The sequence below is a fragment of the Papio anubis genome, chromosome 4 (genome assembly GCF_008728515.1).
Source record: "Papio anubis isolate 15944 chromosome 4, Panubis1.0, whole genome shotgun sequence".
Lineage (NCBI taxonomy): Eukaryota > Metazoa > Chordata > Mammalia > Primates > Cercopithecidae > Papio > Papio anubis.
Genome location: NC_044979.1, coordinates 39223794 through 39295882, shown reverse-complemented (window position 1 = coordinate 39295882; position 72089 = coordinate 39223794).

Genomic DNA, 72089 nt, shown 5'->3' with positions numbered 1-72089 from the left:
CCAGCATCTCCCAGACTTATTTTCCTAGCTCTCACTCAAGATGGAGTTGCTCTGGCTTGAACACCTCTGACAGAGGAAACTTAAATACATATTGCTAAGCAAAAGAAGCAAGTCTGAAATAATTACATACTGTATGTTTCCAACTACAGTTTCCCCACAGTATCTGTGGGTGAATTTATTACAGAACCTTTCCACCTCTTGCAGTTACAAAATCCGCAAATGCCCAAGTTCCTTATATAAAATGGCACAGTATTTGCCTATAACCAAACACATCCTCCTCTATACTTCAAATCATCTCTAGATTACTTATAATACCTATACAATATAAATGCTATGAATGCTATGTAAATAGTTGTTGTACTGTATTTTATCTTTTTTTTTTTAGTGTTTTGTTATTTTATTGTCATTTTTGTTGTTCAAATATTTTCAACCCACAGTTGGTTGAATCCACTGATGCCAAATTGGTGGGTACAGTGGCCCAAATATATATGACATTCTGGAAAGGGAAAATAATAGAACAGTAAAAAAAAAAAAAAAAAAAAAAAATCTGTGATTGCCAGAAGTTGAGGAAAGAAGAGAAGGATGAGTAGATGGAGCACAGGGAACTTTTAGAACAATGAAAACATTCTGTACCAAGCTTTAATGGTTCTATAATGTGATATTGTTGAGGATTAAAGATTGTATTCTCCAAACTCACAAAGCTGAACTTAAAACTGGGTGTTGCTTACTGTAGAAAAATTAATTATTTACCATAATGTAGAAAATTGAATTATAAAATTTGATAACCTTATATATCCTTTAAATAATCATCTGCATAGTCTTAACTAAAGTTAAATACTTATTAAAATCTTTTAATAATTTAAAATTAAAAAATACAGGTACATAGTAGGTGTAAATATTTATAGGGTACATAAGATACTTGATATAGACATACAATGTGTAATATCACAACAGGGTAAATGGGGGTATTCATCATCTCAAGCATTTATCCTTTCTTTGTGTTGCAAACAATCAAACTATTCTCTTTGAATTATTTTAAAATGTATAATAAATTATTGTTGGTTGTAATCACCCTGTTGTGCTATCAAATGCTAAATCTTAGTCATTGTAAATACCTATGTGTTTGTACCCGTTTGCCATCCCCCTTTCTCTTTCTGGTAACTAGTTTTTCCAATCTCTGTCATTCAACTTTGTATCTCCATGAGTTTGTTGTAATTTCTAACTCCTGCAAATGAGTGAGAACATGTAAAGTCTGTCTTTTTGTGCCTGGTTTATTTCACTTGACATAATGTCCTTTGAGTTCCATCCATATTGTTGCAAATGACTGGATTTCATTCTATTTGATCACTGAATAGTACTTCATTGTACTACATTTTCTTTTTTTTGTTTTTATTATTCATTATTTTATTTATTTATTTATTTTTATTATACTTTAAGTTCAAGGGTACATGTGCACAACATGCAGGTTTGTTACATATGTATACATGTGCCATGTTGGTGTGCTGCACCCAGCAACTCATGAGCACCCATCAACTCTTCATTTACATCAGGTATAACTCCCAGTACCATCCCTCCCCCCTCCCCATAATAGGCCCTGGTGTGTGATGTTCCCCTTCCCATGTCCAAGTGACCTCATTGTTCAATTCCCATCTATGAGTGAGAACATGAAGTGTTTGGTTTTCTGCTCTTGGGATAGCTTGCTGAGAATGATGGTTTCCAGCTGCATCCATGTCTCTACAAAGGACATGAACTCATCCATTTTTATGGGTGCATGGTATTCCATGGTGTATATGTGCCACATTTTCTTAATCCAGTCTGTCACTGATGGACATTTGGGTTGATTCCAAGTCTTTGCTATTGTGAATAGTGCCGCAATAAACATACGTGTGCATGTGTCTTTACAGCAGCACGATTTATAATCCTTTGGGTATATACCCAGTAATGGGATGGCTGGGTCATATGGTATTTCTAGTTCCAGATCCTTGAGGAATCGCCATACTGTTTTCCACAATGGTTGAACTAGTTTACAATCCCACCAACAGTGTAAAAGTGTTCCTATTTCTCCACATCCTCTCTAGCACTTGTTGTTTCCTGACTTTTTAATGATCGCCATTCTAACTGGTGTGAGATGGTATCTCATAGTGGTTTTGATTTTCATTTCTCTGATGGCCAGTGATGATGAGCATTTTCTCATGTGTCTGTTGGCTGTATGAATGTCTTCTTTTGAGAAATGTCTGTTCATATCCTTTGCCCACTTTTTGATGGGGTTGTTTGTTTTTTTCTTGTAAATTTGTTTGAGTTCTTTGTAGGTTCTTGATATTAGCCCTTTGTCAGATGAGTAGATTGCAAAAACTTTCTCCCATTCTGTAGGTTGCCTGTTCACTCTGACGGTAGTTTCTTTTGCTGTGCAGAAGCTCCTTAGTTTAATTAGATCCTGTTTCTCAATTTTGGCTTTTGTTGCTGTTTCTTTTGGTGTTTTAGACATGAAGTCCTTGCCCATGCCTATGTCCTGAATGGTATTACCTAGGTTTTCTTCTAGGGTTTTTATGGTATTAGGTCTAACATTTAAGTCTCTAATCCATCTTGAATTAATTTTCGTATAAGGAGTAAGGAAAGGATCCAGTTTCAGCTTTCTACTTATGGCTAGCCAATTTTCCCAACACCATTTATTAAATAGGGAATCCTTTCCCCATTTCTTGTTTTTGTCAGGTTTGTCAAAGATCAGATGGCTGTAGATGTGTGGTATTATTTCTGAGGACTCTGTTCTGTTCCATTGGTCTATATCTCTGTTTTGGTACCAGTACCATGCTGTTTTGGTTACTGTAGCCTTGTAGTATAGTTTGAAGTCAGGTAGCGTAATGCCTCCAGCTTTGTTCTTTTGACTTAGGATTGTCTTGGCGATGTGGGCTCTTTTTTGGTTCCATATGTACTTTAAAATAGTTTTTTCCAATACTGTGAAGAAACTCATTGGTAGCTTGATGGGGATGGCATTGAATCTATAAATTACCTTGGGCAGTATGGCCATTTTCACAATATTGATCCTTCCTATCCATGAGCATGGTATGTTCTTCCATGTGTTTGTGTCCTCTTTTATTTGACTGAGCAGTGGTTTGTAGTTCTCCTTGAAGAGGTCCTTTACATCCCTTTTAAATCTCTGTCATTCGACTTTGTATCTTCATGAGTTTGTTATAATTTCTAACTCCTGCAAATGAGTGAGAACATGTAAAGTTTTTTTTTTGTGCCTGGTTAATTTCGCTTGACATAATGTCCTTTGAGTTCCATCCATATTGTTGCAAATGACTGGATTTCATTCTATTTGATCACTGAATAGTACTTCATTGTACCACATTTTCTTTATCCATTCATCTTTTGATGGACACAGGTTGATTTCAAATCTTGGCTATTGTGAATAGTCAATAAATATGGGAGTACAGATATCTCTTACATATACTAATTTTCTTTATTTTTGTCATATACCTAGCACTGGAATTTCTGGATGATATACATGTCTATTTTTAGTTGTTTGAGGAACCTACACACTGTTCTCCATAGTGACCATACTAATTTACATACCCACCAACAGTTTATTAGTATTGTCCTTTATCCATATTCTTGCCAGCATTCATTATTTCCTCTCTGTTGGATAAAAGCCATTTTAGATGGATAAGATAACATTGTAGTTTTGATTTACATTTCTCTGATAATCAGTGATGTTGAGTGCCTTTTATATACCTGTTTCCATCTGTTTTTCTTACTTTGAAAAATGTCTATTCAGATTTTTTTACCCTTTTCCAAACTAGATATTAATGTTTTTTAAATACTGAGATGTTTGGGCTCTTTGTGTATTCTGATTATTAATACCCGGTCAAATGGAGAGTTTGAAAATATATTACCCCATTCTATGGATTCTCTTTTAACTTTGTTGATCGTATCATTTGCTATGCCAAACCATTTAAACTTGATGTGATCCCATGTGTCTATTTTTGCTTCAGTTGTCTGTGCTTGTGGGTATTACTCAAGAAATCTTTGCCCTGATCAATGTCCTGGAGATTTTTGTCAATGTTTTCATTTAGTATTTCAAAGTTCGATAGCTTAGATTTAAATTTTTAATTCATTTTTTAAAATTTGTGTATATGGTGAGATATAGAGGTGTAGTTTCATTATTTTGCATATGGATATGCAGTTTTCCCAGTATCATTTAATGAAGAGACTGTTTTTTCCCAATGTTTGTTCTTGGCAACTTTATTGAAATTGAGTTCACTGTAGGGGTGCGCTTTTGTTTCTGGGTTCTCTATTCTGTTCCATTGATCTATGCATCTGTTTTTATGCAGTACCATGCTGCTGCTTTGGTTATTAAAGCTCTGTAGTACAATTTGAAGTCATATAATGTGATTCCTCCAGTTTTGTTCTTTTTACTCAGGATAGTTTGGGCTATTCTGAGTCTTTTGTGGTTTCACATAAATTTGACGATTGTTTATTCTATTTTTGTGAAGAATAGGTTTGATATTTCTCTAAGGATTGCATTGAATCTGTAGATTGCTTTGAGTGGTATGGATATTTTAATGATATTGATTTTTTTCCAATCAATGAACATGGAATATCCTTCCATTTTTTGTGTGTACTCTTCAATTTCTTGCATGACCGTGTTATAGTTTTTATTGTAGAAATCTTTTACCTCTGGTTAAGTTTATTTTATATGTAACCATTGTAAATGGGATTACTTTCTTGAGTTTGTTCTCAGATTGTTCACTGCTGTGATGCAGAAATGCTAATTTCTGTATGTTGATTTTGTATTCAGTAACTGTAATACATTTATTTATCAGCTCTAATAGTTTTTTGGGAGAGTCTTTAAGATTTGCTAAATATAAGATCGTATGTTCTGCAAACAAGAATAATTTGACTTCTTCCACTCCAATTTGGTGGCTTTTAATTTCTTTCCCTTGTCTGTTTGCTCTAGTTAGGACTTCCAATGATGTTGGATAAAGACTGCTAAAGTGAGCATCCTTGTGTTGTTCCATATGTCAGAGAAAAATGCTTTCAGTTTTTCCACATTCAGTGTGATAGTAGGTATGGGTCTCTCATATATGGCTTTTATTGTGTTGAGGTGTGTTCCTTATATGCTCAATTTTTTATGGTACTTTTCATGAAGGGATGTTGAATTGTATCAAATGTTTTGTAAGCATAAATTGAAATGATAATATTTTTTTCTCTTTCATTCTATTGACATGATGTATCACATTGATTGATTTACATATTTTGAACCATATTTCAATCACTGGGATAAATCCCCCTTGGCTTTGATGAATAATTTTTTAACTTTTTTTTTTAATTCCATTTGCTAGTATTTTGTTGAGGATTTCTGCAACAATGTTCATCAGGAATGTTGGCCTGTAGTTTTCTCTTTTTGATGTGTCTTTATTTGGTTTTGGTATCCATGTAATATTGGCTTTGTAGAATGAGTTATTCTCTTCTCTTCTATTCTTTGAAATACTTTAAGTAGGGTTGGTGTTAGTTCTTTAAATATTTGGTAGAATTCAGCAATGAATCCATCAGGCCATATGTTTTTGCTTTTTGTTTTGTTTGTTTGTTTGTTTTTCTGCTGGGAGACATTTTATTACAGCTTCAATTTCCTTACTTGTTATTGGTCTTTCAGGTTTTTTATTTCTTCATGGTTCAAGCTTGGTAGTTTATATGTGTCTAGAAGTTTATCCATTTCTTCTAGGTTTCCCAGTTAATTGGTATAAAGTTGCTCATAGTAGTCTCTTGTGATTCTTTGCATTTCTCTGGTGGCAACTGTAACGCTTTCTTTTTCATATCTCACTTTATTTATTTGGGTCTTCACCCTTGTTTCTTAGTCTGACTAAACGTTTGTCTATTTGCTTATCTTTTCAAAAAGACAACTCTTCATTTTGTTGATCTTTTGTACTATTGTTTTAATTTCATTTATTTTTGCTCTGATATTTACTATTTTTTATCTACCAATTTTGGACTTGCTTTGCTCTTGTTTTTCTAGTTCTTTAAGATGTATCTTTGGAGGGGCCGGGCGCGGTGGCTCAAACCTGTAATCCCAGCACTTTGGGAGGCCGAGACGGGTGGATCACGAAGTCAGGAGATCGAGACCATCCTGGCTAACACAGTGAAACCCCGTCTCTACTAAAAAATACAAAGAAAACTAGCCGGGCGAGGTGGCGCGTCCCTGTAGTCCCAGCTACTCGGGAGGCTGAGGCAGGAGAATGGCATGAACCCGGGAGGCGGAGCTTGCAGTGAGCTGAGATCCGGCCACTGCACTCCAGCCTGGGCTACAGAGCAAGACTCCATCTCAAAAAAAAAAAAAAAAAAAAAAAAAAAAGTTGTCTCTTTGGGTTGTTTGTTTGAAGTCTTTCTTTTTCATGTAGGTATTTATAGCCATACATTTCTCTCTTATTATTGCTTTTGATATATCCCATTCATTTTGGTAAGTTGTGTTTCTGTTATCATTTGTTTCAATAAATTTTTAAATTTCTTTCTTAATTTTTCCATTGACCCACTGGTAATTAGGGGTATATTGTTTAATTTCCCTGTATTTACATGGTTTCTATAGTTCCTCTTGTTATTGATTTCCAGTTTTATTCCACTTTGATCAGAGAAAATGTGATTTCAGTATTTTTTAAATGTTTTAGGACTCATTGTGAGGCCTAACATATGGTCTTTCCTTGAGAATTATCTATGTACTGAGGAGAATAGTGTGTATTTTGTAGCTGTTGGATAAAATGTTCTTCAAATATCTATTAGTTCCATTTGGTCTGCAGTACAGATTAGGTCCCATGTTTCTTCATTGATTTTCTGTCTGGATGATCTGTTTAATGTTGACAGTGGAATGTTTACTCTTCAACTATTGTTATATTGAACTCTATCTCTCTAATAATATTTTCTTCGTATATCTGGGTGCTTGTAGGTTCATATATATCAGCATTGTGTATATATATTACAATTGTTCTATCTTCTTGCTGAATTAATCTCTTTATCATTATATAATGACTGTTTCTTTTTATTATTATTTTTTTGCATTGAAATCTATTTTATCTGATATAAGCATAGCTACTCTTGCTTTTTTTGTTTCTTGCTTTCCATTTGCATGGAATATCTTTTTCCATCCCTTTATTTTCCATCTCTGTGTGTGTTTATAGATGAAGCGTGTTTCTTGTAGGTAACAGATCATTGGAACTTGATTTTTATCCATTCAACCCTGTATGTCTTTTGATTACAGAGTTTAGTCTATCTAAATTCAATGCTTTTGTTGATAACTAAGTACTTACTTCTGACGTTTTGTTCTTCCCTGTTTGTTTTGTTGTTTCCTGTTTCTTCCTTCCTTTCTTCCCTTCTCTGAAAGTGCTTTTATCTGGTGGTATTTTAACATGTATTGCTTCATGTTTTTGTGTATCTGTTGTATGTTTTTCTGATTTGAGGTTACTCTGAAGTTTGCAAATATCTTATAACCCATTATTTTAAACTTATGACAACATAGATTGCAAAAACAAAAAAGCAAAGAGATAACTAATATAACTTTACACTTTAACATCATCTCCTCACTTTTTAATTTTTTTTGTTTCTATTTATGGCTTACTATACTGTCTATATCTTAAATGCTTGCTGTAGTTATTATTTTAGATAGGTTAAATTTTTTTCTTCCTACTGAAGATAGTAGCAGTTTACACACCACCATTATTGCCTTATAATATTCTGTATTTGTCTGTGTACTTGCTGTTACCACTGAATCCTGTACCTTCTGATGGTATTGTTCATTTACATCCTTTTCTTTCAGGTTGAATAAATCCCTATAGCATATTTTATATGATGGGTCAGATATAGATAATTACTTTTGCTTTTGTTTATATGCAAAAGTCTTTAATTATCTTTCATGTTTGGAGGCTATTTTCATTGGATATAATATTTGAGGATAAAAGGTGTTTTTGTTTGTTTGTTTGTTTTTTCTGTTTTGTTTTTTCCTTCAACACTTTAAATATATCATGTCAGTTTCTCTTCTGACCTGTAAGGTTACCACTGAAAAAGTCAGCTGCCAGATGTATTGAAACTCCTGTATTTTTCTTTTTTTTACTCTTCCTGTTTTTAGGACACTTTTTGTATCCTTGACATTTGAGAGTTTGAGTTTTAAATGTCTGGACGTGGTGCTATTTGTATTAAGTCTGTTGGTGTTCCACAACCTTCTTTTACTTGAATATTTATATATTTCTCCAGATTTGAAAATTTCTCTGTTATTATCTCTTTGAATAAACTCTGTTACTTTGATCTCGCTCTCTGCCTTCCCTCTGAGACCAATAAATATTAGATTTGCCCTTGTTTGAAAAATAAGGCTATTTTTAAAATCTTGTAGCTGTGCTTCCGTATTTTTTATTTCTTTATTTTTTAAATTTTACTTTAAGTTCCAGAATACATGTGCAGAACATGCAGGTTTGTTACATAGGTATACCTGTGCCATGATGGTTTGCTTGCTGCACCTATTGACCCATCATCTAGGTTTTCTCCCCTCACCCCCTCCCCGCAAACAAGCCCCAGTGAGTGTTGTTCCCCTCCCTGTGTCCATGTGTTCTCATTGTTCAACTCCTAATTATTAATGAGAATATGTGGTGTTTGGTTTTCTTTTTCTGTGTTAGTTGCTGAAGATGATGGCTCCAGATTCATCCATGTCCCTGCAAAGGACATGATCTCACTCCTTTTTATGGCTCATAGTATTCAATGGTGTATATGTACCACATTTTCTTTATCAAGCCTATCATCAATAGGCATTTGGGTTAGTTCCATATCTTTGCTATTGTAAACAGTGCTGCAATAAATATACATGTGCATGTGTTTTCATAGTAGAATGATTTCTATTCTTTTGGGTAAAAAAAATCTAGATCCCAGTAATGGGATTCCTGGGTCATTTCTGGTCCTTGATCCTTGAGGAACAGCCAAACTGTCTTCCACAATGGTTGAACTTAATTAGGTTCTCACCAATAGTGTAAAAGCATTCCTGTTTCTTCACAGCTTCGCCAGCATCTACAGTTTTTTGACTTTTTAATAATTGTCATTCTGACTGGCATGAGATGGTATCTCATTGTGTTTTGATTTGCATTTCTCTAATAATCCGTGATCTTGAGTTTTTTTTCATATGTTTTCTGGCCATATAAATGTTTTCTTCTGAGAAGTTCCTTTTCCTATCATTTGCCCACTTTTGGATGGGGTTGTTTTTTTTTTTTCTTGTAAATTTGTTTAAGTTCCTTGTAGATTCTGGATATTAGACTTTTGTCAGATGGATAGATTGCAAAAATTTTCTCCCATTCTGTAGGTTGCTTGAGGCCACTACAGCTGGGAATGTGCTGGATCACATCTGAAGCTAGCACAATACTGGGTCTTGCCCAAGGCCTATGGTGACGCCTGCCTGATTACCATTGATGTTTATTCAAGGTTCAAGGGCTTTTTCATCAGCAGGTGGTAAGTTCTGCTAGAATTGGCTCCTTCCTTTCTGGGCAGTGTGTTTCCTTCTAGCCCAGGGTGGGTCTATATATTTCATTCAAGCACTATGGACTGGAAGGGAGGTTTCAGGACCCTGCTTGGTGCTTTATTTTACTGTGGCTAAACTGGCATCCAACTTGCAATAAAAAGGTCTTCTTACTCTTCCCCTTCCTCTAGAAGCTGTTAGCTGTGCTGTCTGGAATTGGAGGAGAAGTGATAAAAGGACTCCCTTGGTCACCCCAACTCATGTCTTACTGGGTCATGTGCATCCCAAGTCCACTGGCTCTGAACCCAGCACAGCACAAGGACATGCCAAGGAATTGCAATCTTTGTAGCCCAGACTGCCTTCCAAGTTTGTTTAGAACCCAAGAGCACTTTAGCCCATGGTAGTGGGGCTAGTTGGAACTCAATTCTGGCTCCTGGATGGGCAATTTCCCTTTGTGGAAAGGCCTAAATTCTCCCTTTGTGGGCACTGGCTGAGTACTGCCCTGTGTGGCTTTCCACTGTGACAGGACAACAATGAGCTCTAATGCAAAGTCCTACAATCATTGCACCTTCCCTCTCTAAAACACACATCTCTCTCTGTGCCATGCAACAGCTGCCAGGGGATTGGGGAATGGTGGTGTAGGCAATTCAAGGCTGTCTTTCCTACCCTCTTAATTGCCTTTTTTTTCTTGATACGATGTTAAAACCAGGCGCTGTGATCACTCACCTAATTTTTGGTTCTTATGAAGGTGCTATCTTATGTGGATAGTTGTTCAATGTGGTATTCATGCAGTGGGTGAGGCAAGGGCAATCGATGGAGGGTTCTACTCGTCATCTTTCTCTGCCTCCTTCTGTAGTCTTTCAGATGTTATGTTTGCATACAATGAAATATAAAAATTATACCTGTATATTGTCTACATTTTCAAAAATTCTTACATCCTCATAACTCACTATCAAGATACATAGTACTACTGCAACTCAAGAGAGTTATTTTATTTTATATTTTCAGCAATCCCTCTTCCCAGATGCAATCAATGTTCCATTTTTTCTACCATGGATTACTCTTTTTTATAATTTTCTAAAAGCTGAATTATAAAGGTGTTATTTTACGTAAGACGTCTTTCACGTAGCATTATATTTTTGAGGTTCATGAATTTGGTGTAAATTAAAGTAAATCATTAATTTTCATTTCTTAGTAGTATTCCATTTTGCAGTTATACCACAGTTTTTAATTCATTCTATTTATGATGCATATGGAGGTTTTGTGATGATGTTGTGGAAACTCTGAATTTTGTCACTCTTCTTTGAAGAATGTTTAATTTCCTTTTTTATCAGGTATCTAACTTGATCATACTTATATTAGAAATTCAGTCTCTTCAATGACAGAACAAATCAGTAACTAGGTAATTTTCAGTCTTTCCAAGGAATGCATTTTTCAAGGTTTAGCCAGAGATGAGGACATGGTTTATGTTTATCATGTGGTGATCCATCTCTCTGTCTTTCCAATCTCTCTGGTTCCCAACTCATTTCCCATAGTTTTTGTTGCCCTGATTTATTTCCAGTATTAAATTGGTCCAGAAAAACTGTGAGATTTCATTCACAATTTTAGTTCACCTGCTTAGTGTAGACTTTATTCCTATTAAATCCAATAAATCAGGAGAATATTGCCTTGCCATTCCTTCTTAACATTCTTATCTCTTTTATTTTTTTCTCTTAGTACTTTTCCTTTAACTTCTGTTTGTGTGTGTGTGTGTGTGTGTGTGTGTGTGTGTGTTTACTTTGTATTTTTTCAGAATTGTTGGATTATAACTCATTTTCATGAAAGTGTGGCACACTAAAACTGTCAGTGTTAGCAATAGGTTCAAATTTATTCCAATGTCTGCATATTTTCTCAACTTAATTTCACTAGTCATAGTGTTAGATTCTACAGACTAATTCCACTGAGTATACATCACCATGAGAATTAAGCATTCAGGTTCCAGAACAATTTGTAACATTCTTTTACAAATCAAAGGTAATTGACTAAATTGCATTATATGTGAATTAGTGGCTATTTTATGCACAATTATACCTACAGTTTTAAAAAAATATTGTTAATTTTTGTGGGTACATAGTAAATATACATATTTATAGGGTACATGAGATGTTATAATACAGGCGTGGAATGTGTAAAAACTGACATCATGGAGAATGAGGTATATTTATTCCCTGAAGTATTTATCCTTTGTGTTACAAACAATCCAGTTAATACTCTTTTAGTTGTGTTAAAATGTGCAGTTATTTTTGATGATAGTGGCCATATTGCGCTATCAAATTGTAGGTCTTATTCATTCTTTCTGACTTTTTTTTTGTACCCTTAATCATTCCCACCTGCCCTCAACCCCCTACTTCCCCTCCCAGCCTCTGGCAACCATTCTTCTATGGTTATGTCCATGAGTTCATTCTTCTATGGTTTATGTCCATGAGTTCGATTGTTTTGATTTTTAAACCTCACTGATAAATAAGAACATGCCTGGCTTATTTCACTTAACATAATGATCTCTAGTTCCATCAATGTTGCAAATAACTGGATCTCATTCTTTTTCATGGCTGAATAGTACCCCATTGTGTGTGTGTGTGTGTATCTATATACACACACACACATATATATATACACACACACACACACACACACATATATATATATATGTATGTATTTCTTTATCCATTTATCTGTTAATGGACATTTAGGTTGCCTCCAAATCTTGGCTATCGTGAACAGTGCTGCAATAAACATGGGAGTGCAGATATCTCTTCAATATACTGACTTCCTTTCTTTGGGGTATATATACACAGCAGTGGGATTGCTGGATCATATGATAGATCTATTTGTAGATTTTTGAGGAACTTTCAAACTGTTCTCCATGTGGTTATAATAATTTACATTCCCACCAACAGTGTATGAGGGTTCCCTTTTCTCCACATCCATGCTAGCATTTGTTACTGCCTGGATATTGTATAATACATAAGCCATTTTAATTTGGGAGAGATAATATCTCATTGTAGTTTTGATTTGCATGTCTCTGATGATCAATGATGTTAAACATTTTTTCATATGCCTGTTTGCCATTTGTATGTATTATTTTGAAAAATGTCTATTCAGATCTTTTGCCCATTTTTGATGAGATTGTTAGATTTTTTCTTATAGAGTTGTTTGACCCCCTTATATATTCTAATTATTTTTTCTTTGGCAGATGGGTAGTTTATAAATATTTTCTTGCATTCTGTGGATTGTCTCTTCATTTTGTTGATGGTTTCCTTTTCTGTACAGAAGTTTTTTTTGTTTTGTTTTGGTTTTTTTTGTTTGTTTGTTTTTTTAAAACTCATTTGTTCATTTTTGCTTTGGTTAACTGTGCTTGTTGGGTATTACTCAAGAAATCTTTGTGTAAATCAATGTACTCCGGGATTTTTCCGCAATGTTTTGTTTTCATAGTTTTGGGTCTTAAATTTAAGTCTTTAATTCATTTTTACTTTGATTTTTGTATATGGCAAGATATAAGGGTCTAGTTTCATTCTTTTGCATATGGGTATTTAGTTTTCTGAGCACCATTTCTTGAATAGAATGTATTTATTTTCCCAGTGTGTGTTCTTGGCACCTTTGTCAACATGAGTTCATATAGGTGTGTAGATTTGTTTCTGGGATCTTTCTTTTGTTCCATTGGTCTGTGTGTCTGTTTTTATGCTAGTACCATATTTTTGTAGTTACTATAGCACTGTTTGGTAATTTGAAGTCAAGTCATGTGATTCCTATGGTTTTGTTATTTTTGCTTAGGATAGTATTGGCTATTCTGTGTCTTTTATGGTTCCATATAACTTTTAGAATTTTTTTTTCTATTTCTGTGAAGAAAATTCTGTGATTGCTATTTTGATAGAAATTGCACTTAATCTGTAGATTGTTTTGGGTAGTATGGACATTTTAACAATATTGATTATTCCAATCCATGAATGTGGAATATCCTTCTACTTTTTGCTGTCCTCTTCAATTACTTTCATCAGTGTAATAGAGATCTGTTATGTCTTTCATTATCTTAATTCCTAAGTATTTAATTGTATTCGTGGCTACTGTAAATACAATTACTTTTTCATTTCTTTTTCAGATTGTTCACTGTTGGCATATAGAAATGCTACTGATTTTTCTTTGTAGATTTTATGTCCTACAACTTTACTGAATTTGTTTATCAGTTCTAATAGATTTTTGTGTGTGTATAGTCTTAAGTTTTTCCAAATATAAAATTACATCATCTGTAAACTGGATAATTTGACGTTTTCCTTACCAGTTTGGATGCCTACAGTTACATGTTATTTGCCATTTTCTTCTTATGTAATCTTCTTACAAATCCCTTGAGGTAAATATTATTGTTATTATCTCATGACAAAAGTCACTGAAGATGGAGAGGTAATGAACAACTGTAAAGAAACTATAACACAGGTGATCTTTTTACCATCAACCCTGAAATCTACATTTTATACCTCTGGTCAATACTTCATAATTTTTTTTCAAAGATTATGTAACAATGGGTCATAATTTGAGATTTTCTGATTCAACATTTCAGAAAATCAAGGATAATCAATAGTGTTTTATTTTTCTGTGAGATTATGTGTGTCTGTTATCTGTATGTTTAATTATGTAAATTTGAGTTTTAAAATATTGCAGAAGTTGTTTTCAATTTTTAGTTTATTGCTTCCCAAAATCATTTTGTGGGGACACAAATTATGAATCTTTTTGTAATAGAATATTTAAAAAGAGGTATAGTGTTATTTGTTACTGGAGAGTGAAAAATTACATTATATTATTGTTGGCTCCTAGTCTGTATGAATGCAGACTTTGGAGAAAATAAATACATTTATAAATAAATTTATCCTAGCTACATGTACACGATTTAAGAAAAAAAGCTGCAATCTGATTGAAGGTTATTCTAAAATTTAGAACATCCCATTTTCTTTAGATAAGGGTCTGTTTCTATCCTTTCTAGGATAATAACTGTTTCTTCATATAAAAATATTCATTGAATAAAAATAGGCTAGGGAGACAATTATGAAAAATATGTCTGGTAATTCAGGATTAAAGAATGGGAACATTTAACAGTGTGATTATTGTCAATATTTCTATAAAATCTCCTATGCATTCTAGCAGTTAAATTAATCCACATCAGACAGAAAAGATAAATGAGGGTGAAAGTAAAAGGAAATTGATACTAAATCAGGAGAAAAAGAAAAATGAAGAATTTATTGGATTGTATTTGGACTACTCTTACCAAAATTGGGTAATCAAATGAGAGTTTAAATATGTGCATTTTCAAAAAACTGAGGATATTTTAATAGTGTTTTCTGGCATAGGATCACCAGATACAATATTTACTAATATCATCTAGTAATTTTTATTTAATTAATTTTAAGTATTATTTACTTATTTTCTGAAGCTTTTCCTTTTTAAATTATCATGTTGTACATGTAGAAAGAAGTCTCAGTCTCAGATGGTTACTACATCAGCAGAATATATTTGGAGGGATAATGAAATTAAAAATGTTAAATATAGATATAGAGAAAATGAATAGTACCATTTGAGAGTTACTAAGAAATTTGCATATCCTTTAATAACTACTCCAATACTTGAAATGCTATTAAAACCAATAAACGATTAATGAACAAAATTCTTGCTTAACTCTAGGTGGCTAAGAGAAAGCTGCACTTGTGACTTGTGAAAAATTCAGTAACAGGGAAGATGCAACCTGTACTGGTGAAGGGAAGTGAGATGGTTAGAGTGGTAAGATGCTAGAGGTCAACCTTTCCCTAAAATGAGAGTGAGTGACAAGATACATATTAGATTTCTCATAAGCACTATGCCAAAAATAATCTTCATTATCTAGTTTTCTCTAGAATAATAGATGGGAATCTTAATGAAATAATATCCACCAACAAAAAAACTAACATCTGAAATGTAATATATAGTAGAAATTGTTCTGAGCACTAGACTTGAGATATATTTTATCAAGGTTGTACCCTGAGAGTTTAGGTCTGTGCTTCTTAACTGGAGGTACTCAGCAGCTTGCCAGAAAGATCTGCGTATCACAATAGAAACATTGGTATGGTAGCTCTTTCCAGAACCTCAGTATATTTAAGTTTCAGGGAAAGTTTAAAGTCCAAGTAATTTGAAATGATAAAAATGGTAAAAGAAACATGGTAACAAGAATGCAAAAATGCCTTAACTTTTTGTAGCATTAACATACTTTAAAGAGCTTTTAGTTTGCAGTGGGATGCTTTAGACTAAGATTCCCCTACACACACACACACACACACACACACACACACACACAGAGTTATTTTCAAACTAATTTCACAAGTAGCAATGTAATTGATTTTAAGCAGAATTTTATCTTTTTGTATTTAAAATATGTATCCAATACATACGTTGAAGTTGTTCCCTCAAACAACGATGCACCTAACAAAGATAATGCACACATAAAATCTCGTGAAAATATTTTATGTATTAGAATAAGGAAATTAAGTATTCCCCAGTGTATTCAAATTTCTTCCATTAAATAGTAAATTTGAATTCGATCCTGCAAGTAAAACAGATGGCAACAATAAACTGTTATACCAACATATATCACATGGGAAACGTTAATTAAAATACATCATTATCAGTTCAGAAAGCAAAGATGCAATACTAGTCTCAAAACATTAGACATAAGTCAAAGTTTTGTTTTGTTTTTCCTACCTCAGTTCAACTAATATGGTTATATTCATTATAATGGTTTTAGCTTTATTAAAAATAAGCATATAAAAGATTGATTATTCTAAAAGTAAAATATTCTTCGGCCCCTTAAAAAAACATGTTATGCTCATGACATTGTAAATGACATTCAGATATGCTTTTAATCACTTAAAGTGATCAAAGAGCAACTGTCGTCTAATGATGGTAACAATTTGTTGATCTGTTTCATGTGGAAAGGCCAATAAAAATACTCAGACCCAGGAAGTTTCTCAGGCACAATTTTCTCAGAAAAGCATACAATTTTGTATCTATTCAAAATCACGTGAAAAAGATAATGTTAATGTTGGCTGGCTCTTGCCCCCAAAGATTTGAAAAATAGTTGGTAAAGAAAGCCATCATCTTGTCACAAATTTCAACTTTGTAAACAGTACACATCTCAGTTATTTCATTCTTATGTTTCTCTTTTAATAATTTTTATCTCATTTTTTGTATATTTGATTTTTAAATTTTAGATAGCTCTATAAATGGAATTACTCTATAAAATTATCAAAGATGTAAGATTGCAAATAGGTATATTATTTGTGTGTGTGTGTCAGGGTGTGTGTTTGTGTGGTGGGAGGTGGTCTTTAAGCTTAAAGTCTTCAAGCTCCTCATTAACACGTTCCTCATTAAATTTACATATTCACATCTCAACTAATATTTACAGCTTCACTGCCTATTATAGTGACTGACACTTCATAGTTGGTTTAAATTATTTTCAACTAAATAAATTAATATTTAAGTTTTTAATGTGCACCAATTTCAAGAATGCTCAACAGTACTAGGAAAAATTATATATAACCATGTTAATTAAATTAATTATTCACAATATTTTTCTCAAGATTCCTTTTTTACATTTTACAACTGCTGATGAAAATTACATGAATGTTCTAATTGAGCTATATTTCACTATCTAAACTAAATCATACTATTTTTCCAAATATGTTGTATTCATCACTCTTCTAACATTACATCTCTAGTCACTGCACATATATCTGAGTGTGGTCCCAATTATAGATTTCCCAACTACTGCCTAAATTATCCTCTTAAAAATGAAATCTGTTCAGTCCATTCCATTGCCTAAAACGATTGATTTTTGTGGTAAAAAGAGAGATCTTGTACCTGTTTGTGGGAATATAGATTGGTATAGTCATTGTGGAAAACTATATGGAGGTTTCTAAAGAAATTTAAAAAATAGAACTACCATATGATCCAACAATCCGTTTTCTGGGTGAATTCCCAAAAGAAATAGAATCACCACCTCATGAGGATAGCTACACTCCCACATTCATTGAAGCATTATTCACAATAGCCAAGATATGACCACAACCTGTGTCCATCAACAGATGAATGGATAAATAAATGCTGGTACATTTTATACAATGGAATATTGATCAGCCCTGAAAAAAGAATGACATCTTACCATTTGTCACAAGGTGGATGAGTCTAGAGGACCTTATGCTCAGTAAAATAAGCCAGATACCAAAATAAAAATATTGCATGATCTCACTTATATGTAGAATTCAAAAAAATCAAATAAACAGAGAACAAACCTAATTATCAAGGATAGGATGGGGTTGTGGAGCAAAACGGAAAGATGTAGGTCAGAGAATGAAAAATTGCATATATGTAAAATGAACAAGTCTAGAGATGTAATGTGCAATGTGAAGACACACAGGTAATAAAAACTGTAATAAGTATGGAATTCACACGAAATGAGAGAATTTTAGCTGTTCTTGCCACAAAACAACAAAAACATGACGTGATAGGTGTATTAATTTGCTTTACTTATACTGACTATTTTATACAACATAATTTCGTATACCCTAAATATAGAATAAATGTAGGATATGCAAATATAGGGTATAGGCAAAGAAGACCAGAAAGTTACTTTGATTTCTCAACACCACACCCTCTAACAAAGTCCTTAGGATTCAGTCTATAGACAAAAATAAATTTATTTTATATGAACACAATAAAATTTATTTTGTACAAAAAGATGTTGATTTGGCTTCTACAATTTGTGCTAACTTAAGTTGAACTACACATTCTTTTTCTCATATGCTTCTACTACCAGCCACTATCATTTTTTTGTAAAATGTCCTGGTCTTCCACTTCTAAACCTTTCCTGAAATTGTTTCTTCTCAGTGGAAAATTCTTTATTTTGACCTCCATATGTGCCATGTAAACCTATACAAATCTTTCAAGCCCACATAAAAATGCCACCTGGCTCAGCTGGTCATTCATCCATTCATTTGTACATCTCTAAATAGCTACCTAGCTGGTTATTCTATGACAGGCACTGTGTACACTACTTGGAATAAAAAGATAAATAATCATACTGTTGTTCTGCAAAATCTTGCAGTTTATCAAGAGAATATACATGGAAATATAAAACTGAAATGTATTATATGTATTTTATCATCTAACAAAATAATATTTTAATGGATCTTGTACCAAACCTAATCAGGGGCAGTTACTAACTAACCTTCAGACTTTTCATTTACTTCCAGAATTCCTTGAAATAGTATTACAAAGATGTTTTCCCAGAATGGCAAGCATGTAGATATTGTTTATACATTGTTCTGAATTACACAGGTAGTGTGACATGGGATATTTTTAGGGAAGCATTCAGCAGGGAGAGTAAAATACAGAACATACCGGAGAAATCTATAATTAGAAGTATCCCTTCTAATCTATTCCGTTATTATAAATATTTATATATACATATACAGATATAAATATGAAATAAAACTGGAAAATGTACTCGTTAGAGAAAGCCAGCTCCCCCAGTTACTGCTCACCTCCTGCTGTGTGGCCCAGTTCCTAACAGGCTAAGGTCTGGTAGCAGTTGGTGGCCCAGGGATTGGGGACCTCTGTATGATAGCATAGATACTGTTGATAATGATGGCTAAACTACTGGTGTGATATATGTGGAATAGCTTTGAAAAGAAGAAATTTTTATCTTAATTATAGCTCAGTAGACCTGACTTTTTTATTATTACCAACAAACACACATTCAAATAGCCAAATTTTAGGTTATATTTTTGTTTCTTTTTACCCTCTAAGGTATTTCAGAACTTGAATTACCAGAATGTGAATTATGCATTTACTTACCAGTACTCTGCATTGTTAAATTTTACAAGAACTACATCTAAAATGTATCTGATGAACGTATGTAAAAATCTTTTAGATGTATTCTGTGCATTAGAAGGGGATAAGCATTTCAAACAAAATGATTGTTCTGTTGACATACACACAGTGTGAAACCATATTGGTTCTTAGTGATACCATATCTTATTTTTTGAGGTTTAACTAAAACTTCTCAGGGCAAGAGATAAGAAAGGTGAAGCAGCTTGTAGTTATGTCTGCTTAACTCAAACTTCAAAAATGGAAACGATAGCATAATGCAGTTATTAGAACCATGTAAAAAACATACTGCTTGAAACCAGGCTGAGTGCATTCAAAATAAAATATATTCACAATCTTAAATTTCTTCAAGTCAAAACGAAGAATAACTGCATTTTATAAAGCAAATGTCTAGGCATTATTAGTGTTAACTTGCCCTAAATTCATGTAAAAAAAGGTAAAACATTTTTTCCCTAAACATGCTCTTAATTCTGTTATCTTTTATATATCCCATATATAATACTATTAATCATATTTCTGCATCTACTTAAACTTTCATTTCATCAAAGTAGCATTATGAACATGATCTAATGTATTTAATTTTCTTAATTGAAAATTTAAAAATTTCTCTGCTTCCTAGTGAGAACCCACTTGGTATTGTTAAAAACATAACCTTAGCATCCATTATTAAAAACCAATGTAATGTAACAGAATCCATGTAAATGTGGACTAAATCTCCAAAACTATTTCAATATTAGTACAAGACTCATTATGAAAACTAATTATGATTATAATAATAAGCTGTGCATTCTTATGTCTGTCAGCCCCTTTCCACAGGACACATGGTTCTGTCCAGCAAAATGAAGATAAGATGTTATGGCTTATACAGATAATCTGAGCCCTCAATAGATATTTTGTAAGTTTCTCATCCCACCAGGATTCTTACTAGGCAGTTGTAATTCTTTCTTCTTACTGAAGATAACAATAAAATATTAGCCATCTTCTCTATGCAATCCCCATACAGGAATGCAATTAAAGATGATTAATTATCAAGGCAGTGTGCTCTGAATATTTTAAAGAAAGGAGTGAGGCCTATCTTCAGCCTTCAGATAAGCCTTTCACTTCTGTCCCCATCAAGCAATCCTACCAGCTCCTTTTGTCCTTTTGACAACAATTCAGCAGCTCTTTGTCTTTTTTTTTTTTTTTTTTTTTTGAGTTGGAGTTTTGCTCTGTTGCCCAGGCTGGAGTGCAGTGGCACTATCTCGGCTCACTGCAAGCTCCTCCTCCCAGTTTCACCCCATTCTCCTGCCTCAGCCTCCTGAGTAGCTGGGACTACAGACAGGCACCCGCCACCACGCCCGGCTAATTTTGTTTGTTTATTTGTTTTAGTAGAGACGGGGTTTCACCGTGTTAGCCAGGATAGTTTCGATCTCCTGACCTCGTGATCCGTGGAAGGCATTTTTATCCAGAATAATTAACTCCTAGATTTAAACCTATAATTTCTAATATCCCTCCTTGAAAAGTCCCTGGATTATCTGTAGCTATGGATTGCAAGGCGACCTTTTCAGCAATTCATTGTAATAAAGAAATAGTTAATCTGAGCAGACTAATAAAGAGTAAGGAGATTGGTCAATAATAAAAGTCTCCTATCAAATAAAAGTCTAGGACCCAATGGTTTCACTGTTGAATTCTACCAAACATTTAAAGAAAAACTAAAACGAGTCCACCTCAAACAATTTCCGGAAATGGAGGAGGAAATACTTCCAAATTCATTTTATGAGGCTAGAATTACCTTGATACCAAAGCCAGAAAAAGACACTAAAAGAGAAAATTATAAGGCAATATCCTTGATTCAGAGAGATGTAAAAATTCTCAACACAATACTAACAAATCAAATTCAACAACACATTATATGGATAATTTTACCATTATTAAGCGGACTGTATCACAGAGATGCAAGGATGCTTCAACATATACAAATCAATAAATGTGACACCACATTAACAGAATGAAGAACAAAATTCATATGACCACCTCAGTAGAAGCAGAAAATATATTTCACAGACTTCAACATCTCTTCATGATAAAAACTCTCAACAAACTACATGCACAAAGAATGTACATAATAAAGTTCATATATGACAAGCCTGCTGCTAATCATATTCACTGATGAAAAGTTGAAAGGTTTTTCTATAAGATCAAGAAGAGTAAGACAGAGTGCCCAGTCATGCCACTTCTATTCAACATAGTACTGAAAGAACTGGTCAGTGCAATTAGGCAAGAGAAAAAAACAAACGGCCTCCAAACAGAAAAGGAAGAAGTTAAGTTGGCTTTTTTGCAGATTGCATGATCTTAAATATGGAAAACCATAAAGACTCTATCAAAACTATTAGAACTAGTAAATCACTTCAGGAAAGTAGAATACAGGATCAACATACAATAATCAGTAGCATTTCTATAAACAAACAATGAACTATCTGAAAAAGAAATAAATACAGCCACTTGATTTACAACAGCTACAAAATATAAAATACTTAAGACTAAATTTAACTAATGGGATGAGCTTGTACACTGTACACTGAATCTACAAAACCAACTTGTATACTAAACTAACGTGTACACTGTAAACTATAAAACATTGATTAAAGTAATTTAAGATGAAACAAAGAGATGGAAAATTACCCAGTGTTCATGGATTAGGTGAATTAATGTTGCTAAAATGTCTGTATTATGCAAAGCAAGCCAAAAATTCAATGTAATTTCTAGCAAAATTTCAATGATTATTTTCCTAGAAATAGAAAAATCAACCTTACAGTTTGTATGAAACCACAAAAGACCCCAAATAAACAAAGTAAACTTGAGCAAAAACACGAAGCTGGGGGTGTCACACTACTTGATCTCAAGATCTACTACAAAGATATAATAATCAATATATGATACATCATAAAACAGACACACAGACCAATGGAACATTACAGGCCCAGAAATAAATACACACATTTATTGTTAATTGATTTGTGACAAATGTACCCAGAAAACATAAGTGGGAAAGTACATTCTCTTAAATAAATGGTGTTGTGAAAACTACTCCTAAGAAAAATAATGAAATTAGACCCTTATCTTATACAATATATAAAAACCAATGCAAAAAGCATTAAAGACTTAAATGTAAGAACTGAGACTGTAAAACTGTTAGAGAAAAACAGAGGAAAAAAGTTCCATGGCATTGGTCTGGGCAATGATTTTTTGAATATGAATTCAAAAACAAAGGCAATAAGAGCACAAATGATAGGATTACATCAAACTAAAAGACTTCTGTACAACAATTGAAACATAAACAGATTGATGGGACAACCTATAGAGTGAGAGAAAAATATTTGCAAACCATAAATCTGATAACAAGTTAATATCCAAAATATATAAGGATTTCAAATAACTCACTAGCAATAAAAAAAATACCCAATTAAAAATGGGCAAAGGCCCTGAATATAAATTTCTCAAAAGAATAGATACCAATGTCCACCAATATATGAAAACTGTTCAGTATCATTAATCATCAGGGAAATTCAAATTTAAACCACAATGAGCTATCAGCTCATGACTGTTACAATGACTATTATCAAAAAAGACAGAAAGGTTGCCAAAGATGTAGGGGAAAGGGAACCATGGCACGCTGTTGGTAAGAATGTAAATTAGTCCACTTGTACTGGAAAACAGTATGGCGGTTCCTCAAAAAACTAAAAATAAAACTACCATCATGATCCAGTAATCCAACTGCTGGATATATATCCAAAGGAAGTGAAATCAGTATGTCAAAGGGATATTTGCACTCCTAGGTTCATTGCAGTACTATTCACAATAGCTAAGACATGGAATCAGTGCAAATGCCTATCAATGAATGAATGCATGAATAAAGAACATGTGCTATCTATACACAATGGAGTATTATTCCACCTTAAAAAGAAGAGAATTCTATTTTTTTGCAACAATTTGTATGAACCTGGAGAACATTATATGAAGTGAAATATAAAAGCTAGGCACAGAAAGAGAAATACCACATGATCTCACCCATATATGAAATTTTAAAAAGGAGAATTTTTAAATACAGGGAATGGAATGGTTTTTGTCAGATTCTGGAAGTGGGAACAGGGGAGACTGGGGAGAGGTTGGGTAAAGGTTACACAATTTCAGTTAGACAGGAGAAATAAATTAAAGGAATCTACCATACAGCATAGTGATTCTAGTTAATAACAATATTGTTATTTTATAGTTGAAAACCATTAGGACACTAGATTTTAAGTGTCCTCACTACACACCAAAAAAGATACGTGATGAGGTAATGCATCTGTTAATTTGCTTAATTCAGCTATTTCACAATGCATACATTATTTAGATGTCATGGTGTGTATTAGTTCATTTTCATACTGCAATAAAGAACTATTTGAGACCTAGTAATTTATAAACAAAAGATGGTTAATTGACTCACAATTCTGCGTGGCTGAGGAGGCCTCAGGAAACTTACAATCATGGCAGAAGGTGAAGGGGATGCAAGGCATGTCTTACATGGTGGCAGGAGAAAGAGAATGTGAATGCGTAAGTACCACAATTTTAAACCATCAGATCTCATGAGAACTCACTCACCATCACAAGAACAGCATGGGGGATCCAGTCCCTTGACACATGGGGATTACAATTTGACATGAGATTTTGGTAGGAACATAGACCAAACCATGTCATGGTGTATACCATAAATATATACCATTTTATTTGTCAATTAAAAAAACATGTTCTCACTTATAAGTGGAACTAAATGATGAGAACACATGGACACATAAAGGGGAACAACATACACTGGGGTCTTTCAGAGAATGGCGGGTAGAAGGAGGGAGAGGATCTGGAAAAATAACTAATGGGTACTAGACTTAATATCTGGGTCACGAAATAATCTGTATAACAAATCCCCATGACACAAGTTAACCAATGTAATAAATCTGCACTTGTATCCCTGAACTTATTATAAAAGTTAAAAAAAGAAAAAAATATTATTATTATCTGAGAGGACACACAAAGTAAAAACAGCAACAACAAAAATCCCATAAACAGTTATCACATACAATTTTAAACTTCGGTTTATTATTTTGTTTATCCAGCTGTTAGTTGGTAAATTCATATTCTTTTTTTACATGATGGGTTCATTCACCTATACAGTTTTGGCCACAATATTTTTGTGGCTACAATATCACACATATAATTACTACCAATAAATCTTCATAAGCATGTCTTCCTCATGGAGAATATATGTCTCCTTGAAATAATTGTATTCTCAGATTGAAGGAGAGATGACAAAAACAGGGAAAGAGAAAAAAGGGAAAAAATGTAGAGAAGAGGAGAGGATAGAAGAGAGAGATTGAGGGAGAAAGTATAGCGACTGAGTGCTTGTTGATTTTATAAAGTCAAGCATGGATCTAGATGGATCTAGGCAAAGAGTGGCTTAGTAATAAGCACTTACTGCACTACTTTTGAAACTGAAAAATAATTCAAATGCCCATCTGATAAGCAAAGTCTTGGAGCTAGAATTTGTCAAAATGTAAACAAAATTATATAAAGATATTTTTGAGTTAGAGGGAAATAATAATATTTAGACACAGAAGCCTAGCATCTGAGTGCACTTTCTGTGTGAGGTGAGGAGGGTGTCCTAGTAAAGGTAATGCTGTAGAATTTGTCTTTGTGGAAAAGGCACTTTATTGTAACATTGTCTAGTAGATAGAATTCATTATAAACGCAGGCTAAAGGTTAAAGTATGATTTCATTTGTATCTCTTTCAATTTCTTTGGAACAGCCTATTTTTGGTTAATTGATTTTCACAGATCTTTGAGTCATGTTCACCTTCTAAATGTTAACTTTTTTTTTTTAATTACTTATTTGTGTGTGAATAGTCTATGTTGCCACCTGAAGCATAGTTTATATTATGGTGTTTCTTTTCATTTCTATTTGAGGTGTAAATACTCCAATCTTACTATGTCTGTCTTTCCTTGAAATATTAACACATTTGTAATTCTTTTGCATCAAGTCATCTTTCCTCAATATGATTCCTTGGAATCAAATAGAGCATAGCAAATCTTCCAGAGGTATATGCTGTCTTGAAATCTAAACTATGTAAGAAGTTTTAAAAGAAAAGAGGTTGTTCAATGTTTAATATAATATGTCAAAAATACACACATATTTTTGATAATTTTAAAATGGTTTTGATTGCTGTAAAATGTCTTTGAAATTTAATGAGTATTGGCTACAAGTGAAATATATCATATTTCTGAATTTTTCTTTGAATATTAAACTATATCATGTAAGTGACACAGATACAGAAATACATTTAGAAACTGAACTAAATAACAAAATGGAAGGAAAAAAGTTATTTTCTCTGCAGAAATTAAATGCAGATAGGCAGAATTAAAAAGTGAAGAAAATTGAGTAGAAAAATAGTGTGTATATCTGTGATCTGTAGGTATGGCTAAAAGAATAAAGCTAAACATCTCCTCAAAAGCTAATAGTTAAGTATATAACATTTTCTACATTACTTGCAAATTGGAAACTCTAAGCAATGTGAACAATATATATCATCATTCAGGAAACAAAATGACTTAGCTGTGAGTAACCTCATACACAGTATTAACAATGTCTATGTGTAGACACATTGTGAATTATGTCATTAGTGGTCATGTTGCCTGAGATTTGGCAGTGTGAAGAAAATTTTACTTCCTTGACATCTATGAGCACAGAAAATTATCTAATTGTATCTAATTTTGTGAGTCTATACCTGGGGCAGTGGAGATGGTCATCATAGACTCACAAAATCTAGGAAGACTCTCTTTTCATAAACTAGGAAGATTTTATTACAGCATCATTCACAAAATGATTGTGGTAACAGGTTTACCTGTTTCTTTATTTTCTGAAAAGCCTATGAAAGCTAGAACCCTTTCCCATTCCTTTTCAAACCTTGACACTTGCACAATACCTGCTGAATTCGGCACTAGTAAATAATTACTAGATAAATATATGAATTAAATCTACCTACCTAAAATATTATTCTTTAACTTCAGAACTAAACTGAGCATGATATATATGTCAATACATTTATCCTCTATCTCTAGGTATATGTTTTAAACATCTGCAAGAAGACACACTGTATGAGTAAGTTACTATCTACTCAGGTTTAAACTTGATTTCTTGACCTAACGTATCTTGTTACCCCCCTGCTAAGAATAAACCGATAACCACTTAAGCCTAAGTGGATATTTGGAGAAAAGAAGTCATAGTTTCGGAGAAAAGAAGTCATAGTTTCTTCTAGTAATCATCTAATATTATACTAGCAATTCATTGTGTAAGCAAATGTAACAACCAAATTAATATTGTGTTAAAACATAAGTTAACATTTCTAGACATATATACTAACACAGTCATAGTACCATTACTAAGAGACTTCTAGAGTATAGGTCACTCTACCTTGAGATATTTTCAAAATTGGATTCATCCAAAAGTAGACTTAATACTTTCCTTTAAGCTGATTTAAACATAAAAGATGACAGGTTTATTGAGCTGTCTTCTACATCCTACCCTTGGAAAAGCCTGGCCCTTAACCTTTGGTATAGTACAAACCTGCGAGTTAGTCACTCTGAATTATTCAAGATCTTATAAATTATGATCCAAAAGTTATGGTGAGAAATTTTCTGGTATGTCCAAATGCAGAGGTCAGCAAATCATTTATACAAAACAACCATAAAGATCGTCAAAATTTACAAAAATAACCATTTTAGCATTCTGGATATCAACCAAAGGCCTGCAAATAATGTGACAAACATTTATTATTAAAAATTGCTGAACTTCAGGTAAGAGCGGAAGAAATAGACATTCTTGTTACTTCTTTTTAATCCCCTCCCTTTCTAGCTCAGTCAACACAGTGGCTCTGCCAGAACAGGGCAAGGGGTGAGGATGGCAAGCTTCTTTTCCACAGGCACAAAAGGCTCACTCAATTTGCATTGGTGTATTAGTCCATTTTCACACTGCTGTAAAGAACTGCCTGAGACTTGGTAAAGAAATTTAATTGACTCACAGTTCTGCATGGCTGAGGAGGGCTCAGGAAACTTAAAATTATGGCAGAAGGTGAAGAGGAAGCAAAGTAGGTATTCCATAGCAGAGAGAGAGAGAGAGAGAGAGAGAGAGAGAAAGTACATTTTAAAAGCATTAGGTCTCATGAGAACTCACACGCTATTATAACAGCATGAGGGACACTGGCCCTATGGTCCAATCACCTCCCACTGGGTCCCTCCCTTGACACAAGGGGATTACAATTTGTGATGATATTTGGGTGAGAACATAAAGCCAAAAATCTTACCCACATCCAGTAGTACTGTTGATGGAAGAGACAATATTTCTGGCAAAAGTCAGGGAAAGCCAATGACTCTTTTAGCTTCAGGATGCTATCTTTGTTGGAGAAGGCATATTGCTGGCTAAGGCAATAGCAATATGTATGCAGGGAAGATATGCTAAGATGCATATTTTGACCTCTAGAGAAACAACCAAAATGTAACTAAGAAATATAGTGCAAAACATCAACAGAGAAATTTTAGAAGTATGCTAAAAATAATTATGTAACATAAGTGAAGGCAGTAAATGAGAAACAAAGAAATGGAAAAAAATACACAAAACATATTAAGAAAAACAAAAAGCAATATGCCAAATGAAAATAAATCACTAATCACTTTAAATATAAAAGTTCTAAGTATTATATTCAAAAGACAGAGATTATCAGACAGATTAGAAAAGTTAGATCCAACTACATGCTGTCTAAAAAAGAAGACACCCAATAGATTTAAAAACACAAATGGGTTCAAAGTAAAAAGATGAAAAAATATATACAAACCAAGGGAATATATAAGGGAGATGGAGTAGTTTTTCAATGACGGTCAAAATAGACACAATATTACCATATATAGACTTACACTATACAAGGACCACTATATTAGCAAGAAGAAAAAGAGTGGTAGTTCATGGAAATTAAATATTCAATTTATTAGGAAGATATAATAATTAAACATATTCACCTAACAAATTCTCAAATTACATGGAACGAAAATGATGGAATGAAAAGAAAAAAAGAAATGAATTAACAATAATCGTTTAGATATTTCACTCTCTGTAACTGACAAAACAACTGGAAGTATAATTAGCAAGACGTCTAGAAAAGCACTATCATTGAAGTTGGCCTAATTGACATGTAATATAAAGGATAAGTCACCCAATAACTTTAGAATCTGCATTCTTTTCACAACTCATGGAACATTCTCCAAAATAGGTCATACGCTACATTATAAAAAATTCTCAATAAATTTCAAATGATTTAAGTTATACCAAACATGTTCTCTGACTAATAAAAAGTTGAGTTAAACAGTAGAAAGGAACATACAAAATCTTCAAATATTGGTAAATTAAACAAATGCTTCTAAATAACTCATAGCAAATAAAACAGCACAAAGAAAATTAGAAAACACTTTGAATTGAATAAAAAGACAGGTAACATACCAACATTTGTGGAATATTTGTAGCTTTTGTATTTAAAGTCACGTTATCAGGGAAGAAGAAAGATCTCAAAACAATAACTTAAGGTCACATCTTATGAAACTAGAAAGAAAGTAAAACAAACAAAAACCAAGCAAAAGAAAGTAAGTAATAAAAACTTAAAAAGAAATTCAATCAAATAGAGTGGAGAAAACAACAGAACAAAATTATGAAAACCAAGTTTGTTCTCTGAAAAGATTAACAAAACTTACTAACTTATATCTGAACTGAACTGGGACAATGTGGACAAAAGCTGAATTACCAAATTAAGGAGAAGACACTTCAAAAGAACATTTAGTAATTAAAACATTACAAATTTATATGAGGATATTGTGAAAATTAAAAATAATAAAATAGCTTTGATAAAATGGAAAAATTTCTAGAAGGGAACACTTTGAAAGCAAATTCTTGGAGAAATAGGAAGCACAAATACACTACATAAAACATTCAAAAATTGAATTAGTCATTAAAAATCTGCCCACAAAGAAAAGCACAGATACTTTAATTGGTGCAGTCTATTTAATATTTGAAGAATAAATAATGCTAACCCACCAAAACACTTCTAGCAAGTAAAGGAGTGAACATTTCCCAATTAGGTTTTGATATGAGGTCAGTATTGCCCTGATACCACAACCAGACAGCTATGTTGCAAGAATATAAAACCACCGTCCAAAGTTCCTCATGAATAACACCTCAGTGGTATTCATATGTTCTTTCAGCAACATATGAAAGAGATTATGCACTATGAGCAAGTTGGATGCCAAGTTAGTTTAATATCTGAAACTTATTTAATATAACATGTTAACATAATAATGGTCAAAAAATACATTTGACAATATTTAAAATACACTCCTGACTAAACAGCAGGAATGAACCAAACACAATCCTCCTAGCAAATTAAGAGTAGAGGGAACACCTTCCACTTCATAAATGATATTTGTGAAAAACCCGCAGTTAACATGATACTTAATTGTGAAAATACCGATTTCTCTACCTGTAATAATAGAAACAGGTAAGAACTTTTATTTTTTATTTCATCAGTGTGATCTAACATTTTTTTCTTGAGGTTTTAGATGTAAAATAAGGGAAATAAAGAACAAAAACAACGAAAAAGAGCAGATTGAGAGAAAAGAAGTGAAACTCTTATTTGCAAATGACATCACCTTTTATGTAGATAATTTCAAACAATTAAAGAAGATAAGTAGTAAGGTCATAGAATATAATATGGATTTATAAAAATTAAGTGTATTTCTATACACTTAATTTTATATTCAAAACAATTCAAAAATAATATTAGGAAAGTAATGTAATTTATAATAGAAAAAATAAAACGCTTAGAAATAAAAACAAAAGAAGCACAATGCTTGCAAAGTTAAAAAATTAAACGTTGCTGAGAGAAATTAAAGTTCTAAATAAAAATTCATGGGTTGGAATATATGATGCTTTGAAGATGGTAATCCTCCCCCAAATTGATCTAAAAATTTAATGCAATTCTTATCAAGGTACCAGCAAATTTTTTAAAATATAAATTAACAAAATGATCTTAAAGTCTTATGGTAATGTAAAGTACATAAAAAAGCCAAAATAACTTTAAAAATGGAACAACTATGAAGTTAACTATCTTTATTCAAAACCCTTATGAAATCAGAGTAATCAAACGTTTGATATTGGGGCAAAAGTTTGTATATGAACAATAAAATATAATTGATAATTTAGAAATAAACCTTTATATTTATGATGGCCTAATTTTCAACAAATGTGCCAAGAAAATTCCATGGGGAAAGGACAGGAAGTATTACTTTTCTCCAAATGGCATTAGGATAATTGAATGTCCCAAAAAAAGGAAAAAAAATAAAAGAAATAGACATAAAACACGTGAGATTTTAACCTTATACCATAAGAAATATTAACACAGAATATACCATAGATCAAATGGAATGAAAGTGCTAAAAAGATAAAACTTCTGGAATAGAACATACATCTAGATTATAGTCTAGGAGTTTTATATTTTTATATTTGACATGGAACATGAATCCGTGATATTGTAGAACTCTTACAAGATAGTAAGAAAATGTTACACAATTTTAAAAATGGGTAAAACCATGTATTAGAAATTTTATCAATGAAGATATGCAAATGACTAATTAATACATGAAAATATGCTCAACATCATTAGCGATTATGGAAACACAAAACCTCTGCAAAATATTATTTTACATAAATTAGAGTGACTATAATAAAATGATAGAAAATATTAAATATTGGCAAGCATGCAGGGAAATTGGTATCTACACCTTACTGGTAATGAAAAATGGGTGCAACCATTCTAAAGAATTTGTTAGTTTCTTAAAATGTCAAACATTAACAAAAATCCTAGCAATTTCACTTTTAGGATCAATGAGAAATAATAGTACATACACGCATAAATACCTGCATGCAAATATTCATAGCAGCAATTTAAGTATTTCATAACAGCCATAACCTGGCAGTTACCTAGTAAATGGAAAACAAAATGTAACATCATTATGTAATGAACTGCTATTCAGCAATGGAAAGGATCTGACTACTGATACATGGCACAAAATAGGTGAATTCAAATATGTTAAGCTAAAAGAAAAGGGCAGGACGAAAGACCACATACTGTATAATTCTGTTTATATCAAATATCCATTAAATGCAAATTACAGAGGTAGAAACAGATCAGTCATAATGTAGAGTGGGGCGTGAGAGTGGGAATTAACTAAAAATTAATTTAAGGCAAATTTTGGAAGGAATGTTCTAAAACTGAATTATGGTGATAGTTGCAGAGCTCTATAAATTTTCTAAAAAATATTGACTACACATACAGGAGGTGAATTATAAAGTATGTGAAATTACACGGTATGTAAAATATGAAGCTGGTTTTTTTTTTTTTTTTTTTTTGAAGTTCCTCCTGGACTCTAGGATAAGAAAGATTAGAGATGATATGTGTGTGATGCGATCAGCTAAATTAAGAGAAGAATGGAGAATTAATTGCCAAAATTGGGGCATTCTTAGCACTGCTATCATCTCCTAAACCTGATATAAACATTTTAATTATAGTTTTAAAAATTATGACACTTTTTTCACAAAGAGTATAGATGAGCAGTAATCCTTTTCAACCTAAAGCTATAGGTTACTATTAACTATTGATCTGTGTTAATTTGTGTTTCTTGGTTTGGATAGAATTTTCACTTCTTTTCCAAATCACAAAGCTGTTATCATTTCTTGATTTCAATTCTCTTTCCCTATCCACACCAGTAGCACAAAAATTCAATACCCAATGCATATTTTTACAACCATTACTTCTTCTGTCTCTATTAGTTCTAGCCTAATTTTCCAGGTACAAAACATGCCTGCTATGTTTTACAGCTGTAATATTGTAGTCTTCTGGCCTCTAGTTATTTTTCTATTCAATACATTCTCCACTCTATGTTTGGACTACTCTGTAAAATGCTAATTTGCTTATACATGTCACAAAGAAAAACTCCTCTGTGGCTTTTCATTGCAACCATTATACATTCCAATTTTCTTAATATGGATGTTATGCTATCTATGCCTACTTGCGTCAGACTCTACCTGACATCCTGCACGCCACCCAAGCTGAAATCAGAGTATGCTACGTCTTTGCTCCAGATCGTTACTTATGTTATTTTCTCTTTCTGAAACATCCACTTCTGTATCATCCAACATTTCTGACCCTCTCCTGGCTGCCTTTACCTGGTTAATTCCTAACCATCCTTTTAGAATTAGTGCAGATATCATTTCCTCTGGAATGCCTTTCTTGAAGTTCTTCTGAATAGAAAATCCGGCTATGTACCTTTGCTATCTTATTAACTTGGGGGACAATTATAGATCTCCAAAGCATTGCAGATAACAGATGTTGAATAATTATTTAAGAAAGAATGAATTAATGAATTAATGAAACATGGAATATAGTGTTAATATTTCAGTTGAGCAGTTTAATGTTAAGCCCTGTGAAACTTGGCATATTGGTTAAAGTATGTGCACATTTTCCAGCTCAGACCAACTTTCTATGATTAAAACCATAAATTAAAGAAGCAACTTGCTGACACTTTGTCAGCATTCAATCAACTTCCCCCAGTGATTATCTAATTTTCTTCTCAAATAAATTTTCTCCTTCAACACTCCCTCAGGCAATAGATTGTGTAAACAGATGAACCTTGAACTGAATTCTGTAGGTAATTTAGGCATTTTAATATGGAAAATGAATTTCAGACTTTAAAAATTCACATTCTTTCTTTATTTGTGTTTATATCTCTTTACCTGTGATGAAATAACCTCCTCAACTTATTTTGTCATTGGCAGATTAAATATTTGTCATAATGTTATCAATAATTGACTTTCATATTATAAATAACTAGGAATTGGTATTTGGGTGTATTCTTCATTGCTAATAAATATGTTCTGATGGATAAGCTATCAAATGACTTTATGAGCACAGGAATAAATTATTAGCTTAGTATATTCTAATCCTTATACTTAGGGTATTTAAGAGCTCTGGAGTGAACTTATCTGATGAAGGCAGTAAACTGACTCCTTATTAATGACTTATTCTACATAGAAAATGATAAAAGTTACTATAATCACACAGCACTAAATCTGAGATATTAATATCAAAACTATACATGCCATGTTAATATCTGAGAATGACATGTGTGTCTATGAGTAGGGACTAAATAGTGGATTGCACGTGAGTAGATATTTTCAAACTTTTTTTATTTTTCTTTTTGTTGTTTATTTGGTGATGGAAGCTGTTTTCTCCAGTAAATAAAATAATGCTAAAATGGTACAGTAACAGTTTTACTAGCATCAAGAAGAGAAGCAGATTTAAATGGCAATTTTGATATATTCTATTATATGTATTTATCAGTGAGAATATGGCAAAGTAATCTCTTAAATAGTAACAAATGCTTACAGAATCCATCTAAGTCAATTGAGGCACATTCTGCTAAATTTAATAGATGCTGAGTGACAAGTAGATGGTGAAGATGACCATTATGATAAAAATTGTGTCCCTTTAAATTCCATATGTTGAAGTCTTAACCCCCAGTATCTCAGAATGAGACCTTATTTGGAAATAGGGTGTTGGCAGACATAATTCATCAAAATAAGGTCACACTGGAGTAGGGTGGGTCCCCAAATCAATGTGACTGGTATTTATTTAAAAAGAACACCATGTGAAGAAAAGAGAGGTACAGAGAGAGACAATGCGAAGGTACAGGGACAATGCCCTCTACATGCCAGGAATGACAAAGACGGACAACAAAACCCCAGAAGCTAGGAGAAAATGATGGAACATAATTTATTTTATGAACGTGCTGATACCTCGTTCTCAGACTTCTAACCTCCAGAATTATAAGACAATGAATTTCTGTTGCTTAAGCCAACTGCTATGTGGTACTTTGTTATAGTAGCTTCAACAAACTAATATACCAATTAAAAATCAATGCTGCTTATGTATGTTTCCATCTATCTATCTATCTATCTATCTATCTATCTATCTATCTATCTATCTGTCTGTCTGTCTGTCTGTCTGTCTGTCTGTCTGTCTGTCTGTCTGTCTATCTATCTATCTATCTATCTATCTATCTATCTATCTATCTATCTATCTATCTGTCTATCTATCCATCTATCTATCTTAGATACTAAATGGCTAGTGAAAACAGTAGCTGAGCTCTAAATAGTTAAATAAAAGAGGTAACAATGTGAAGCTGGGGTACGGTTAGCTTGAGCAACATGCATAGAGCAGTGTGATGTACACATCAATTTTCTGTGAGTATTAACATGAATGATCATAGTGAAAGTGTCAGATGAAATGAAAACCAAAATGCATCTATGAGATTCCCTGTTGATTTTGAAGATGAGCTTATACTAATGCTTTTAGTGAGTTCGGTTTGACTTCTGTGGCTTCAGGTGTATCTGCTGCTGAAATCCACTATCCTAGGTATCCTCTTTTCCTTTTATTCGCCCTATTTTTCCAACTACTCATTATCTTATAACATACTATACAACTTTCTAATTTCTGTTTGTTTGTTTATTGTCTGCCTCCTCTCCCTAAAATAGAAGTACCATAGGGTGGGATTTTTGGTACATTTGCTCACTGCTGCATGTGCTGGGATCACGGCGAGTACTGATAAATATTTGTGGAATAAATTTAAATTGCACTGATGATTTCATATTAAGAAGAAAAATGGGGCTTAAAATTATTTTAAAAACCTGAACTCTTGGGCCGGGTGTGGTGGCTCATGCCTGTAATCCCAGCACTTTGAGAGGCCGAGACGGGTGGATCACGAGGTCAGGACATCGAGACCATCCTGGCTAACACGGTGAAACCCCGTCTCTACTAAAAATACAAAAAAATTAGCCAGGCGTGGTGGTGGGCGCCTGTAGTCCCAGCTACTTGGGAGGCTGAGGCAGAAGAATGGCGTGAACCCGGGAGGTGGAGCTTGCAGTGAGCCGAGATCGCACCACTGCATTCCAGTCTAGGAGACCCAGAGAGACTCCGTCTAACAAAAACAAACAAACAAAAAAAACTTGAACTCTTAAATATTTATTTTTTGTTTATTTGCTTTTTAAACACTTCTAAGCTTTGTGTAAAATGAGGCCTATTTTCTTTTTAAAATTATGCATGTCTAGCAAGTTCACATTTAAAAATATTTATCCTTATAACTTTATTTCTAGAATATGTTTCAGCTGCATAGAAATAGTGTACAAATCTTACTTTTTGCTGAAAATTACTGTATATTTATTACCACAGAATCATCATAATTGCATGTGATTTATTCACGTTTATTAACCTTTGCCCAGTTCTATGAAAGGCTCCTAGTTATATAAATATCCGTCTCCTCTTGAAAAATAACTATTAAATGTAAATTATGTGTGAAAACACAATAAAAATCGTAAGCCACTCAAAATCAATGTCATGATATGCGAAAGTGTGTTTCATTAACATTTGTAAAATGTTGCAATCGTTGCAGATACTCTTCCCCATTTTCCTTATTCTTTTTCATTATTTAGAGCTAAAATACAAAATTACACTTTTTAAAATTTCAGTAGAATTTTGGGGAAAAGTGGTGTTTGGTTACATGAATAAGTTCTTTAGTGGTGATTTCTGAGATTTTGGTGCACCCATCACCCAAGCAGTGTACACTCCACCCAATGAGGATTACACTTATTAAGTAAATGAAATGCCAGTAATTAAAATAGACTGGATAAATATATTCAGACAGAGTTGGAATGAGTATTTATTTATAATATGATCTATTTCAAATATCTTTGTTTAATATCATTTTCATGTACCTGATTAACATTACACTTTTTTATAGTTTGGAAATTCAGAAAGTGTTAATATTCTGAATTATTTCCTATTAATACTATTAGTAGCATATGAGGATATCAAATATATTGTTTTTTTGAATAGATGATCACAACTTTGTGAAGTAAAAACCAGCCAGAGAAATTACATGACTTAATTTCCAAACCCAGAAGGGCAGAGGATAAGCTTGAACTGAGTTTTTCTGAGTCAAGCTCTAGCCTCTGTTTATGCCCAATTTCATCTTCACATATGAAAGTGTTTAGGTGGAAAATCAGAAGGCAGAATGAAGGTGGGTATATCTAGTGGTTTCATCATAGCATGCACAATATTGGCAAAGCAGTTCTGGGTAGCTTTCAGGGTTTCATTTTATGTACTATTTTACACAAAAATATTCTCAAGCTACAGTGGAGAGACTTTAATAAAAATGCAAATAAATAAAAAATGGATCCAAGGAAAAAGACAGCATATTCCAGCTGTGTGCCACAATTCACTGCTTTCCTGATCAAGTTGCTGTGGCCTTTAAAATTATTTAGCAAATCTGTTTCCAACATGAGTGTATCTTAAGGTGATGCAAATATTTTCATACATTACAGAACAGGTACACGACTAAACAGATGCACACAAATGGTTCCAGCTATCATAATCTGATTGCTGAGATAATCAGAGTTGCTCCAGGATATCTGTGGACGTATTAAGAATGCTTACCTCAAAATGCCACTGCCTGTTTAACTTTTTTTAAAATTCCCCCACCCAAAGTTAATTAATAATTCCTTACCATTGCAAACCACCACAGCACTTTGCACATATCTCTATTACAACCTGTAAGCTTTTAGGGGACTCAGCTTTTTCCCTTTATGAATTCCACCTAACTCTGTTCCTAAATAGGTAGGAGGTCATTCTCTGAATTAGCAAGTACCATGGTTCACCTTTCAGATGGTCCTCTGAAATACTTTTTTTGTCTAGAAATAGGAAGGTTTCAGGCTAACTTCAAGAGAGAATGGTCGGTGAGTCTCTCTCTCTCTCTCTCCCTCTCTCTCTCTCTCTCTCTCTCTCTCTCTCTGTCTGTCTCTCTTCCTTGCTGTCCTGTCTGTCTGTATTCCTAGATCCATCCTTCCATGAGTCCTAAGAATCATGAAAGGCTGAGACTGGTGCTCTATGCTTCTGCCCTAATGTTTCAGGACAGCAATTGAAGACCACCACTGTTAAAGGCAAGAAGCAAATCTTCCTGAATCTCTTGTTCTGTTTACATTTTCTTGTATATGGTTTGTTTTTCCTCTGCAGGTTTCTTTATAACCATCACTATGTTGAAATAAAAGGTGCTAAAATCCAATTGCATGCTTTTAAAACAGTGAAAGAGCGCCAGGATAATTTGTTTTGTATTTTTTGTAAAGACAAGGTTTTGCCACGTTGGCCAGGCTGGTCTCAAACTCCTGATGTCAGCCGATCCACCTATCTAGGCCTCCCAAAGTTCTGGGATTACAGGCGTGAGCCACCGTGCCTGGCCAACTATTTGTTTTCTTGATCTTTTCTTGTGTGTGTGTGTGTGTGTGTGTGTGTGTGAGCATGCAAGTGCGCTATGAAGGATAGAATTCATAGATTGAGAAATCTGTATTCTAAGGTCTATTTGTTCACGCTTCAAATATCCCACTATGAGTTATAGTATGATTATTTGTTCATATATTTGCCTTCTCCTGAAACTAAACTTCTGGAAGATGTGAATCACACGTTATCTACGTTTTGCCTCCCAGAAACCTATATGTCTAGTTGGTAGTTGACTGTTGCCAAGTGAAAGCTCTAAAGCCTGCCTGAACTCCTGAATGAACAAATAAATGGATAGGATGATAATCTGACTAGTGATATCAGCACTTAGGTTGTTCTTTGTAGGTGCTGAAGGAACTTAGAGAGTTGCTCCAAAGTCATTGTAATTGTATACACGTGCTACACTTTGGAGATTACTGCTAAATAAAGACCAAGTTAGTGTTTGTATTTCCCCAGAGAAAATGGAGAATTGAATCTCAAAGACAAGTTGTTGCCTTGGAGGTAGAAGATGGTTTTAATCAGCAATGAGAAGAAAAAGAGTAAGAAATGCAATCTTTTACCCAATCTAAATCATTTTACCCTTTTAGACATATTCCTCATAATCTTCACAGAGGGAAAAAGGAAAAAGTAATTCCCAACATTGCTCCCTGTTCCCCTGGCAGTCTCTATATTAAAGATGCTGGACTGCAGATCCTCACTGCTGAGGGAAAATATTAACCTCATTCTCTCCAAACGCAGCATGAGGCCTAGAAAATGTCCTTCCTCATTTTGGAACGTAAGGCTGTGTACAGAACAGTCTTACAATGACAGTGTTTAGACTGTAGGAAATCATCAAAATGAAGTAAGTCTTTATGAGGTAGCTGTGGAGCTGAATTTAAAAGCATTCCTGCCTATGATTTTGGAGGTGCATCATATTGTCAGGAAAGGTCTAATGTGCTTTTTAAGTTATGAAATTTCATTGTCACATTTGTCTTGTGGGTTACAGAAATAAAAAAATAGGTTGATAATTATCTCTAAACTTTTTCTTTTTTTTCACATTTAGGTGTATGAAAGCATTCTAAGTAATATTGACATTTTAAAACTCAAAATATCATAAAATTAGGTAATCTATTTTAAATACTAACAATGACAACTTAATGTATTTCATTATTTAGATTGTCATTCCAAAATATTATTTCAAATACAACACATAATATTTTTAAATAGCTATAAAATACTTTATAAATACAATTAATTGACATACATTTATATAGTAATCCTTAAAATCAACTGATAGTTGCTATTTAGAATATTGAATTTTACTTCTTACTAGTGTTATTGTAAAGAAATAATATTAATGAACAAAACCCATCCTTCAACCTCCAACTTAATTTTACTTTAGTGCAAGTGTCTCATTCTCAGAATGCAATCCTGCAGCCCGCAATAACGTGATTCCTCTTCTCAACATCCCTAAATTTTCCTTCTCAGTGTGTATTGCTCCCAGTCATTTTTTTAAATGTTTTTGTTTCTTCATTATTGGCCTTTGGAAAACGGAAAGTGTTGATATTCACTATTTCACTGTCACTTAGATCTGAGAAACTTCTGCATTCAAAAACTCCTCTCACTTATTTTTCTTTTGCTGATATATTTCACAAGTCATAGTAGAGAGAGAGAAGGCAGAGTCAACCTGGGGAGCATTTGACACGTGGCATTGAAAATCTACTGCTTGACAATATTGATTCTTCCTATCCATGAGCACGGAATGTTTTTCCATTTGTCTGTGTCATCTCTGATTTCTTTAAGCAATGTTTTGTAGTTCTCATTGTAGAGCTCTTTCATCTTCGCGGATAGATTTATTGCTAGGTACCTTATTCTTTTGTGGCTATTGTGAATGGAGTTGAATTCTTGATTTGCTATCAGCTTACATGTTGTTGGTGTACAGGAATGCTACTAATTTTTGTACTTTGATTTTGTATCCTGAAACTTTGCTGAAATGGTTTATCAGATCAGGGAGCTTTGGGGCAGAAACTATGGGGATTTACAGGTATAGAAGCATATCATCTACCAATAGAGATAGTTTGACTTCCTCTCTTCCTATTTGGATGCTTTTTATTTCTTTCTCTTGCTTGATTGCTCTGCCCAGTGCTTCCACTTCTATGTTGCATAGGAATGGTTAAAGAGGGCAACTTTTTCTTGTGCCAGTTTTCAAGGGAAATGCTTCCAGTTTTCACCCGTTCAATATGGTGTTGGCTGTGGGTTTGTCATTGATGGCTCTTATTTTTTGGAGGTAAGTTCTGTCAGTGCCTAGTTTGTTGTGAGTATTGAACATTAAGGGAGGTTGAATTTTTTCAAAAGCTTTTTCTATGTCTATTGAGATAATCATGTGGTTTTTGTTTTTAGTTCTGTTTATATGATGAATCACATTATTGATTGGCATATGTTGAACCAATGAGGCATACCAGGGATAACACCTACTTGATCATGGTGGATTAGTGTTTTAATATGCTGCTAGATTTGGTTTTTCAGTATTTTATTGATCATAAACATTTATGTTCTTCAAGAATACTGGCAGAAGTTTTCTTTTGTTGTTGCTGTGTCTCTGCCTCTTTTTGGCATCAGCATGATGCTGGCCTTATAGAATAAGTTAGGAAGGAGTCTATCCTCTTCAATCTGTTGGAAAAATTTCAGTAGGAATGGCACCACTTCTTCTTTATACATCTGATAGAATTTGGCTGTGAATCCATCTGTCCCTGGGCTTTTTTTGTTGGTAGGCTTTTTTTAGATTATTATTACTGATTCAGTTTTGGAACTTATTATTGGTCTGTTCAGATTTTCACCTGCTTCCTGGTTCAGTCCAGGGAGCGTGTATGTGTCCAGGAGTTTATCCATTTCTTCTGGTTTTCTAGTTTGTGTTTACAGAGGTATTTGTTTTAGTATCTCTAAGAGTTTTTTCATTTGTTTATTTGGTTGTTTTTGGATTTTTACTTCCCTGTAGGGTCAATGGTAATGTCCCCTTTTTCATCACAAATTGTGTTTATTTGGATCTTCTCTCTTCTTTTATTATTCCAATTAGTGATCTACCTTATTACTTTTTTCAGAAAACAAACTTCTGGATTAGTTTATCTTTTGTATGGTTTTTCACATCTTATTTTCCTTCAGTTCAGCTCTGATTTTGATTCTTTCTTTTTTTCTGCTAAGTTTGAGGTTGATTTGCTCTTGTTCCTTTAGTTCCTCTAGTTATGATGTTAGGTTATTAATTTAACATCTTTCTAACTCTTCGATGTTAGTTATATAAACTTTCCTCTTATTACTGCCTTAGCTGTATTTAAGGGATTCTAATAAGCTGTATATTTATTCCCATTAGTTTCAAAAAATTTCTTGATTTCTGACTTAATTTTGTTATTTACCCAAAAGTCATTCAGGAGCAGGTTGTTTAATTCCATACAATTGTATAATTTTGAGTGATTTTTTTGGTATTGATATCTTTAACTATTGCTCTGTGGTCTGAGACTGTAGTTGGTATGATTTCAGTTTTTTTTTTTTTTTTCTTAATTTGCTAAGGATTTTTTATGTCTGACTGTGTGGTTGTTTTTAGAGTACATGTCGTATGTGCAGATGAGAAGAATGTACACTCTATTGTTTTTGAATGGATAATTCTGTAGATGTCTATTAGGCCCATTTGGTAATGTTAACATCTTGAGTATCTTCAATTTACAGATTCAGTGCTATTCTTATTAAACGACCAAGGACATTCTTCATCAAATTAGCAAAAACTATTTTAAAAATTAATATAGAACCACAAAGGAACCCAAATAGCCCAGGTAATCCTGAGCAAAAAAATATATATATGTATAAATAAATAAAGTTGGAGGCATCAAGTTACCCAACTTCAAACTATGCTGCAAGGATACAGTAACCAAGACAGCATGCTACTGAGACAAAAACAGATATATATACTATAGGAACAGAAATAAGGCTGCACAGCTGTAACCATCCAATCTTCAATAAAGTTGATAAAAATACGTGAAGGGGAAAGGACTCCCTATTCAATAAATGGTGCTAGAATAACTGGATAGTCATGTGCAGAAGATTGAAACTTGATTGCTTACATTTACTGTATACAAAAATCAACTGAAGAGGGACTAAAGATTTAAATGTAAAACCTAAAACTATAAAAATCCTAGAAGAAAAATCTAGAAAACATAGGAAATACCTTTCTGGACATAGGTCCCGATGAAGGCTTTATGACAAAGACTCTGAACACAATTGTAACAAAACAAAAAATTAACAAATGAGACCTAATTATCTAAAGAGCTTCTGTGCAGCAAAAGAATCATTCAATCAATAGAGTATAAAAACAACCTACCGAATCAGAAAAATATTTGCACTCTATGTATCCAACTAAGATTTAATATTCAGAATTCATAAGGAATTTAAATAGATATGTAAGCAAAAAACAACCCTATTAAAAAGTGAGCAAAGGACATGAATAGACGCTTTTCAAAAGAAAACATACATGCAGCCAACAAGCATATGAAAAAAAGTTCAAAATCACTATTAGAGAAACGCAAATCAAAACCACAATGAGATACCATCTCACGCCAGTCAGAACGGCTGTTACTAGAAATTCCAATAATGACAGATGCTGGTAAGATTGTGGAGCAAAGGGAATGCTTATTCACTGTTGGTGGAAGTTCAAATTAGCTTAAAAATTACATTTAAAATTTTAAAATATAAATTTCAAATGTAAATCACTGTGGCAATTCTTTAAACAACCTAAAATCGAATTACCATTTGACCTACAAATTTCATTATTGGATACAGACTCAATGGAATATAAATTATTCTAACATAAAGACACATGCGTGCATATGTTCATTGCAGTACTCTTCACAATAGCAAAGCCATGGAATCAACCTAAATGATAGACTAGATAAAGAAAATATGGTATGTATACAGCATGGAATACTACAGAGTCATAAAAAAGAATGAGATCATGTCTTTTGCAGCAATATAGATGCAGCTGGAGGCCATTATTCCAAGAAATTTAACACAGTAACAGAAAACCAAGTACAGTTACCAGTTAAGTGTGAGCTATATGGAGCAAGATGGTCGTATTAGGAGCAGCTCCAGTCTTCAACTCCCCAGGCCAGCCACAGAAGACCGGGTGATTTCGCATTTCAACCGAGTGTACTGGGTTCATCTCACTGGGGAGTGCCGGAAGATCGGTACTCGGTCAGCTGCTGCAGCCCACCAGCGAGAAGCTGAAGCAGGGCGAGGCATTGCTCACCTGGGAAGCCGCAAGGGGAAGGGAACTCTTCCCAGCCAGGGGAACTGAGACACACAACACCTGAGAATCGGGTAACTCCCACCCCAATACTCACAGCTTTGAGCAAACAGGAACACCAGGAGATCATATCCCACACCTGGCTGGGAGGGTCCTACACCCACGGAGCCTCCTCACATCACAGCAGTCTGTGATCTACCGGGCAGCAGCTGCAGGCTAGGAGGGGCGCCCGCCATGTTCGGTGGGCCAAGTAGGTAAACAGCCAGCTACTGAACTGGGTTGGAGCTCTTCCACAGTAGCTCCAGGAAACCTGCCTGTCTCTTGGGTAGACCCACCTCTGGGGGCAGGGCACAGTAAACACAACAAGCAGCAGATACCTCTGCAGACCCAAACGACTCTGTCTGGACAGCTTTGAAGAGAGCAGTGGATCTCTCCCAACACGGAGGTTGAGATCTGAGAAGGGACAGACTCCTGCTCAAGCCGGTCCCTGACCCCTGAGTAGCCTAACTGGGAGACACATCCCCCACTAGGGCAGTCTGATTACCCCACACACTCCTCACAGGGTAAGTGAGCACACCCCCGAGAGGAAGCTTCCAGCAAGAATCAGACAGGTACACTTCTTGCTGTTCAGAAATATTCTATCTTCTGCAGTCTCTGCTGCTGATACCCAGGCAAACAGGTCTGGAGTGGGACCCCAAGCAATCTCCAACAGACCTACAGCTGAGGGTCCTGGACTGTTAGAAAACTATCAAACAGGAAGGACACTCTTACACCAAAACCCCATCAGTACACATCACCATCATCAAAGACCAGAGGCAGATAAAACCACAAAGATGGGGAAAAAGTAAGCAGAAAAAGCTGGAATTCAAAAAACAAGAGCCGATCTCCCCGGCAAAGGAGCCGCAGCTCATCGCCAGCAAACGGATCAAAGCTGGACTTGAGAATGACTTTGACGAGATGACGAAGAAGGCTTCAGTCCATCAAATTTCAGAGCTAAGGAGGAATTATTACGTACCCAGCGCAAAAGAAGAACTAAAAATCTGAAAAAAAAGTGGAAGAATTGACGGCTAGACTAATTAATGCAGAGAAGGTCATAAACTAAAATGAAAGAGATGAAAGCATGACACGAAATATCGCGACAAATGCACAAGCTTCAGTAACCGAACACCTGATCAACTGGAAGAAAGAGTATCAGCCATTGAGGATCAAATGAATGAAATGAAGCTTAGAAGAAACCAAAAGCAAAAAAGAAGAAAAAAGAAATGAACAAAGCCTGCAAGAAGTATGGGATTATGTAAAAGACCAAATCAGCCTGATTGGGGTGCCTGAAAGTGAGGGGGAAAATGGAACCAAGTTGGAAAACACTCTTTCAGGATATCATCCAGGAGAACTTCCCCAACCTAGTAGGGCAGGCCAACATTCAAATCCAGGAAATACAGAGAACGCCACAAAGATACTCCCTCGAGAAGAGCAACCCAAGACACATAATTGCCAGATTCACCAAAGTTGAAATGAAGGAAAATCTTAAGGGCAGCCAGAGAGAAAGGTCGGTTACCCACGCTGGAAGCCCATCAGACTCACAGCAGAAATCTCTCGGCAGAAACTCTGCCAGAAGAGAGTGGGGGCTAATATTCAACATTCTTAAAGAAAAAGAATTTAAACCCAGAATTTCATATCCAGCCAAACTAAGTTTCATAAGTGAAGGAGAATAAAATCCTTACAGATAAGCAAATGCTTAGAGATTTTGTCACCACTAGGCCTGCCTTTTACAAGAGACCCCTGAAGGAAGTACTAAACATGGAAAGGAACAACCGTACCAGCCATCTCAAAACATGCCAAAATGTAAAGACCATCGAGTTAGGGGAAGAAACTATATCAACTAATGAGCAAATAACCAGTTAATATCATAATGGTAGATCAAGTTCACACATAACAATCTTAACCTTTAAAATGCAAATGGACTAATGCTCCAATTAAGAGACACAGGACTGGCAAACTGGATAAAGAGTCAAGATTCATCAGTCTGCTATTGTATCTAGGAGACCCATCTCACACGCAGAGACATACATAGGCTCAAAATGGGATGGAGGAAGATTTACCAAGCAAATGGAGAACAAAAGCGGGGTTGCAATACTAGTCTCTGATAAAACAGACTTTAAACCATCAAAAATCAAAAGAGACAAAGAAGGCCATTACATAATGGTAAAGGGATCAATTCAACAGGAAGAGCTAACTATCCTAAATATATATGCACCCAATACAGAGCACCTAGATTCATAAAGCAAGTCCTAGAGACTTACAAAGAGACTTAGACTCCCATACAATAATGGGAGACTTCAACACTCCACTGTCAACATTAGACAGATCAACGAGACAGAAAGTTAACAAGGATCCAGGAATTGAACTCATCTCTGCACCAAGCAGACCTAATAGACATCTATAGAACTCTCCACCCCAAATCAACAGAATATACATTCTTCTCAGCACCACATCGTACTTATTCCAAAATCTCGACCATGCAATTGTAAGTAAAGCACCCTCAGCAAATGTACAAGAACAGAAATTATTACAAACTGTCTCAGACCACAGTGCAATCAAACCAGAACCAGGACTAAGAAACTCAATCAAAACCACCAACCATATGTGGAAACTGAACAACCGCTCCTGAATGACTACTGGGTACACATAACGAATGAAGGCAGAAATAAAGATGTTCTTTGAAACCAATGTGGAGAACAAAGATACAACATACCAGAACTTGGGACACATTTAAAGCAGTGTGTACAGGGAAATTTATAGCACCAAATGCCCACAAGAGAAAGCAGGAAAGATCTAAAATTGACACTCTAACATCGCAATTAAAAGAATTAGAGAAGCAAGAGCAAACACATTCAAAAGCTAGCAGAAGGCTAGAAATAACTAAGATCAGAGCAGAACTGAAGGAGATAGAGACACAAAACCCTCCAAAAAATCAATGAACTACAGGAGTTGGTTTTGAAAAGATCAACAAAATTGACAGACCACTAGCAAGACTAATAAAGAAGAAAGAGAGAAGAATCAAATCGACGCAATTAAAAAATGATAAAGGGATATCACCACCGACCCCACAGAAATACAAACTACCATCAGAGAATACTATAAACACCCTACGAAATAAACTGGAAAATCTAGAAGAAATGGATAATTTCCTGACACTTACACTCTTCCAAGACTAAACCAGGAAGAACTTGAATCCCTGACAGACTAAATAGCAGGCTCTGAAATTGAGGCAACAATTAATAGCCTACCAACCAAAAAAGTCCAGGACCAGATGGATTCACAGCCGAATTCTACCAGAGGTACACAAGGAGGAGTTGGTACCATTCCTTCTGAAACTATTCCAATCAATAGAAAAGAGGGGAATCCTCCTAACTTCATTTTATGAGGCCATCATCCTGGATACCAAAGCCCACAGAGATATAACAAAAAGAGAATTTTAGACCACATCCCTGATGAACATCGATGCAAAATCCTCAATAAAATACTGGCAAACCGATTCAGCAACACATCAAAAAGCTTATCCACCATGATCAAGTGGGCTTCATCCCTGACAAGGCTGGTCTAACATTCGCAAATCAATAAACATAATCCAGCATATAAACAGAACCAAAGACAAGAACCACATGGTTATCTCAATAGATGCAGAAAAGGCTTTGACAAAATCTAACAGCCCTTCATGCTAAAAAAACGCCTTTAACAAATTCGGGTATTGATGGAACGCACTCAAAATAATAAGAGCTATTTATGACAAACCCACAGCCAATATCATACTGAATGCAAGGAAACTGAAAAAATTCCCTTTGAACACCTTCGGCACAGACAGGGATGCCCTCTCTCACCAATTTCTATTCAACATAGTGTTGGAAGTTCTGGCTAGGCACTAGGCAAGAGAAAGAAATCAGGGTATTCAGTTAGGAAAAGAAGAAGTCAAATTGTCCCTCGTTTGCAGATGATGATTGTATATTTAGAAACCCCATTGTCTCAGCCCAAATCTCCTTAAGCTGATAAGCAACTTCAGCAAAGTCTCAGGATACAAAAATTAATGCAAAAATCACAAGCATCTCTTATACACCAGTAACAGACAAACAGAGAGCCAAACTCATGAATGAATCCCATTCACAATTGCTTCAAAGAGAATAAAAATACCTGGAATCCAACTTACAAGGGATGTAAAGGACCTCTTCTTCAAGGAGAACTACAAACCACTGCTCACTGAAATAAAAGAGGACACAAACAAATGGAAGAACATACCATGCTCATGATAGGAAGAATCAATATCGTGAAAATGGCCATACTGCCCAAGGTAATCTATAGATTCAATGCCATCCCCCATCAAGCTACCAATGAGCTTCTTCACAGAATTGGAAAAACTGCTTTAAAGTTCATATGGAACCAAAAAGAGCCCGTGATCTCCAAGACAATCCTAAGTCAAAAGAACAAAGCTGGAGGCATCACGCTAATTGACTTCAAACTATACTACAAGGCTACAGTAACCAAAAACAGCATGGTACTGGTACCAAACAGAGATATAGACCAATGAACAGAACAGAGTCCTCAGAAATAATACCACACATCTACAGCCATCTGATCTTGACAAACCTGAGAGAAATACAAGAATGGGGAAAGGATTCCCTCATTTAATAAATGGTGCTGAAAATTCATTAGCCATAAGTAGAAAAGCCGAAAATGGATCCTTTCCTTTACTCCCTTATAATGAAAATTAATTCAAGATGGATTAGAGACTTAAATGTTAGACCTAATACCATAAAAAACTTAGAGGAAAACCTAGGTAGTACCATTCAGGACATAGGCATGGGCAAAGACTTCATGTCTAAAACACCAAAAGCAACGGCAAAAGCCAAATTGACAAATGGGATCTCATTAAACTAAAGAGCTTCTGCGTAATAAAGTGCTAGAAACTACCATCAACAGGCAACCTACAGAATGGGAGAGAAAATTTTTGCAATCTACTCATCTGGACAAAGGGCCACATCCAGAACCTACAAAGAACTCAAAACAAATTCTATAAGAAAAACAAACAACCCCATCAAAAGTGGGCAAGGATATGAATAGACATTTCAAAAGAAGACATTCATACAGCCAACAAACACACATGAAAAAATGCTCATCATCACCAAACAGGAGAAATGCAAATCAAAACCAATAATGATACCCATCTCACACCAGTTAGAATGTATACTCATTAAAAAGTCAGGAAACAACAGGTGCTGAGAGGCTGGAGAAATAGGAACACTTTTACACTGTTGGTGGATTGTAAATCAGTTCAACCATTATGGAAAAACAGTATGGCTTATCTCCTCAAGGATCTAGAACTAGATGTACCATATGACCCAGCCATTCCATTACTGGGGATATACCCAAAGGATTATAAATTATGCTGCTCTAAAGACACATGCAATGATGTTTATTGCAGCACTATTCACAATAGCAAAGACTTGGAATCAACCCAAATGTCCATCAGTGACAGATTGGATTAAGAAAAATGTGGGCACATATACACCATGCCATGCAGCCATCAAAAGGATGAGTTTGTGTCCTTGTAGGACATGGATGCAGCTGGGAATCCATCATTCTAGCAAACTATCACAAGAACAGAAAACCAAACACCGCATGTTCTCACTCATAGGTGGGAACTGAACAATGAGATCACTGACTTGGGACAAACATCACACACCGGGCCTATCATGGGGAGGGGAGGGGAGGGATTGCATTGGGAGTTATACTCTGATGTAAATGATGAGTTGATGGGTGCAGCACACCCGCAAGGCACAAGCATACATATGTAACAAACCTGCACGTTATGCACATAAAAATTCTACAACTTATGCATAATAATAATAAATAACAAAAAAAAAAAAAAAGTTCAATACCAATAAAAAAAAAAAAAAAAGTAGGAGCTAAATAATGAGAACACATGAACATAAAGAGGGGAACAACAGATAATGGGGTCTCCTTGAGGAAGGAGGATGGTAGGAAGCAGATGAGGATGAAAAAAAAATACCAATTGGTTACTACACTTATTATCTGAGTAACAAAATAATCTGCATACCATACCCTGGTGAGAAGCCATTTACCTATATAACGAACTGGCACACATATCCCTGAATCTAACTTTTTTAAAGCTACAATTTGTATTGTCAACTCATAGAAAAACACACATTAAATAAAATACTTGGCAAATTTCTGAATCATGTGGCTTCTTTTTTTGCTTTGTTTTGTTTTTTGAGACAGAGCCTCGCTCTGTCGCCCAGGCTGGAGTGCAGTGGCGCGATCTTGTCTCACGCAAGCTCCGCCTCCTGGGTTCACGCCATTCTCCTGCCTCAGCCTCCCGAGTAGCTGCACCCACATCCCGGCTGGCTAATTTTTTTTTTTTTTTTTTTTTTTTTTTTTTTGTATTTTTAGTAGAGACAGGGTTTCACCACGTTAGCCAGGATGGTCTCAATCTCCTGACCTCGTGATCCACTTGCCTCGGCCTCCCAAAGTGCTGGGATTACAGGCGTGAGCCACCGTGCCTGACAAATCATGTGGCTTGTAAACTATGATGGAATAAACTTAAAATATATTTCTTTTTCCTATCTTTATATATTAAGAAAGCACGTCACAGACAATAATTAAGTGACTAAAGGTGACACCAAAAGGTGTGAAAATGAATCAAATTCCTTTATCAAACAGGATCTACACGTCTACTAAGATGTTACTTTTCCCCAAGCCAAACTTTATATACTATTTATGGATTATTTTTCTAGCAAACATTAATAAATCATAATAGACACAACATTTGCTCTCATTTTATAAAGGAATAAGTATCAGGTGTTCCAGGATTGATTTTTTTTTTTGTCATTTTGTTATACAATATTGAATAATATAGTCAAGCTCTGCTGTAGGAAAAATACATTTATGGGAGCAAAGGAATATTAGGAAATGTGAATTTAATTTACAGTGGCTTTATCTAGAAGCTCGCCTACAGGGATATTGATAAACTTTTAAAAATTATGAGATTGAATTATTTCTCTGCATCTTAATTTTTTCTTTTAACATTAATTGACGATTTATGTAGGTGTCTTTAGAGTATATTTATACTTGTTTCAGAAAAACTATTTTTTTGTAGTAGAAAATCACCTTCTCCTAAGTATAATAGAGAACACAAACCTGACATGAATAGAAATAAGAGTTCTAGGTTAGCCCGAAATAAAGGCAGTGATTCGCCAACCCTGCGAACAAGAGGAAGTCTTTGTGAGCTACGGGGAATAATAATAATAATAATAATAATAATAATAATAATGTGGTTAGTTGTCAGCCACAATGCTCACCCAGTGCAAGTCGTAATTTGTATCCAAATATATTATTTTGATGTTATAATAGTCAATGAAGGAATTTGTTTGCACTAATTGTTTGAAATATAAACTCTGTATCTCTTTTCATCGGTGTTAGCCTTCCAGCTATAATGGAATCATTAACCAATGAGGTGCAATTTCAACAGTTTTGATTGTCTCTAAAATGATTATTCACTCAGCCAGGTGGAGATTTTGCAATAATTGCACTGGGATGTCTCCCACCTGATGGGTTGTTTTCTCTCTGACTGATTCTGTTAGAAAATATTATTTTCTAGCTAACTCTTCTGCCCTGAAAGATCTCGTGTTGGCTCATATTACCAAACACTGATTCATTTAGATGCTGCTCTGTTGAATATAATTGTGCTGAAATGACCTGCTTCAGTTTTAGAAGATGGGAGTTTATGGTCATAAAAATGTAATCTTAGAGCCCAGCAAATAACTCCAAGTAACTTCAGCCAGATCTATTTCTGGTGCCAAATTATCAGTGGTAGCTTTCCTTACCTATTTCAAAGACAGATCTTTCTGGCACAAGAGAAACTGTACTACTCATCCTAAAAGTCTATTTTGTACTTTTATTTAAAGATTTGTTATGTAATGGTATTTTTCAAGTAATTTTAAAGTTTTCGCCACTCACTCAGCTTTCCAGACTATTTTGGAAACTATCTCATTAAAACTGTCATGTAAGATTAATGGGAAGGCAGATTTTGAAATTATTTCTGATATTCTGGTATGGATCTTCCATAAAATATAATAACTGAATGTCTATTTTATCATGCAATAATTACTGTTTTATCATTTAATAAAGATAATCTGTATAAGTGAACTATATATCTGCCTAAACATAAAAATTTTTGATTCTCAAATTATTAATGCATTATTTTACAAGAACTTTGTATAATTTGTTCATAGTAAACATCCCTTTTAAGGAAAACAGTCTATACCTTAGTTTCAGGAGAAAGTTTCCTTTAAGAGATTATTGTGTTTCAGTTTTTTGCATATGCAATATCTGCTGAAGACATTCATGTTCATGAATCTATTGTATTTTTCTCCTAAATGATGTAGTGTCACAAAACAAAAACAAACAAAGAATTGCACGTTCAGAGGTCACATGACCACAGTGTCTGAAAGCCCAACCTCTATCATTTCCAAATTGTGTGTGTGTATGTGTGTGTATGTGTGTATGTGTTTATGTGGGGATGTATACATGTTCCTGAGTGAACTCGTGTAAGAAAGATGTGGATATATGGAGTTGTGTGAAGATGAGAATTACTGTGATAAGCACCCTAGAATTAGTATTTAACATCAGGCTTGTGAGAATAATGTTTCAAGTTCATGCGTATGATCCCAACAAACATTTAGTTTTATAAGGGGACCGTTTGCTGTAGTTGGAAAGTGGTGGCAGGGAGGCAATACTTGGAGCCTGGGCTGTTTCTTAGGCTACATGAAAGGACTTATGTTTGAATTCTCTACATTTCTGTATAATTATTTTACCCAGAACTCCGAGGCAATACAAGCATCTTGTACAATTTGTAAACATACATAAACATGCTTTATGAGCCTTGAATTTAGGGACTCTAGCCTATCATTTTGTAGGCTTCACCACTAACCTAAATTCAATGGTCTCGTGAAAGTTCTGAAAACCATTGCCCTCTGGGCTACAAAAATTGAATACCTTGACAAAAACACACATGTGTATTCTGATGTAATTTTTCTAACATAATTACTATACTATAAAAATGTGTTTCACTAAAGGAATTGCAGTTAATTACAAACTCTCATAAAATGTCCTGTATTTAAACCTGTATAGTTTTCTCAAAATATTTTATTTGGCAGCTAGGTGTACTCATATTTTGTCCACTCACATAGCTATTAAGGAATATTTAGAGATCTTTGAACCAACTAATTTTTCAGGGATTTTTACAGTTGTTTTTTCACAATAAACATGATTTCTACAGATGACTCAAATCAATAACTTGGAAATCACAAAATTGTACTTTTAATGAGTCTAACCCTTTTTTATTATTATGCTTTAAGTTCTGGGATACATGTACAGAACGTGCAGGTTTGTTACATAGGTATACACGTGCCATGGTAGTTTGCTGCACCTATCAACCCATCACCTACATTAGGTATTTCTCCTAATGCTATCCTTCCCCCAGCTCCCCACCTCCTGACAGACCCTGGTGTGTGATCTTCCCCTCCCTGTGCCTATGTGTTCTCATTGTTCAACTCCTACTTATGAATGAGAATATGTGGTGTTTGGTTTTTCTGTTCCTGTATTAGTTTGCTGAGAATGATGGTTTCCGGCTTCATCCATGTTCCTGCAAAGGACATGAACTCATCCTTTATTATGACTGCATAGTATTCCATGGTATATAAGTGCCACATTTTCTTTATCCAGTCTATCAAGATGTTGCTAATATTTATAAACCCTTAGATTTATGTATGTCTTAATGGGGAGTAGTATTCTTATTTGGTAATGTATTGAATTATAAAGATTAAGGTACAATTATATGTAAATAAATATATTTTGTATATATGTCTGAAAAGCTAAATTTACGGGGGCAATGGACAATGGGATCAACTTTAATGAGACTGTTGTATTTTTCTCAATTTTGGTCTTCCTGTCTCTCTCTGGAGAGTGACTATAAATTTCAGCTCTGCCCTGACAGGGCTCGAGAGAAGGTGGTCAGGGATGTTTACAGCATGTCTTTCACAGGAAACTTTGTTATCCTGGCAGAGAGCCTAATGCCCAGGTGCTCAACCTGTGACCAGGTGTCCCTCTCACAGGAAGCTTGTTTATATCAGCAGATGCCCTTGTTGGTTTTGTCTGACCTGTGTCCAATTTAAATACCAAGATAGACACTCTAGGAGAGGCCTGATGGGAAGAGAGTTAGATTTGAGTGTGTCTGTGAAGCAAGACACAGAAGAGGCAGCATGGCAAAACACATGAAAGAATAGAAGCACTTTATGACTCATAGATCCATGAGAGAAAAGGACTGCCCCTAATGACCCATGGGAAGTCCAGAGATAGCTGTGTGCTTGACCAGGGGTGGGGGAGAGAGAGAAAGAGAGAAAGAGACAAAGAGACAAAGAGAGCGAGAGATTCAGGAAGGACCTGTGGGACTGACTTTAATAAGGTCCCTGAGCATTATTCTTAGCCTTTCCCTAGGGTTATAAATTGGCTAGTTTAAGGAAATCACACCCAAAAAGAGAGAATGATTTACATGACTCTAATGTTGACCATTAGGTTTTATTGTGGTTAGCAGCTGTGGGTGTGTTGTTTTGGGGATGAGGAACAAGCAGACTATATTGCAAAGGAGAAGTTTCAACTAGACCAAGTATGACAGGTACAACTGGGTTTCAAACAACTATGTTGGCCTAAAAACAGATGCTGAGGCAGCCACTATATTAAACACATTTATGCCAGAGACATACTTATAAAATATGTGGTCAGAAAATATTGGAAATAATGAGACAAAGGATTGTAAGCATTTTGGTGGGAACCATAATGAGGCCTATGGGTCAGTGAAGGCGTGGATAGAGAAGAGCTGTGGAGGCCAAAACCTGAAACCTCACTGGGGAAGGGGGTCAATGTGAAGCTTGGCTTAAGAGGATTAATCGAAGGAGATGGCAGAGAACAGCCCGGGGTAGTGAGATATTTCCAGATCTACGGAACTGTCCTCTAAAATAACACATTTGCAAAGGCCTTGTCTGCATTTTTAGGTGTGATTATTGATCATTCATTTACATGTTATAACATTCCTCTCCTGGAAGTCTCTCTACTCCAAGAAAAACAAACATACAAACATGTACATGTGTGCTTGTTACAGGTTTTCTTAGTATGTAATCCATTTCCAAATATCCTTGAAATAAAACTACAATGGAAAGAAGAAATTACTTCTTCATAAATATATTAACTATGTATAACTATAGATTTATCTCTTATGAGATTAGCGTGGTTCTTTTAATTTTTACACATTTCCTGTGTTTGATGTAACAAATCAAAAATGAACTTTAACTGAAGACTTACATTCTAATTCTACCTTCTGCAGTTACTTTCATGAAAGTAATTTAATTTCACCAAGATTTAGTGTCCTAATATTGATAAAAGAGAGAGTCATATCTTATCATATATTGCAAAAATTAAATATCATGATTTGGCACACTTGGCACGTAGTTCTTCTAGAATTATTTCTATTTTTCTTATAAATGTTAACATTTTCAGGGCTGTTATCTAGAAGACTTATACCCATATGGCGGTATGCACAATATATTTGTGACTGACTGACTGGCAATTTAATGCCTTGCCTTGACAAGATCATACATGTATAATTTTATTGTTATTAAATATTTTCAACATCACTCTTCTATGTTTATTTAATTGATTAATGAGAGAAAAAAGTTGTTCATCGATGAGAATGGGGTGAAATGGGACAAGGTACAGAAAGTCAAAGATGGGGACTAACAAGGCCACATCTAGCTTAGAGGTCTGGATATCCTATATTTATTTCCTGTATTGTCTTTTAAGGTAAGAGTAGGGTATACTGAATCTTGTTTTGTTTTTTAATTTTTGTTTTATTTCTTTTTTTGTGTGAGTAGATGTATTTATAAGCTCAAACACTCACAAATGAAAAAAGAAGAGTGGTTAATGTTAAAGGAAGGCACATGAACAAGAGTATCTCTGAAGTTTCTCCAAGATTAAAATTTTTTTAACACCTTTCTCAGCATTTGCTGGATTATAGGCATAATTAGACTGGGAGGTTTAGATAGTATTCTGGGTACTTAAGAAAGAACGTGAACAAAACATATGTGTTACAAAAGAGTTAAATGTCTAATTAAAAAGTTCTCCATATATATGTAAAAATGAAACCTCAATTATTATTAAATTTTATATATCATACAAGAGGTAATATCAGAAATTAAACTATAAGTCCAGTTTATTTCTTCATTTTATTTTATTTTATTTTATTTTTAAATTTCACTTTAAGTTCCAAGATACATGTGCAGAATGTGTAGGTTTGTTACATAGGTATACATGTGCCATGGTGGTTTGCTCTACCTATCAACCCGTCATCTAGGTTTTAAGCCCCACAAGAATTAGGTATTCGTCTTTATGCTCTCCCTCCCATTACCCCCTCAGAAGTACAATATTTGTTATGGTGGTTGTTTCAGGCTGTAGTCTTAGATATATGTCCTTGCACATGTAATTTACCTCCACTACTCCTGCCATACACCACTCTGTGGTAAATGGTATATACAAGAGCATATATTCAAAGCATATATCCACTCTGGTAAATGAGGCAAAAAGTATTCATGGTAAAAATTGAAACAACATTTGATAGTTTAAAAAAAATAGTATTTCCTCCTCCAGGAAAAATATCTTTTCTAATAATTTGTTTATTGCTGATTTTTATTAAACTATTCACCTTTTGTGTTTTGACTAAATAAAATATATATAATATAAAAATAAAAGAATAGTTTAGATGAGCTATTCTACTAAATAAAATATCTGTGATACAAAAATAGAAGCACTAATTGTCTAGAGGAGATACATTATTTTACACAAAAAAGATGATTTCCTACAAGAAGAGTTTACTTTTGGTTTTTCATATCTCTAAATACTACTTATGTAAGTTTTCAGTAAGAAATCAGAGGGAAACACAAGTAATTTTTTTCAATATAAAAGCATTTAGCTATAACTCACATTAGTTTAAAAAACAATGGAATAGAACACTAAAACTGCAAATCAATTATGATCTCTAAAATATTTTAAGAAAAATGCTATTTTAAATATTTTAGGAAAACATATTTTAGTACAGAAATAATCAGAGGGTTAACCAGGTAAATCTTCTGTCAATAATCTGTGATTATTTTTATTCTATGAGAAAAAAAGGTAAATAGTAATGTTCTCTAGTGAATTGTGTGTGGGGTTTTTTTTTGTGAATTGTATTTCTATTGTATTTAAGAACTAGTAAATATTCAAAAGGTTACACAACCTATTCTGAAAATTCCTACTAAAATTCTTGTGAAACAGAAGAATGACTGCATAATACAAAGTTAAAAGAATAAATACATCCTATATCCTACTGTGATAAAAGTCAAATTTCAGTTTTCCCTTTAACTTCTGTGAACAATCTAATTAGACACAATTGATTTCTAAGTCCTTAAGAAGGAGCTATTTCACTGAGGGAGCAGTGATTTTTCATAAGAAAGTGGTTATCTTGATCTGTTCAAATATAGTGGCCATTAGCTACATATGGCTATTTAAATTTAAATTAGTGAAATTAAATAAAATTAGAATTTCAGTTACTCAGGAGTACTAGCTATATTGCAAGTGCTCAACATCCACATAAGCCCAGTGGTCACCACATGGGACACAGAAGAGTGATAGAACATTTCCATCATCATAGGAAGTTCCACCCAGAAGCATTAGTAGAACCCTTCTGTTCCATTGCATCTACCTCAACAGTTTTTAGATGCAGAGCTGAAATTTCCCATATGTTAATGCATATCATGTAACAGCCTTTAACATATTAAGCATAGTTATGTTTATTTTCTTGTGTGACAGATCCTGTCTTTTGATAGGCCTTTAGTGTAAGGGGTTGACAGGATCTAGTCAGGAGTTGAGCTTATTTTCGTTTTTGTTGTCATTGTGGACCCCACATGCTGCAAACTCTTCTAATGTTACATGGTATTTTGGATTATGACTGGGTTGCTTGACTCATTTTATCAATATTTCTCTTTCACCTCAGGTTTAGGTAATCTTCCACCCCAAAGGTGCACCTCAAAGGTGTTCTTTCTTCATTCTTCTGATTCCTTAATAGTGGACTAAAGTTTTTATGTTACTTGGAATTCCATTTGCTCATTTCAGCCTTAGTCTTAGGCATGTGGTCCATCCCTGGGTGTTAGGAATAAGAGAAAATCAATATTTCTCACCTCTGCAATGGTAGGGGAGGAAGCCCAAAGCCAGAAGTTTCTCTTTCTATTTATTTCCTCCAGTGGTAATGGTCTTCACCCTATGCCCTGGGTATGGCAGTGTCTACCATCCTACCTCAGCGTCTTCAGGCTTTTGTTCTGCAGGAAAAATAGGAGAGTGGGTCTCGGGTCCCTCCAGTCAATTCGCATGCAGTGGTTGTTCCTTGGCTCTCCTAAACCTGCCATGTGTGCGAAGATTTCTCTAGTATCCTGCCTTGTGACCAATCTTTCTAGTGAGCGCCTGTGAGAAGTACAAGACTTTGTCGGTGTAATTCCCTTGTTTTTTATGCTCCAGTATCAGTATACTCTCAGCCTATCCCACATTCAGCTTTGAAACATTCGTTAAATACCTTACCTGAATTATTATTACCAGTTTGTACAGTGCGCTGAATCTGCCTCAGGTAACAAGAGCTTACATTCACATCTCTCCCTGGTAGTACCTCTGTTGCTTTAGGTTGAATGTTAGTTTGCTGCTGTGTGACCTCATGTATCTGGTGGGATGAAGAAAAACTATGGTTACATAGATTAGGCAGCTTTTCTTCTTGTCATAGTGATTGTAGGTATGTTCCTTCCAGATTTTTCTATCTTTAGTAGAAGCTGGGAGAAAAATGTACATTATCATGTAAAATATTTCTTTTAATTTCAGACTCATTTCTAGTGTCCTGTGGTAAAATATCCTTCTGGTCCTGTTTTATTATTATTATTTTTATTTTATTTCTTTTCCAAAAATACTTTCCTTGCCTCTCTCTTTTTAAATTTATTTATTACATACATACTTGAAAGTTCTAGGGCATGGCAATGTAGGTTTGTTACACATGTATACTTGTGCTTGCTGTTGTATGTGCTGCACCCATCAACCCCTGTCAGCAATCTTAGCTCAACCTGTCATTATTTGGCATCAGTGGCAACCCTAATGCATCCTCCTCCCCCTCCCTCCCCATGATAGGTCTCCGGTCATGTTCCCCTTCCCGAGTCCAAAGTGATCTCATTGTTCAGTTCCCACCTTATGAGTGAGAACATCGCTGTGTTTGGTTTTCTTGTTCTTGTGATAGTTTGCTAACTGAAACTGATCCTTTCCCTTTACTCCCTACGAAAAATTAATTCAAGATGGATTAGAGACTTAAATGTTGACCTAATACCATAAAACCCTAGAGGAAACCTCCCAGTACCATTCAGGACATAGGCATGGGCAAAGACTTCATGTCTAAAAACACCAAAAAGCAACGGCAGCAAAGCTTCAAAATTGACAAATGGGATCTCATTAAACTAAAGAGGGCTTCCACAGCAAAAGAAACTACCATCAGAGTGAACAGGCAAAACCGCCAGAATGGGAGTGAAAATTTTGCAATCTACTCATCTGACAAAGGGCTAATATCCAGGAACCTACAAAAGAACTCAAACAAATTTACAAGAAAACAAACAACCAAAGTGGGCAAAGTATGAACACATTTCTCAAAAGCAAGATATCCATACAGCCAACAAACATACAAAAATGCTCATCATCACTGGCCATCAGAGAAATGCAAAATCAAACCACAATGAGATACCATCTCACCAGTTAGAATGGCAATCATTAAAAAAGTCAGGGAAACAAACAGGTGCTGAGAGGAGAAATAGGAACACTTTTACACTGTTGGTGGATTGTAAACTAGTTCAACCATTATGGGTGCAAAACCGTGCTTACATTCCCGCGATTCCAGAACTAGATGTACCATATGACCCAGCTATCCCATTACTGGCATATACCCGCTGATTATAAACTATACTGCTATAAAGACACATGCACACGATAAGTTGGCACGGCCCACAATAGCAGACTCTGAATCAACCCAAATGTCCATCAGTGACAGATCGATGGCAGCAACAGCAATATATGGCCACCATGGAAATACTATGCAGCCATAAAGGGATGAGTTTGTGTCTTTGTAGGGACATGGATGCAGCTGGAAACCATCATCCTTAGCAAACTATTCTCTCTTTTTTTTAAGCTAGACATGGGTTTGGAGCTGGTTGTGCACTGGTTACCAACTTGTCTAAGTCTAGTGAGACAGAACACACTCATAATCAACAAATTATATAAATCATGCTTGTTACATACAGATAGGCAGGAAGGGACAACAGCCGTCTAGGATTTATTGTGAGCCAGTGCTTCAAGGACCAGAAAGCTGCCTGGGACAGATGAAGTCTCTGCTGCATGTTTCCCACTTGAACTGCAGCTGAGGGACCCTGAAGGGCATCCCACTCTGGGTTATATACCTTGGGGTAGTGGAATCACCGAGCTAAAGCACTGAGTTACATCCTTTTCTGGGAGGAAGCTAAAACACAGCCCGGGGCATTATAGCTGGCTCTCCTCTTATCTAAGGATGTTGCATTACCAGTACATTGTATAGTTATTCTTCAGAATTACAAACAAGAAAGTGGGGAGAGCCAGGCTGGTCAATCTAAGACCACCCAGGAAACTATCCTGTAATGGGTTCTGATGTTGATTGGCAAAGTGTGATATATGTACTTACATTACAGAGAAAAACAATTATTTTGGGGTGAAATTTGATTTTACTTATTTTTATTCTCTTTTCCTGACACGAGTACATGCTCAAAACGACACACGCACACACACACACGCACGCGCGCGCGCGCGCACACACACACACACACACAACTTGTCATTATCTATGTTTGGTTCTTTAGAGGTTTGACCAGAACATTCAGTGGCAACCCCATTTGTGTGCATATTTTATTTTTATTCAATATTCAGTAGGAAAAAGACATGCTCTTTCGGATACCTGTCTGATGTATTTGTATTATTTTGTATTTAGCATAAATTCACATTTAATCTGCTGGGATAGTGTCTTTAAGTTTATTTTTGTCTTTGTTTTGTTGGTTGGTTTGGCTTCCATTGTTAATGAAAAGATTACTTTATTGTCCTCTATTTTAAATATAATAATATGACAAAGTAATGTAGTTATAATAATCTAGAACTTGTGGGGCTTTTCTTTTTTTTTTTTTTTTAATTACTCCATAAGCCAGGACTAAAGAGATTCTTCTGGATTTTACTCCTTCTTCCCACCCCTAATTGCCCACTTATGGGTTTTGGATTGCGTTGAGTTCAGGTCAGAGGATGCTGGAGTGAGAAAAATGGTACACTCACAACTGGTTTGTTATAGTACAAATTTTGGTTTTCTTCCCTGATTTGTCTGCTCATATTTTCGTTTCAGAGTTTTCAAATAACTGTGCTCTGAATTAAGGGAGGCATGTATTTACTCCATCTTATCTGTTTCTGAAACACTGGTTTTACATTTTAATGATTTCTAGAATTATATACTGTTTTATAACTCTAGGCACTTCCAATTTTGTTTAGATGTTATAACTATGAAAAAGAATCACATATTACAATATTATATTTGGTAGATACTATTTTTTTATCTAACCAATTAGTGTAACTGGATCCATAGATCTAGAACACATGTCTTTAAATTTTTATCCAGTCAAAGAAGAATCTTTTAATTACCAATTCTTAATGTATTTTCTTTTATTTTCTAAGAGAAAGGAGTTAAAACAGTTGGCCTGAAATCCATTTACTACCTCTACTAGAAAAATGCATCCAGGGAAATAAAATAAGAAGCCATAAGAGCTAGTGTAATCTTCTTGTCAATTGGACTGTAAAGAAAGAGATTAATGATATTTGCTAAGAGAAAGGTACCTTATCTCTGAAATGCTGTTAGTATGATATCCCTGGCTAAGGTGTGATATCTAGTAAGTAAAATCCAGAACCTATAGATCTGTGAAGTATAGTTCCTTAAACACATTTCTAGGTAGTATAAAATGTCTTTGATGTCCTATACCATTCTATGCCTTGTCAGAATCCCTTGATTTATTTATTCTTACAATTAATTAGTAAAGCTTGGTCTGATTCATATGAGTCTGGACTGACAATCAAATCTTATCTGGTCACACCCATTTCCACTTTTATTTTAATGTTTTCAGGTCATGTTCACTTATGACTCTTTTTTAGTTGCCTCCCTACTTGATTTTTTTAGATACATTTTTCATTTTGCTGGGGTTGTTTCTTGAGTGATTTTTTCCCCATGAAAGTGATGTTCTTTCAGGACTTAGAATGTCTTCGCAGTTGGCATGTTCCTGAAACTCACTAGGGATAAAATGTACATAAAACTTTAAAAGTGTGTTTCTTACTCTGTTTCCAAAATTAAAGGTTGATGCAGAGAGTGCAGGAATAATTGTATGCTGAATAAAATGAACCTATTTAGTTCCAAATTAGACAAAATTACTTAGGCATCATACGCGTGTGATGATATTTATTATGTATTTTGTTTTCAAAATTGTAGTAGAAGTTGTTTTTGAGAAGTGTTTCTTCATGTCTTTTGCACACTTTTTAATAAGATTATTTATTTTAATTTGTTGCATTGTTTAAATTCTTTATAGATTATGGATATTAGACCTATGTCAGATGCATAGTTTGTGAATATTTTCTCTCATTTCTTATCTTGTCTGTTTATTGATAGTTACTTTTGCTGTGAAAAAACTCTTTGGTTTAATTAGATCTCACTTGTACATGTTGGGTATAGCCTAGATTTTCTTCAAGTATTTTTTTATAGTTTGAGTTTTTACATTTGAATCTTAATTCATCTTGAGTTAATTTCCATATATGGTGAAAGGCAAGGGTCCAGTTTCATTCTTTTGCATATGGCTAGCCAGATAACCCAGCACCATTTATTGAATCAGGAGTCCTTTCCCAATTGCTTGTTTTTGTCAGCCTTGTGGAAGGTCAGATGTTTGTAAGTCTATAACTTTATTTTTGCGTTGTCTCTTCTGTTCCATAGGTCTACGTGTCTGTTTTTGCATCAGTACCATGCTATTATGGTTACTGTAACTTCGTACTATAGTTTGAAGTTCATTAATGTGATGCCTGTGGGTTTGTTCTTTTTGCTTACGATTTTTTTGGCTATTGCCCTTATTTGGTTCCATATGAATTTTAGAATAGTTTTTTTTCTAATTCTGTGAAGAATGTTGTTGGTTGTTTGATAGAAATATCATTGAATCTGTAAATTGTTTGGGCAAAAGGACCATTGTAATGATATGAATTCTTTCAATCTATGAACATGAGATAATTTTCCATTTGTTTTTGTCATCATTGATTTATTTCAGCAGTGTTTTGTAGTTCTCCTCACAGTGACATTTCCCCTCCTTGGTTAGCTGCAGTCGTATTTCATTTTTGTGTGTGTGGCTATTGTGAGATTGTGTTCTTGATTTGATTCTCAGCTTGATATAATTGGTATATAGAAATGCTACTACTGTTTGTACATTGATTTTGTATTCTGAAACCCTGATACATTTATTTGACAGTTCTATTAGACTTTTGGTGGAGTCTTTAGGGTTTTATAACTATAGAATCACTGACAGCAAAGAGATAGTGTGATTTCTTCTTTTCCCATTTGTATGCCTTATTTCTTTCCCTTGTCTGATTACTCTGGCTGTGAATTCCAGTACTCTGTTGAATAGGAGTAATCAAAGTGTGCATCCTCATCTTATTCCATTTCACAAGGGTAATGGTTCCAGCTTTTAATCATTCTGTATGATGTTGGCTATGGATTTGTTGTAGAATTTTCTTATTATTTTGAGGTATGTTCCTTCTATGCCTAGTCTGTTGAGAGTTTTTATCCTAAGGCGATGTTGAATTTTATTGCTAGCTTTCTTCTGCATCTATTGAGGTGATCATATAGTTTTTGCTTTTAATTTAAATTACATTTGTTGATTTGCATAGATTAAATAAACCAGGCATCCCAATGATAAAGTGCACTTGATAATTGTGAATAAACTTACTGATATCCTGCTGGGTTCGGTTTGCTAGTATTTTGCAGAGAATTTTTGCTTCTATGTTTGTCAGGAATATTGGCCTGAATTTTTCTTTCCTCATCATGTCTCTGCCATATTTTAGATTGATGCTGGCTTCATGTAATGAGTTAGGGAGTACTCCCTTCTCCTATTTTTTTTCAGAATGTTTTCAGTAGGATTGGTAGCAGTTTTTTATACATCTGGTAGAACTTAACTGCTAATCCATCTTGCCTAGGGCTCTTTTTGGTTGGTAGGTTTTATACTACTGATTCAATTTCAGCTCTCATGAATGACTCCTGGGTACATAACAAAATTAAGGCAGAAATCAAGAAGTTCTTTGAAATCAATGGGAACAAAGAGACAACGTACCAGAATCTTCAGGACACAGCTAAAGCAGTGTTAAAAGGAAAATTTAAAGCACTAAGGGCCCACATCAAAAGGCTGGAAACATCTCAAATCGACACCCTAACATCACAATTAAAAGATTTAGAGAAGCAAGAGCAAACAAATTCAAAAGCTAGCAGAGGACAAGAAATAACCAAGATCAGAGCAGAACTGAAGAAGATAGAGACACAAAAATCCCTTCAAAAAGTCAATGAATCCAGAAGCTGGTTTTCTGAAAAAATTAACAAAATATACAGACCACTAGCTAGACTATTAAAGAAGAAAAGAGAGAAGAATCAAATAGGCACAATAAAAAATGATAAAAAGTATATCACCACTGTTTGCACAGAAATGCAAACTGCCATCAGATAATACTATAAACATCTCTATGCAAATAAACTAGAAAGTCTAGAAAAAAATGATAAATTCCTGGACAAATACACCTACCAAGATTAAATCAGGAAGAAGTCATATCCCTGAATAGACTAATAACAAGTTCTGAAATTGAATCAGTAATTAATAGCCTAACAACCAAAAAAATCCCAGGGCCAGATGGATTCATAGCCCCAATCCACCAGAGTTACAAAGAGGAGCTGGTACCATTCCTTCTGAAACTATTCCAAACAATTGAAAAGGAGGGACTCCTCCTTAACTCATTCTATGAGGCCAGCATCATCCTGATACCAAAACCTGGCAGAGACACAACAATAAAAGAACACTTCAAACCAATATCCTTGATGAACATCAATGCGAAAATCCTCAATAAAAAACTGGAAAACCAAATCCAGAAGCACTTCAAAAAGCTTATCCACCATAATTGTGTTGGCTTCATCCCTGGGATGCAAGTCTGGTTCAACGTAAGCAAATCAATAAATGTAATGCATCACAAAAAGAGAACCAATGAAAAAAATCACATGAGTATCTCAATAGAGGCAGAAAAAGGCCTTCGACAAAATTCAGCATCCCTTCATGTTAAAAACTCTCCTTGAAGAGGTCCTTCACATCCCTTGTAAGTGCTATTCCTAGGTATTTTATTATCTTTGTAGCAATTGTGAATGGAAGGTCACTCATGATTTGGCTCTCTATTATTGGTGTATAGGAATGCTTGTGATTTTTTGCACAGTCATTTTGTATTCTGAGACTTTGCTGAAGTTGCACATCAGCTGAAGGAGTTTTTAGGCTGAGACAATGGGGTTTTCTAAATATACAATCACGTCATCTGCAAACAGAGATAATTTGACTTCCTCTCTTTCTATTTGAGTACCTTTTATTTCTTTCATTTGCCTGATTGCCCTGGCCAGAACTTCTAATACTATGTTGAATATGAGTGGTGAGAGAGGGCATATTTGTCTTGTGCCAGTTTTCAAAGGGAATGCTTCCAGATTTTGCCCATTCAGTATGATATTGGTGGTGGGTTTTTCATAAATAGCTCTTATTACTTTGAGATAATTCCATCAATACCTAGTTTATTGAGTGTGTTTAGCATGAAGGGGTGTTGAATTTTATCAAAAGCCTTTTCTGCATCTATTGAGATAATCATGTGGTTTTGTCATTGGTTCTGTTTATGTCGTGAATTACATTTATTGATATGCATATGTTGAACCAGCCTTGCATCCCAGGGATGAAGCCGATTTGATCATGGTGGATAAGTTTTTTAATGTGCTGCTGAAATCATTCTACTATAAAGACACATGCACGTATGTTTGTTGCAGCACTATTCACAATAGCAAAGTCTTGGAACCAACACAAATGTCCATCAATGATAGACTGGATAAAGAAAATGTGGCACATATACACCACGGAATACTCTGCAGCCATAAGAATGAGTTTATGTCCTTTTCTGGAAACCATCGTTCTCAGCAAACTAACAAAGGAACAGAAAACCAAACACCACAGGTTCTCACTCATAAGTGGGAGTTGAACAATGAGAGCTTATGGGCATAGGGAGGGGAACATCATACACTGGGACCTGTCAGGGGGTGGGGGCAAGGAGAGGGATAACATTAGGAGAAATGCCTAATGTAGATGACGTGTTGATGGGTGCAGCAAACCACCATGGCACACGTATACCTATGTAAAAAATCTGAACATTCTGCACATGTATCCCGGACCATAAAGTATAATAAAAAATAATTAAATAATAAAAAATAATAAAAATAAATTTTAAAAACTCTCATTAAACTAGATATTGATGGAACATATCTCAAAATAATAAGAGCTCTTTGTGACAAACCCATAGCCAATATCGTACTGAATGGGCAAAAGCTGGAAGCATTCCCTTTGAAAACTGGCACAAGACAAGGATGCTCTCTCTCACTACTCCTGTTCAACATAATTTTAGAAGTTCTGGCCTAGGCAGTTAGGCAAGAGGAAGAAAAAAGGGTATTCAAACAGGAAGAGAGGAAGTCAAATTGTCTCTGTTTGCAGATGACATGATCCTATATATAGAAACCCCATTGTACTTAAGGAGTCCGCACACTCCTTAAGTTGATGAGCAACTTCAGCAAAGTCTCAGGATACAAAATTAATGTGCAAAAATCACAAGAATTCCTATACACCAACAATGGACAAGCAGAGAGAAAAATCATGAATGAACTCCCATTCACAATTTTTGTTACTACAAGGAGAATAAAATATCCAGGAATACAGATTACAAGGGATGTGAAGGACCTCTTCAAAGAGAACTACAAACCACTGCTCAAAGAAATAAGTGACAACACAAACAAATGGAAAAACATTCCATACTCATGGTTAGGAAGAATCAATATCATGAAATGGCCGTACTCCCCAAAGTAATTTACAGATTCAATGCTATTACCATCAAGCTACCATCAACTTTCTTCACCAAATTAGGAAAAAAAAAAAAAAAAGACTACTTTAAATTTCATGTGGAACAAAAATGAGCCCATATAGCCAAGACAACCCTAAGCAAAAAGAACAAAGCTGGAGGTATCATGCAACCTGACTTCAAACTATACTACAATGCTATAGTAACCACAGCAGAATGGTACTGGGTGCCAAAACAGACATAAAGGCCAATGGAACAGACAGAGACCTCAGAAATAACACCACACATCTACAGTCATCTAATTTTCGACAAACCTGACCAAAAAAAAAAAGCAATGGGGAAAGAATTCCCTATTTAATAAATAAGGAATTTGTTAATTAAATAAATTTAATAAATAAATTCTGTTGGGAAACTGGCTAGCCATGTGCAGAAAACTGAAACTAGAACCATTCCTTACACTTTATACAAAAATTAAGTCAAGATGGATTAAAGACTTAAATGTAAAACTCAAAACCATAAAATCCCTAGAAGAAAACCCAGACAATGTCATTCAGGATATAGGTATGGGCAAAGACTTCATGACAAAAACACCAAAAGTCATTGCAACAAAACATACAATTGACAAATGGGATCTGATTAAAGAGCTTCCACACAGCAAAAGAAACTAGCATCAGAGTGAACAGGCAACCTGCAGAATGGGAGAGAATTTCTGCAATCTATCCTTCTGACAAGGATCTAATATCCAGAATCTACAAGGAACTTAAACAAATTTACAAGAAAAAACAAACAATCCCATTAAAATGTGGGCAAAGGATATGAACAGACACTTCTCAAAAGAAGACATTTATGTGGCCAAAAAACATATGAAGAAAATCTCATCATCGCTGATCATTAGAAAAAAGCAAATCAAAACCACAAGGAGATACTATCTCACATCAGTGAGAATGGCAATTATTAAATAGTCAGGAAACAACAGATGCTGGAGAGGATGTGGAAAAATAGGAATGCTTTTACACTGTTGGTGGAAATGTAATTTAGTTCAACCATTGTGGGAGACAGTGTGGTGATTCCTCAAAGATCTAGAACCAGAAATACCATTTGACCCAGCAATCCCATTACTGAGTATATACCTAAAGAAATATAAATTATTCTACTATAAAGACCCATGTTTACTGCAGCACTATTTATGATAGCAAAGACATGGAACCAAACCAAATGTCCATCAATGATAGACTGGATAAAGAAAATGTGGTACATATACACCATGGAATACTATGCAGCCATAAAAAGGAATGAGATCATGTACTTTGTAGGGACATGGTTGAAGCTGGAAGCCATAATCCTCAGCAAACTTACACAGGAACAGAAAGCCAAACACCATATGTTCTTACTCATAAGTGGGAGTTGAACAATGAGAACACATGGACACAGGGAGGAGAACAATACACACTGGGGCCAGTAAAGAGGTGGGTGGCAAGGGGAGGGAGAGCATGAGGACAAATACCTAATGCATGTGGGGCTTAAAAACTAGATGTGTTGATAGGTGCAGCAAACCACCATGGCATATGTGTACCTATGTAACAAACTTGCACATTCTGCACGTGTAACCCCAAACTTAAAGTAAAATAATAAAAAAGATTTGAAAAAATATTGAAACCCTTAAGGAATATGGAATTATGTATAGAGACACAATATGTGGCTCATTTGCATTCATGAGAGGGAAAAGGAAGGAATAAGCTACCTGAAAAATATATTTGAGGATATAGTTCATTAAAATTTCTGTGATCTCAATAGAGAGGTTCATATACAAATCCAGTAAAGGTGGAGGACCCCATCTAGAAATTATACAAGATGACTATCCCCAAGGCACATAGTAATCAGATTCACTTAGATCAATGGAAAATGATTTTTTTAAAAAAAGATATTAAAAGTAGCTAGAGAGAGGGGTCAAGCCAAGTACAGAGGAAAATTCATCAGACTAACAGCAGAACTCTCAGCAGAAACCTTACAAGACAGAAGAGATTGGGACCCTATTTTTATTATCCTTAAAGTAAAGAAATTCCAACCAAGAATTTCATATCCTGCCAACCTAAATGTTGTAAGTGAAGGAGAAACGAACTTCTTAGAGAAGCAAATGCAAAAGAAAATCGTTTCTACTAGACTAGCCTTACCAGAGGTCCTAAAAGGAATGCTAAACATTGAATCAAAAGAATGACATCTGCTTCCACAAAAATACACTTATGCACATAGACCGCAGGCAGTTTTTTTTTTTTTTTTTTTTTTACACTTTAAGTTCTAGGATACATGTGCACAATGTGTAGGTTTGTTACGTATGTGTACATGTGCCGCGTTGGTTTGCTGCCCCCATTACCTCATCATTTACATTATAACACCGCATGTTCTCACTCATAGGTGGGAACTGAACAATGAGACCGCAGGCACTCTAAAGCAACTACACAATCAAATATACAAAACAACCAGCGAACAAAATGTCAGGATCAAAATCACATATATTAATATTAACCTTGAATGCAAAGAGGCTAAATGCCTCACTTAAAAGACAGAATGGCAAGCTGGATAAAAAGAAAAGACCTAACTATCTGCTGTCTTAAAGAGACCCAACTCACATATGATGACACCCACAGACTCAAAGTAAAGGAATGGAGAGAGATCTGCCAAGTAAACAGAAAACAAATAAACAAAAGAGCAGAAGTCACTATTCTTATATCAGGTGAAATAAAATGTAAATCAATAAAAATTAAGAAGGACAATGAAGACCGCTACATAATGATAAAGGGTACAATCCAAAACAGGAAACTTAACTATCCTAAAAGTATATGCACCCAACATTGAAGCACCCAGATTAATAAAATAAGTTCTTCTTGCCCATGAAAATACATAGACTATCACACAATAATAGTCAGAGACTTCAACACCCGATGACAACAATAGATAGATCACTGGGCAGAAAACAAATGAAGAAACTCTGGACTTAAACTCAATCAATTCTTGACCAGTTGAACCTAATCGACATCTCTAGAACATGCCACCCAACATCCATAGAGTATACGTTCTTCCCATCGGCACTTGGAACATATTCTAAAATTCACCACATTCTCAGTCATAAAGTAACTCAATACACTTTAAAAAATTGAAATCTTCCCAAACACACTCTCTGATCATAGTGCAATAAAAATAGAAATTAATATCAAGAAGATCTCTCAAAACTACACAAATAGAAGGAAATCAAACAACTTGCTCCTTAATAATGCCTGGGTAAACATTGAAATTAAGGAAGAAATCAAAAAATTCTTTAAAATTAATGAAAATAGAGACACAATATACCTAAATCTTTAGGATACAGCTAAAGCCATGTAAAGAGGAATGTTTATAGCTCTTAACACCTTCATCAATAAGTCAGAAAGATCTAAAGTTGACAATCTAAGTTTGCACCCAAAGAAGTAGAAAAAAAAAATAAGCCAAACCCAAAGCTAGTAGAAAAATATAATAACTAAAAATAGAGGAAAACTTAATGAAATTGAGATGCAAAAACTCATAGAAAAATAAGTGAAAAAAGGATTTGTTATTAAAAAAATAAGATTGATAGATCATTAGCTAGATTAACAAAGAAAAAAGAAAGAGAAGATTCAAACAAGGACATTTAGAAATGTCAATAATGACATTACAACTGATCCCACAGAAATACAAAAGATCCTCAGAGAGCACTATGATCAGCTCCATGCATACAAATTGGAATATTGCATGTAAATACATGCCATTACAAATATATGTGACATGCTCAATTTCAGGGCAAAACTTTCATGGTAATTTCACGCGTTTAATGGCCATTCTCAGATGTCTTTCTATATAGAATAAGCACAAAACTTTATGCAAGAAAAGCCTTTGGAAAATATGCAAACTTTCATATCAATAAAACATGAGCTCCTGATTTTCAGTTTTTTTATACAGCCAGCCCTTTGTATATGGTTTCTATATTTGTGGATTCCACCAACCATGGATTAAAATTATGAGGAAAAAGGTGTCTGTACTAAACAGATGCACATCTTTTTGTCATTATTTCTTAAACAATACAACAGCTCTGAGCATAGCATTGAAATTGTATTAAGGATTGTAAATTATCCAGAGATAACGTAAAGTATATGGGAGGATATACATAAGTTACCTGCAAATACTACACCATTTTATATCAGGGATGTGAACATCTGTGGATTTTGTTATCCAAGGGAGGTTCTGAAACCAATGCTTTTTTTTTTTTTTTTTTTTAACTGAGAAACACAGCCACATTATTTTCATTTATCTGATAAGTTATCTTTAATAAAGTCCACAAGTATATGGTATACTTTTGATAAAACCCAAAGACATAAACCAGATATTTGGTTTGTTGCTTGAATCTGGGTTGAGTAGTTTATTTATTTTTAACTGCCTGAGATTTCTCTGTGTGAACACTGACTATTTAATCTCTAGGGATTTAATAGACCGAAAACAACTATTTTGGAAGCTTTGTATATTCTATAGGTTTTCATATTGCATGTCCAACCATCACGTGTATTCAGCCAGGGTAATCAAACTAACTAGCCTCTCCCTGTGGTCCTATCATATTTCAGTTACTATAAATTCACTTTTGTCTCACATTTTTAAATTTTTCTGTAGAAAATTGATACTAATGTTCTACCTCCTTTGCAGGGAAGAGTGACAGTAAGATTGTTTTATCTTTATGCTGCAAAGTGAGCGTGATTCTAAGGGATGTAGCATTAATCTGATAATGATAAAGACATATTTCATGAAAAGAATGACAATTAAAGGGCTAGTGGGGGCCTGATCACTTGACTGCATCATTGGACCATGAGAACAGCAAAAAATGGCTACTCCTGGACTTCATATAATGCAAGATAAGAGCATTATATAATGCTAAACTATTTGTCTTTTATAAGTTTTTATATGAAACTGAATATAAATTATACTATTCATGGTTCTAGCAGGAGCCCAATGATAAGCTCAAAAAGGTGTTTGAAGAGAGTTTAATGAAGGGGCTATATTCATGTGTTGCATAACCTCATATTATTTTGGTCAATGATAAACTGCCTATATGATGGTGGCGCCATAAGATTGTAACATTATATACTTACTGTATCTTTCCTATGTTTATATATATTTACATATATAAGTATTTACCATATTGCTATAACTGCCTACAGTATTCACTACAGTAACAAATTGTACATTTTTTTATCCTAGGAACAACAGTCTATGTCCCATATTCCATGAGGAATCAAAATGATTTCCAAATAGAAGCCAAAACACTGGTAAACTTGGAAAAAATACTCTGATACATTTTGTACTACTTTCCAATGTCCTACTAGGTACCAGAAGGCAAGAGATGCCAGTCAGCCTAGTTAGGCACAGGACAGGGTGGTGAAGAGTAGAGAAAATACTTGGGAGGAAGAAGAATATTCAGCACACTTCATCTTTTCGTTCTTCATAATCAGCACCATTTGTCCTTT